This window comes from Cupressus sempervirens, chromosome 6 (assembly GCF_028749045.1).
Source record: "Cupressus sempervirens isolate cs-2001-9-10 chromosome 6, ASM2874904v1, whole genome shotgun sequence".
Taxonomy (NCBI): domain Eukaryota; kingdom Viridiplantae; phylum Streptophyta; class Pinopsida; order Cupressales; family Cupressaceae; genus Cupressus; species Cupressus sempervirens.
The window spans coordinates 25,739,420-25,811,508 of record NC_143123.1 but is presented as its reverse complement, the minus strand read 5'-3'; the positions used below and the strand labels follow the sequence as shown (position 1 = coordinate 25,811,508).

Below are 72,089 nucleotides of genomic sequence, written 5' to 3'. Positions count from 1 at the left end.
ACTTACCAATTTCTTATGCTCATCTTTGATCCATGAAACATGATAGGGTTTAGGATGTTTCAACCTCTGCAATTGCAACTTTGTAACCAACTCTTCTGATGCCAAATGTGTAGAACTTCTTCTATCAATGATCACCTTGCAACATTTTCTAGCCATCTTACATCCAGTTTTGAAAAGACTTCTTCTAATGATAGGTTCCTCATCACTTCCCTTATTACATAAGGTTCTTCTCACCATCAAACTTTCTCCAACCTCAGGTCTACTTGGTGAACTCTCAATGTCCTCTTGAATCACAACATTTCTATTATTTTGCCCATTTTCAGAAGATCTACATTCAAAAGATCAATGCCCTTCTTTACCACATCTAAAATAATTACCATGGAAACCAACTCTAGAATAAGAATTACCTCTTTCTCAGTAAGAAACAGTACCTCCTCAGTATGAACTACCACCTTTCCACTCGGTCTTGTCTTTGTCATTATTCTTCCATTTGGATTTGTCTTTATCTTGTACAAAACTATTAGATCTACCACTTTCACCATAAGATCTACCTCTACCTCTTTAGAATCTACCACCTCTACCTCTTTGTTTTTGTTCATGCTTCTTTCTCAAGATCTCCTTAGCTTTCAATGCATATTGATATGCTTCTTCCACACTTTCCAATTTTACAAAACTTATCTCTTCTTGAATTCCAGATCTCAATCCATTTATGTACCTTGTAATTTTCTCAACATCATCATCTACATGTCCAGATCTAATGTCCAATCTATAGAATTCCTTGGTATACTCTTTCATAGTCATGTCCTTTTGTCTCAAATTTTGCATCTTTCTCGACGAGCTAACTTGGTAATCAACAAGAAGGAATTTATTCTTTACCTTGTTCACCATCTTCGACCAAGTCTTGATGTTTTCTTTTCCTCTCCTTTGTCTATCAGTTTGCAAATGCTCCCACCAAAGTGAAGTGTGACCTTTCAACCTAGTGACTGAAATCTTCACCTTCCTATTATCAGGAGTTTTTTCATACTCAAATAACTTCTCCTTATTAGAGACCCAATCCAACACAATATTGGTGTCCAATTTCCCATCATAAGGAACAACTTCTATAGTAGGCTTCAAATGTTCCCTAGATAATACTCTCAGCAATCTTTCCTCATCTTGATCTTCTTCCTATTTCAGATTAGGGTTTGGTGCTACCACTTCATCATCATTCACGTCCTCAAGATGCACTCCTCTTCTTTGAGTTGTCTATACAACATCTAATTTGGTTGTAATTTGTCTCAATGTATCCAATATTGCATTATAGACATTTCCTCTACCACGAACCATCTTTACAAATTTGGTTCCTGCAAGATCATAACCCTATGCAAGTTATAGGTCAAATCCATAGATCTACAACCCTACAACCAAATTTGAAATAAGGTTCTACATAATCCAAGGTTCTGGTACAAACTGCCTCACACTTCAACGATTTGCTTGCACACTCAGGAACAACTGTGCTCTAATACCAACTGACGCAAGGAGGTCAAGAAAAATCTAGGGCCAAAGGCACACCCACCAATCCAAACCAACCTTGTAGAGTTAACACAATAGAAGAAAAAACACAAAGAGATCAACACTACAAAGAGAGAGAACAAGATACTTTTATTTATTCAACAAATGATCAACATGCATGCCTAGTTGTAAGGCCTTCTGGGTTACATCCAGATACAAGATACATTCAAGATCTAAGATCTAGCTTCAATTTTTCACTTCCCATTCTACTCCCAAATAGATCTACCAAAATCTCTTTCAATTTGCTCTAACTCTAAGCCTAAACATCCTATTTATACTTGCCAAAATGACTTACAGAACATCCTAGAATACTACATAATTGAAAGGCTGACCCAACAATGGTCTGGACACATCCCAAGAAAAGATCTTAACATAAATGTCACGATAAAAATAAATCCTACAAGTCAACTCACACCAAAAATGCAGAAAACACATCCAAAATAATGATGCTTGACATAAATAGGAAAACTCGACACATGAAGGGTCACTTGGCATACACTAGGTAACTTGGTATATGAAAGATAGCTCAGCATACACTATGGAACTCAGCACACACTACAGAGTGAGATGGGATAACATGCTAACCTGAGTGTTAACATGATGTGGGATAATGTCAATTCGGCTTAAACTGCAAAATTACTGGCACTCGACAATTGTTGCGACTCGACAATGACTATAACTTGGCAACAACTAGCAGAATGAACACAAATGAGCAAAATAACATGTCAACCTAGGATGATCCTACATCAAACTGGAACCAACCCCCCTACAATAAGAAAGAAGAGAAATATATAGAAGAATGAGGAATCCCAAATCTGATCTATATATGACAAGTCTCCACTTGAAATCTCATCTTGTTGCTACTACAAAGAATCTCTCATCTTTCCTCTTTTTGTTTATATACAATACTTATATATTTGAATCAAAATTAGGCCCTTTCCAATCTTAGTCAAACCTTGGTTAACTCTTCTTAACACATGGCCTTCTGTGATTGGTCACTTGATCCCTATCACCAACTTTGTCATATTACACTTGGGTGCTTTGCCATGTCATTGCCGCATGTCCTCATCTCATTGTTTCTCATCTTTGATAGCTCTAGCTTGTCGTTGCACAAGATCTTGACATGTGGAGCCTTGGTCGTATCTTTGGATGACTTTTCAAGTCAATTTTGATCATTTTAATTTTTGGCCCAAAATGGATCTAAGTGTGGACAAGTGTCATTATTTTGGAGACTTTCTCCAAAAAAAAATTCCTTCAACATTTAGGCCTGAAATGGATTTGAGTGTGGACAAGTATCACTATTCTAGAGACTTTCTCCAAAACTTTTTGTCCTTCAACATTTAGGCATGAAACACAACTAGGGCCATTTGATCTTAGCTTTGCTGGATGGTCAAGATGAATTTGATCTAGGCCTACAACTTACTAGGTGGAAGGAGATATACAGCTCCTGCTATGCCATGAAGATTAAAGAGTTTGCATTTGGCTAAAGTAGTAAAGTGAGAGCCATTGGATTCAATTGCTTATTAACCACTTCACTTGGCTCGTTGTGGGTCCACTGCCACATGGATCTTTATGACTGGGAGTTTGACTCTTCAATGCTAAGTTACACAAATCCTTACATATATGATATTTGACTTTTCTTCCTCTTGACATGGCTAATCACGATTTGATCTGGATTGTTGCTCTGATCACATCAATGACTTGAAACACATCGCCAACTTCTATATATGCTTTCCATGATCTCTTTGTTCAACTGGTTTCTTCTTCATCGATCTAGCTCTAGATCTTCATGGAATTTCTTCTTTTGATGTACACAAAACTAGTTATTCACTTCAAGCAGGTTTTGAGCATGGATAGATGTATTGATAGAGCTCATTTAGCTTTCTTCTCATCTTAGGAAAAGATTGACACTTGCCCACCCATCCTAGAATCACCTACTTGACTGATAGTGCTTGACTTGCTCCATTTCCAGCATGGGTAGGCTCATAGGGGTAGATGAGAAGAAAAACCATCCTAATGGCATTCTAGACTTGACTTGACATATTTTGCATTAGATTACCATTCACCTAGGAGCTCAAAATTGGGAAGACCTAAAATTACACAAGGTCTTGGTGAAGATGAAGAAAGAGAAAATGGTGATGAGGAGGAAGAAGAAGAAGAAGAAGATCAAAGTAAAGCCCTAGTAGTGATCACTGCACCTACAAAGAAGGCTAAAAATGTGAAGATCACAAAGCCTAAGGAAAAAGAGGTTGCAAAGAAGCCAACAATGGCACCCCTCTCACCTCCTGACCAACCAAGCCAAGAACCAAGGTAAAAACAACTAGTGTTGAGCATTCAGTAAAGAAAGGGGTAGTCAAGTTTGTAAGACCAAGTGGCTCTAGCACAAAAATCAAGCCCATGTGAGCCAACCTAAAAGAAGATGATTGGTAAAGAAGAAAGACGATGAAGAAGATGATGCAAAGAGGACTGAACGAAAAGAACCAAGACAACACTAAGTCAGAGTACCCAAAAGATGAACAATTATTGATGAGTATGTTTTGATATTAGGAGCTTTGTAGGCTTATCCAATTTTAGATTTGTAAAGTGTGACACATTGAATAATGTTGATAAAAATAAAGTAGATGAGGCCATGATAGATATGATGGCTAATCATATATTGGCTCCTACTAAATTTGAGAAGAAGATTCCAATTGACTTGCATAATAGATTAGACATGAAGTGGCAACAAGGATTTGGAGTATAAAAATAATTAAGAGAAGGCACATTGGCCAACATTATGCCTGAGTTGTCAAAAGAGCAGAAGTCAACTATTTTGGATAAGTATAGGAACTGATTTGTTCATAAGTTTACATTTTCTATGATTCTTCAAAATAATATTGAATTTTTAGTTCAGAAAAAATGAGTTATTATGGAAAAGCATTTTTGGTATATCCACTAAAGGAGTGGAACAAGAGAAAGCAATTGAGACTGTGACCATCAAAGATTATCACAGTGATGAAGAAAGTTCAAGTGTGTCAAGCCCTCAAGGAAACATTTCACCTATTCATGCCACCACACCTGACACACCATTTGTTGAGTAAAATAAGCCCTTAGATGCTAAGGAAGAACAGGAAGAGGCAAAGAAATCTAGTGTAGCAATTTCTACCAAGGTCAAGAAGGACCAAATGTTTTAGAACCTCATAGTGAGGAAAGCTAGGAAGTGGAACAAGGAGCAGAGAATACAGTGTTGAGTGCTACAGTTGTTTTCTCACACATTGAAGTATAGACAAAACTAGGTGGTGACCCCCCCTCTCAATATCTTGTCTCCCAACTAAGACTTCTAACAGATTCTTCTTGTGATGAATTTATTTGTGATCATAGTGTTGTCCCTAATTATTTTTTGGTACCGGGTATGAAGGATGGCATTGATGATGTGGATAGGTATTATGAAATACTTTGCATTTGACTTGTCTCATACACCTTCTAGTTCATCTTATTTGGAGATTCAAATGAAAGCAACTAAAAATAAAATTTTTGTAGCTCTTATCACATTTTAATAACATATATGAGATGGTTGAAAAACATTTTTGGAAGGAACAATTACAGAGAGGACAAAAGGACTCAAGGAGGAATTCTCACACTTGCATGTGATTAAGGCATGGATGAAAATAATGAAATCAAACTATCTACATCTTTTATATCATGATCATATTCTCAATCTCACAAAGATCTATTATGAGGCATTAAGGAAGAAGGAAGAAGAAGTAGACATTCTTTCTTGTGAGGTTGTGAATACTAAGGACATCCTAGAGGCTTCTTTAGCAACATTTCATGAGGCATAAATCATATTGTTTTGCTTATTCAAGGATTAAATTTAGCACGCTCTACCTTAACTCAACATTCGGATTTGAAAGTTGAGGAAGTTGACAATGATGATAGTGAGAGGGTTGATCAACATGGATATGTTTGATCCACATTCAGAGGGCATATAGTGCCATACAATGAGTTTGATCTGATTTAGGATCTATAAGATTATGACTTAATCCTAACAATTAGATTTAATTTCCTAATCCAGGTAGTAAATGTGTGGCTATGTTCCTTAAACCGTTGAAATTACAGAGAAGAGGATTAAAGAATTGATACAAAGGAATTTTAACCAATTATGTGCAATTAATTAATGCTTTTACTAAAGCAAATTAACGTAACTGAAAAATGCAGAAAAGAGCAACATAACTCAACTAATAGAAAGAAATGGGAGACAAGAGACACAACACGATTTGATCTCAGAGTTCGCATTGTCAGGACTACGTCTCCAGGTCTAGCTCCAACTGGAGGACTGATCTAATTAACTCCAAATCAAGTACAATGTTTTTTCAAATTCAACCCCTTGTAGAACAATAGCATCACACTGCTATATAGTTCGGGACTGAAAACACATCCTCTAAACTTTCTCTCTCCTCAAGGATTTAATTGCATAAAAATCCTCAATATTCTGTCAGCATAATGCCCACATCAATTTTCCACAATTCCTCTATCAAATTTGCATCACTAAATTCATTAGCTGAATCAACTGAATGCCTATCAATTCTCTCTGTTTCATGTTTTCAAAATGACCTACCCCCCTCCTTTTATACATATTTTTTTCCAAAATTGGCCCAAAACCAATTATTTACATAATTAGGGCATTTAACAAAATATATTTCGTAATACCTCCTTGCCAAATTACATTTTTGGCATTACATACAATTTGGAGGGGTTAAACAATTAATAAATTACAATAAATCCCTTTTTTAAAGGGGGGCGGTTTGGTAGTTACGCGATAAATTAAATATAACATATACATATGTTAAACTACGCTCACAGCGCAACGGCTGCCTTGTATTTTAGCTCCCGCGCGGTCGGGGATTCAACCCCCGCTGGTGGCCATTTTCTAACTAAACTAGCGGCATTCAAAACATAAATAGCAAATTTGTTAGATGCATATTGAGAACTCTACGTGGCCTAACGACCACTGGTCACTTTTGGGCCCCAGTGGTCATGGGATCAAATCCCACCACCAACCACTTCATGTTGCAAGCCACTGATGTGTACAAATGGTCCCTTGCCATGTGTTTGATGTGGAAGTGCCACTATGTGCCACGTATAATGCCAAATTATCACCTAGGTGGGGTGCTATGTGGGCTTCCTGCCATACACGTGGCACCAAATTTTTTTTTCTCTCGAGTGCCATGTGTCAATCACTGATTGGCTAGTTTACATCCTTTTTCCACGTCATCATGCTAACATCATCATATGGTCAACTAGGGCATTTTGGTCAACTAAACTTTAACTGAGCATAACTTTTGCGTATGAGCTTCGTTTTCGACGAAACAAACATTTCCAGAAAGCTCTCGACGAGACCTTCATTTTGATGCCAACTTTGACCAATTTTAGAGAGCTCAAAATTTTTCCTTTCTGATGGCCTGTGACCAAGGTTTGACCAACCTTTGACTGGCTATATCTCGAGCATACAAACTCCTTTTTTGCCCATTCAAGTTGCATTGGATTCAAAATTTTGAGGACTTTAATCTGGTACTAATTATTGGAGTTTTGGAGATACTTCAAATTCCAATGAAAATATGTTCGCCTCACTTGTCTAGTATCATCTATACAAATGACTGGAATTCTAAATATCTAAACCATCAAACACATTATGAAGAATGACATGATGTTGTTAATACAACCAACCATACATCCACCAATTTCCATTATTACATCCATCACCCACATACTACCAACTAGTAGAAATAGAAGTAACAAAACTGAAATAACTGATGAAATGGAAAAAGTATCAACTTTCTAGATCCCCTGCACAGGAACACCATTAGAAAATGAATCGTTGAAATCCTCTTTTACCATAGCTGGCTGAAGACTTGATTGTACTTGCACCTGATCCTCACTAGTTGCTACAGACATGAGAGTCAGTTTACTACTTGCATTTACAATCATTTTCAAATGTCCTGTATTTACAATTGATCCTTCATTCTTCATGTGATGAGCTCTTATAATGTATTTAGTTCCATCTTTAAACAAATGATACTTATTATGTTCCCTGTAGAAGATAGCTTTCCTATCATATAAGTATGGGCTACCCAACACAATCCCATAGATATCAAGTGGAACCACATCAAATTCAACCTCATCTACAAACTTAGATGTTATTGCAAATCTTAACTTACATTGCTTAGTAATTTGCAATATGCTATCATTGCACACCCAACCTAATGGATAAGGTCTCTTATGTGGTTTAGTTTCCAATCCCAATTGTTTAACAACTTCTTCTAAAATCATATTAACTTGGGACCCACTATCTATCAATGTTTCAATTTTATTGTTCTCTGAAATCACTCTTATATGAAAAAGTTTAGATTTTTTACTATCTTCAGGAACAACATGACTTTTAGAAGTAGAAGCACATGAAACATCAGTGGTAGAATCAACAAAAGCTTTACCTTTCAAACCCACAACTAATATTGTTGTCTCATCACCAGAATTTGATCCAAGATCCTGAACAATAGCTATATACTTTTGCTTACCCTTACGATCCTTAAACCACTTTGGTTTCAACTCCGGATGCAATTTCCAACACTTCTCTTCTGCATGTCCTTTCTTTTGAAAATGCAAACACGTAGGCTTGTCACCTTCCTCTTTCTTTATTGTGGCTACCTTCTTTCCTTTCTTGATGTTATCAGGGGGAGCAAATTCCTTCGTTGAATTGAAACTCGTGTTTCCTCCACCTACTTCAATACGAGTCACTTGAACATATACTTCATCAAAGTTAGAGGGACTAAACATCAATATCGTATGCTTCAAATACGAATGCATTCCACCTATATACTTTAATAAAGTATCTTATGTATAAAGAGGAATTCCAAAAGTTAATGCCTTCTTCCTAAACACCTGTGTATACTCTTGTATAGATTGTCCTTTACCTTGACTTAGATTCTACCAATCCATAATGGCTTGTTGCATATAACCCAATGGATAAAATTGTTTCTTCAAAGTAGAAGTAAATTCATACCAAGATGAAATGATTTTACCATGTGCAGCAAGATCATCCTGGATCTTACTCTCCCACCAGACTAATGAAGTACCTACCATTCTGAGAGTAGCTAGCTAGATTTTGGAAGAATCATCCAAAATCTTATGAACCCTGCAATACACTTCAATCTGCTTAAGCCAATTATCCAGTTTCTCTACATCTAATTCACCATTATATACAGGAAAATCAAACTTAACATCCAGTTTTAACAAAGGCACATTAACATGCTCAGGTTTCTTTGAAGAATAAGTAAACAAAGAAGATGAAGAAGAAGATGGAGAAGATGGAGATGGAGGTTCAGGAGGGTCACTACCACCTCCTACTCCTTTACCTTTCACATCTTCTGATGAGGATTTTTCTTTCTCCTTCTTCTTAGCTTTATTCATTTTCCTCAATTGTCATTCATGTCTCTCTTGGACAAGAATGTCGACCAAAGCCTTTAACTCCCCAAAAAATCTCTAAAATGTTTCTGCATCAAACTCGGGAACATTTTGTTCAAATGCCATCTCTAACCAAGGAAAATTTCTTCTTTTCCCAATCTCTGGATTGAACTCTTTAGGTTCACCTTATCCTTGTTTTAACTTCAACCTAGTTAACATTCATCACCTGCAATTTCTTTGCAAAAATAGGCTCTGATACCAAACTTGATCTGATTTAGGATCTATAAGATTATGACTTAATCCTAACAATCAGATTTAATTTCCCAATCCAGGCAGTAAATGTGTGGCTATGTTCCTTAAACCATTGAAATTACAGAGAAGAGGATTAAAGAACTGATACAAAGGAATTTTAACTAATTACGTGGAATTAATTAATGCTTTTATTGAAGCAAATTAACTTAATTGAAAAATGTAGAAAAGAGCAACATAACTCAACTGACAGAAAGAAATGGGAGACAAGAGGCACAACACGATTTGATCTCGGAGCTTACCCTGTTAGGACTACGTCTCCAGGTCTAGCTCAAATAGGCGAACCAATCCAATTAACTCCAAATCAAGTACAATGTTTTTCAAATTCAACCCCTTGTAGAACAACAGCATCAAACTGCTTCATTGTTTGGGACTGAAAACATGTCCTCTAAACTTTCTCTCTCGTCAAGGATTTAATTGCATAAAAATCCTCAATATTCCATATGCATAATGCTCACATCAATTTTCCACAATTCCTCTATCAAATTTGCATCACTGAATTCATCAACTGAATCAACTAAATGCCTATCAATTCTCCATCAATTCTCCATGATCAATTCTATCTAATTCATGTTTAAAATAACCTACCCCCCTCCTTTTATGCATAAATTTTTCTAAAATTGGCCCAAAACCAATTATTTACATAATTAGGGCATTTAACAAAATATATTTTGTAATACCTCCTTGCCAAATTACATTTTTGGCATTACATACAATTTGGAGGGGTTAAACAATTAATAAATTACAATAAATCCCTTTTTTAAAGGGGGCGATTTGGTAGTTACACGTTAAATTAACATAACATATATATATATACTAAATTGTGCTCATAGTGCAATGGCGACCTTGTATTTTAGTGCCTGCGCAGTTGGGGGTTCAACCCCCACCAGCGGCCATTTTCTAACTAAATTGGTGGCATTCAAAAGATAAAATAGCAAATTTATTATATGCATATCGAGAACTCTGTGTGGCCTAATGGCCACTGGTCACTTTTGGGCCCCAGTGGTTGTGGGGTCAAATCCCACCATCGGCCACTTCATGCTGCAAGCCGCTGACGTGTACAAATGGTCCCTTGTGTGATGTCCCCACTTTGGCACATAATAAATAAGTGCTATATAAAAAGTAATATTAAAATAATAATATTTTATAAAGTAATACTATATTATAATATCATATATCATATAATAATAATAATAATCTAATATAATAGATCATAATATTATGATTAAGAGATATTTTAATATAAAAATACTATATTAAAAAATGTATTACGATATAATAATATATACTTGATATATTAAAATAATATTCTTTATGACATTAATATAACATATCCTATGATATTAATTAATATAATTAAGGTTATTAATATAAATATATAATTAATATAATTAACATTATTATTATTTAATTAATATTACGAAAGGACATGACCCTTTCAATTAATATATAAATGGATTTATAACCTTGGTAAGGATATCAGATTGGAAAAAAATAATGAAATCTATACAAATTGGAGAAAATATAATGCAAATGATACAAATAAGAGATTAAGTCGAAAATAAACTATGGACCCCCAAATCGGGTTCATTACACCTTGCCATGTGTTCGATGTGGAAGTGCCACTATATGCCACATATAACGCCAAATCATCACCTAGATGGGGTGCCACGTGAGCTTCCTGCCATACACGTGGCACCATAATTTTTTTGCTTTCAAGTGCCACGTGTCAATCACTGATTGGATAGTTTACATCCTCTTTCCATGTCATCATGCTAACATCATCATACAATCAACTAGGGCATTTTGGTCAACTAAACTTTGACTGAGCATAACTTTCAAGTACGAGTTCCATTTTTGACGAAATGAACATTTCCAAAAAACTCTTGACAAGACCTTCATTTTGGTGTTGACTTTGACCAATTTTGGAGAGTTCAAAATGTCTCTTTTCTGATGACCTTTGACCAAGGTTTTACCAACCTTTGACTGGCCATATCTCGAGCATGCGAACTCCTTTTTTGCCTATTTGAGTTGCATTGGATTCAGAATTTCGAGGACTTTAATCTGGTACTGATTATTGGAGTTTTGGAGATAATTCAAATTCTAGTGAAAATATCCTTTGGATCAGAGTCATAGACTAAGGTTGAGATTATGCAGTATGACAATACAATGAGGTATACTCATCATTTTTTGTTTGATCCACATGTAGAAGATATGATGAGGCACATATGTGGATTGGCTCAAATTTGGTATCATCCATTATGGGATTGTGGTCTATCATCTCCCAAAGATGGGACTAGAGGTTGCAAGTATCCAAAGCCAATGATTATAGGAGATTACTTATAGGGGCACAAATTAGTTGTCTATTGTAGTGATCAATATCTAAAAGGGTTGGTTACTTCTGTGCCACATAAATTTCATGCAGATATAGATTTAGAAGGTGGTTAAGGTGTCAGTTGGTGTCAGCTGCTACTAGTTGGGTTACTTGCAGAGTCTACATATTGGTAGGAATCTTGCAGAGGTTGGATGTAATTATGATATTGTAGATTCCTTTAGTGGTTTGTATCTCCTTATGGATGATGGATGTGAGACCAGTTTTCTTTGGGATTTGAGTATTGAAAAAGTTAGCAATATAGCTTGGTTGGGTTCTACTAGCGAGCTTCACCAATCTTGGCATGATGAAAATGAGGTAAGAGTCATGCAACATAACTCTAATGGTCTTCTTGGATATATTTTGATTTTTATGGATTCCTCTTGTAAGTGGAATTTGGGTAACTTTGGTGTGGTGTATGTCCTTACACAATTGAGGGAGGTGGGACAAAATGACTTTCTAAGTTGCTCTCTTTTGAGATGTTCTCTCTTGCAACACCTACTATTGGATACTCCATAATTTTGAGTATGTTGGTATGGTTTATGAGGTAGTCTAGCAGATATTATCCTCTTCATTGGCACATATATTATATGAGTTAATGGGTGATAGTAGAGATATCACACAAGTCTTTGCGTGGGATCCAAGTTGAGATTTTACATGGATGATTATAGATTAGGGAGTCAGGAGGAGTGATTCTTGCATTCTATTCTTGATGAATATTTTTATATTGTTGAGCTTCTGGCACTTTGTGATATAAGAGGTGTGTGCAGTTACAACTAGAGTGAGACACTCAGTTGGATAGAAAGCACTTCCTTTTTATGATAGAAATGTATGATAGGTTATCAATTAAGTGTACACATGATATGTTTTGGATGTTAGATATCTATTCAATTGGTGTTGGGTTCATGTTGAGTTATTTTATGACTCTAGGGTTAGAGATGTTTACACCAGTGTAGTGCAATAGTTGGATGAAGTATCATCTTTGAGGAAGATATGGGATCCAAATATTTGGTTCCAGCTTAAAAATGTGAATTGCTTTGGGGAAAGAAATATTTGGGAAGGGAGAACTATTATGTGCCATTTTCAAGCAAGTGATTTTTGTTGTGCCTTTGGCCTATTTTGGCTTGTTCGCTTGGGAAAAGTAGGTTTTCAATATGATTGAACCAATTTTTCGGCCTAGATGATTTGACTTGCGAGTTAATCAGGGTTGTTTTAGTTGGGTTTCTAGACACTTACTATTTTTATTAAGTTATTAGGCTTACTATTCTTGGCATTGTAGGGTTGGACTAGGAGTGTCTTGCCAAGACCTTTTCAACGAGCTATCACACATAGATATCTGAGTCCATCTGGTTAGAGATTTTAATGCCTACAAATTTAACTAATTTATTATAAAGTGACCCTATAATTTAAGTTCATATATTGATAATGTCACTTTATTATCTATGGGCACTTTATTTCCTTAAGTGGGGGAAAAGTATTATTTCAAAAAGTAAATAAAAAAACAAAAATGGGAATGCAAAGAGTCACCTATTTGTTTCTTAAAAGGGAAGAATGAGCTCTTTTCCAACATACTTGGTTTTATGATTTGGATTTTCAGTTTCTCTCTTGAAGAGTTACTTTCAAAAGATTCAACTTTCAGTAGGTGAGAGGACAAAAACCCTCAAGCTTTGATAGTGGACAAAAACCTATTGTCAATTAGAGACATTGTGCATGTATTTCACAGTGTATTCTAGGTTCATCTTTTCTTTTATACAATCTTGATATAGTTAGTATCTATGATTGGATTTCTTGGTTATTTTACTAAAGAACGTAAATGAAATATTAATCCTAAAAATATATTTCTGCTAGAGATTTTATGTGATACTATTTTGGTAGTCTTTTTTCTGGTTGTATTGGAGCTTATTGTTAGTGAAATATGAAATGCATTGCAATATATATTTGTTTAAAAATGTATGAGTTTCCATTAAGGGTTTTTTTGATAAATTTGGTCAGGGATATTACATAGACACCAAATGAGTTGTATTCACAAGGGCCACAAAGATGCTACCACCAAACCAACTACTGGGGCAACTGACAATCATTTAACATATGCCTAGACATGGACACAACACCAAGAGGCAGAGCACCAAGACCATACACAAACCCAATACCACACACAATAAATGGGGAAAGATTGGATGCTATCGAAGATCCTTTATCAACCACAAGAGAGATGGTTACCAGACCAAAAAAACTCCTAGTGATAGTTAGAGGAGCACCTTTTGTAGAAACAAGATTGAAACTAGAGGGTGGAAAGGACTGTTGGCAATAGCCATTTGCAACTAATTTAGTTTATAATATGTTGATTGATTTTGATCTTGTATGTTATCATAAATAATATAAAATAAAAATATGGAAATAAAAGAAATGGTTACATATTTTCTAATGTTAGAGATTAAGTTATACTTATGGTCTAGATTTGGAACTTTTTATTTTCACGTCAGTGACTTTTTTTAATTGATTTTTATTCATGCTCATTTATGTTAGTATTTTTGTTTGAAATATGGGTAATGTTAAAATCCACTTTTTGGAGCTTGTTATAGATAGAGGGAAGACCTTTGCCTTCCTTAGTAATGGTGAAGTCTTGGCTAATGTAACACGATTAAAAAACATGACATCCAAATATTTAATATTAATATGATATAGACTAAGTAAACTAAAATGATTTGAAATTGAGACTACAAAGAAGAAATTATTTTATGTGATTTGATGTAGATGGAATCTAGTATGTTAATTATTAAATAATCCAAAAAAGATAACCTTAAATGCAAGCCATGGACACACATTTGAGGCTTTTGTATGTGCATGCTTATAGGTAACAATAATATTTGTGAAATGTTGACCTAATAAGTGAGATATTTTGAATTCCAATCAAGAGAATTAGATTGTGAATGTTTTCGATATTAAAGAAACCAAGACAATGGGGTTGGCCCTTAGGAACAAAACACTTGGAAACCCATTAACAACAAAAAACCAACTAAAACATAATTATCACATTCAGTCACAACCCTATCAATTAATATAAAAAACTCATCCCTACACAACCTAGTTAACCAACAATAATACTTATCTGACATAACTGTAAAAAAAATCATAGTACTATTAAATATAAACATATCAAAGCTAAATCTACTATCAAAGTTTTTGGAATAAAAAAGGCTACATAGGGCTAGTACAAAGTTTTCACAATTGGGTCATCCCAAGAGATCCATGACAATAAATAAAACATAATAAAGAAAAGTCCTAAACTTTAGCCTTGTCCATCCCCAGCCTAGATATGAGAATTATAGTCTAGTCATCAGCTAAAAATTCATACAATTTCTTGGAATATCCTCCTCCCAACATAGCATCCTCCTTTTCCTATTACAACAGTTGCAATGTAGTAGTTGCTCCATGCATCACCTTCACCACAAACTTTGTGAGAGTGTTGAAGCTCTTATCGAAAGAAGTAAACTAAACTTGCAGAGAGTCAATTTCACTTCCAACCTTATCCATAATACTGTTGAGCCCTTGGAAGCCAATGCATTTGTTCTTAGGCATCACAATATACTGGGTTAGACAAAACCTTTTCTTTACCTTATATCTTGTCACTATCAAAGCAAGTAGCAATCACAGATGAGGTATCATTAGTGGTAGAAGAAATTGAGGGGGTAGGGGAGGTGAAGTTTGCCATATTGCTAATGAAACTAGCAAAACATGGGTAGAGTCGAGGCTTGGCTCCTTTTTCTTCTCCAAAACATCCACTTCCGAACTAGAGGTATCTTCTTTCACCTCATCCTCCTCCACATAATTTTCTCTAAATGCATTATCCTTCATCCTCATTTTATGCTTCATGTCACTCGCTTAATCTTAGAAAAATAAATTCCCACAAGAATGAACTAATCCAATTATAATATAACAATTTAAGCATATTTATAATGTAGGTTTAGACACAATAAATTAATGCACCAAGTTAATTCAATTCCAAGCCAAGCTTATAAAATTTTTATATGCACACAAAATAAGATAAAAGTAAAAATAAAAATACATTTTCATTTTGTATGTTGCTTCTAGATTTGATTGTGAGTGTTCTTTGCATCAATGTTTCAAATTGCACTTCGTGATTCATTATTAAGATGATAGAGAGAATGACCTTCTCAATTTGTTTATTTTAAAATGGAAATTTAAATAAATAAAGAAACTATTATGATATAATTACATTATTCTCACATCACAACATGTCCTTATATTATGATAATAAAGTTTTGATGGGAAAACTTGGGGTAGTTCAGGCCACAGTGTTGGTGAGGGAGTCATACGATCCCATATTAGTGCTTTAGTGGTTGTTTTAATGGAAAAATTGAAGGAGGAACTAATAATTAGGTAGAAGGAATCGATATTCTTTTTACCTCTCTATTGTCATCATGTTCTTGATCTTGTAAGGGGATTTCAAACTCATTGGCAATTTTATGAAAGACACCAACACTTTGGGTTGGTCCTTGAAAGGACTAGCTATAAATATTCATAAGCTCCTAGTGTAGTTAGATGTGTTTGATCTTAGTGACACATATAGTAAATGGAATACAAATAGAGATGTAATGAAAATATTTTGCTTGAGAATTAGGACTCTAAGATGTAAGAGGAAGTGGAATTCCCTTCCCTGAAATCTGCAAATACTCCTCTCTAGGTAGTGGAACTTAAACAACAAATGAAATGATGAACATGCATGACTAATTTGTTTCTGATGTTTAATAAATAATATTTCCAAAAAAAATCTTATGTACCATGGGTAGGAGATGACACACATGGAGTTAAATGTAGACACCTAAAAATAACTTGTTTTTTACTTGGGAATGCATTCCACCTTCATTTTTTTGCTTTATTTTGTAGTTTTCCTTTGTTGGTTGGAAACAAGAATGAAATTGATTATTTTGGTGCCTTTTGACATTGTGCTTATTGCTACTATAGAAATCATAGTTAGGGATATAGTGAGAATTAAACCAAGAACAAACATGTAGTTGCATATTTTATTAGAGGGTGGGGTTGTTCAATTCATTAAGAGCATGAATAGATTTTTTTGAAAACCTTTTGATTCATCTTGTGATATATTGGGAGGACATGAGTGAAGGTGGAGGAGACTTTCTTTGATATCAATGGAGATGTTATTGTGAAGGAAACAAATTTCTTACTTGGGTAAAAAATGGACAAAACCAAAGTAGCCTTGTTGATGGTGATAGTTTGTCCCTCTTCTTTATTGAAATTGAAAAGAATGTGAATCTTCATTGAGGTTTTGACCACATGAAACTGCTAAGCTTGTGGGACTAGGTTTATCATAATGATTGTTTTACCCTTGAGGGTCATTTTAAGGTTTAGTATACTATTATCGGTTACCCCCACTTAATCACTTATGTCATAGTGTGTTGATCCCTTTTCCATTTTTTCTCCTAAAATATCTATAAAATTGTATGAAAGATGTCATGGAGATAGCTAAAATTAGGATTGGAAGCCCATTCCACTTTACCAAGGGCTATTTTTTTCTACATAATTTATACCTTGTCATTTTCCTTCCAACCTAATTGCGATGGTTAAAGTCCTATGCTTTGAATACCACACACTACAACCATCCTAGGGTCCTTGAATGGTCTTAGTAAAAATAAATACATCCATATCCTAGGTGTTTTCAAACTTGAGCCCTCTCACTCTAGGAGACCTGCTACCCCAAATCACAACCTTGCTACTAAAAGTTTGATTAACCTTAAATAATTTACCACTCCCTATAGCTTAAGTTAAAAATTAAATTAATAAAATCCACCCTTGTAAGAAAAAATAAGACCCATATTTGCATCCAAGAAATAAAAAATGATGAAGGGGCTAACAACGGTAAGGACACTATGGATTGTGTTTTGAACCCTACGAGGCCAAATAGGTTGGTTGACTAGTACCTGTTGGAAAAAACCAAAGCGAAGCAAAATAAATGTGTGGACAATTATGATGGGTTAAAGAGGGTAGATGATGGTAAAATTTACAATGGTGATAGCTCGAGAAAGTCTACTAGTGACAAGTCTACTCACCTTTTAGACAATGCAAAGATGGAACCCCTAGACTTGACTTAGGATGCCACACCAAAATAAGATTACACCCAACATGTTGCATAAGTTAACACCTATACTAATCATGGTGAATATTTAGACCTTGAAGAAGAAGGTTTTGAACATGGAGAAGAAAATGGTGAACATCTCTCGCTTCATCTTGAGAGTCAAACATAGCTCTACCACTACATTGTGCTTGGTGCAAAAGAAAGGCCTTGGAAAGATGCTAAAAAAGAGGAGAATCACAAAGCCTTGATCAAAAACTTGACTGGTGACTAGAGTGGGTGCCATCTTAGCCATTAGTTGGTCGACTATTGGTTTTTTGGTTATTGTTACAAGCTTCTAATACTTTCTATTATATAGTTTTATATACGTGAATAATGATTAATACTATTACATTTAACATGTTAGTAATTCACCATTACAAGCTTCTTGAAGAAATCACTAGGTTGTTTGTCTACATGTTCAACACCCTAGTTTTTTTGCTTTTAATATGAAAAACATGACCTTAAAATGTGATAGTATAAATAATGTCCATCAACATTTTAGGAACTAACCCAAGTATAATAATATAGTCTCAACAAAATAGAAGAATGAAATTCAAATCATTAATCTTCATAATTAGATATGACAAATTTATTAAATATTAAACCATAACACTAATGTGTGTGTGCATTTAATCTTATATGTAATGGGATAATATTTTATATGTTGGATTAACGAGATATTATAGAAGCTAAAGAGTCATTAGAAGATGGACTAGCATTCCCATAGATAAAGACGTACTATTTGATTGAATGAGATAAAAAGTTTCATTGAATATTTTTCTAAGGATATGATTGCCATCCATTTTCATTTGTTGATATTTTCTACACTTCATTCCAAGAGATTAAAGCTTTTTCCAAGGGAATAAGGCATAGAAGATTATTACAAATGGTTATGAACTTTGAAAGTGGATCCAGAAGAGTATGTTTTGGATTGATCATTGCATGCATGAATGTTCTTGTGACAAACTAAATAAAACTCTAGCCTAAAATTTGTTTGTTGATTTTTTCCTTTGCTAAAATATTGAAAACCTTTGAATATTTTGTTAGCCTACACACTTAGAATTGGCAACTTTTTATGACATGTGAATTCTTTCTTGCAAGCATATGTTGTCTACATTTTTTTTTAAATATTATAATTTGATGTTGACATGCAAATTTGATTCACTTATATTATTATTATATTTTCTCTATATCGAATATGTTCAATAAAATATCGTATTCAATTTATTCAAAGTGTAATATAACAAAATGACTACCTTAACCCTTGTATGGATGTACTAAAACCATTAAACTTCTACAAATAACCTGAATAAATCAAGGTATTGCTATTAGGATTCAGTTATATAGTTTTCAAGTCAAACGCATTGACCCATATTTAATGTGTAGTCGTTCACAAAAGCCCATCTCTCATTAGAAGTATTGATATACATAAAATTCAATTCATCTAGACTATGCTTGCAAAGGTGAAGTATTGAGCCTTCTTAGGAGGTCACCCATCCTATTACTATTCCAACCAAATACACTTAATTGAAGAATTTCCTCAAGATTAAGTCCACTTAGTTTACAAACCCATGTACAAAACCTTAGATAAACTTGTGTGTGTGTGTGTGTGTGTGTGTGTCTAGAGAGAGAGAGAGAGATAAAAATGTGCAATATAATCTCCCCTCTCTTTCCAGGAATCCTCAACACTCCTCCTCCAGTAAAGGGAATATCATTTTGGGGAATGTCAACACTCCTTCACCCACACCCCCTACATTACATTCCCTATCTCCCCTAAAATGAAGCTTTTTTTGAATGCAAATGAAGAAGAAAATTTTGACTCTAATTCAAACATTGAAGATTCCATTAGAGACAAAATTGAAAATCTTGACCCCAGATGCATCAACCAATCGACAAACATTTTGTTGGACAAAGATGAAGGACCTATAGGAAGAAGAAGCAACAAATAGGTTAGAGAATCTAGTGCTAATGAAAAATGCATCATTAGCGTCCTTGACTTCCTAAAAAATCCAAGGGAGATTAAAAAATCCCTTGGTAAGAAATGCATATATTATCTTGGAATTTCAAGGGACTTTCATCCCTTGACAAAATGCACTTGGTCAAGTGGACACTCAATAGAATCAACCTTGATATTATTCTATTTCAAGAAACCAAGTCTCTGATGACAAGGCACTCAAATTTATTAGCAAATGCCCCAATTGGGATGGTTTTTTCTAATAAACAAAATACTATTCAAGAGGAATAAACTTCATCTCAAATCCAAGTCAAATCAATGTCTCCCCGTTGGCTTCTCAAGATAACTGGATGGTATGTCTTATCTTGAACTTCAAATCCAATTAAAGTTTCCCTTTATTTAATGTTTATGGCCCTACCAAAATAGATGAGAAAGCATTGGCCTAGCTTGACATTTTCTCTTTTTTTAATGCCCTAAATAAAGGAAATATCATTCTAGGCAAAACTTTTAACTCTCTCCTAGATACAAATGAAAAAATAAGTACTAGACTAAAAAAATTCCCTAAAGCTTTGGAGGACTTCAAATAAGTTATCTCCTCCATAAATGTCTTACATGTCATGCCTAGAAATGACCTTTTTACATGGACAAACAAGAGGTTAAACTATTCAAACATCTCTGAGAGATTGGATAGATCCTTTGCAGGTGAAGAATGGATATTAGGTTCATTCTCCTTCTTCGCCTACATCCTCCCTCAATTTGATTTTGATCATCTTCCTCTCCTACTACAACTAGAGCATGACACCCCCAAACTGAAGAACTATTTCAAGTTTGAAAGCATGTGGTATAGGGATACAAACTTCATCTCCTTACTTAAAATTTTGTGGTTTGAAGGAAATTTTTCTTTCTCTCCAACCTTTGGATTTTTTAAAAAGATTCATCATCTTAAGAACAAAATCAAAGAAAAGAATGCACAATCCTTCAAAAACATTTTTGCAGAAAAAACCACAATTGAGGAAGATTTGGAATCCTTCCAATCTACGGTCATGATATCAGGCATGACCAATGAGGATTACGTTCTTGAGATCTCACTAAAGAAGAAATACTTGGAAATCTTAAAGAGGGGACATTTATTGGTAGGATAAATCAAGAGAAATGTGGATTGTTGAAGAAGACCTAAATACTAGATTCTTCCATGCTTCAACCAAGGCTTAAATATCCACAAATAAGATCAATGCTATCTAAGATTCCAATGGCAACTAGAGAACTTCAGACAAAGAAATTTTGCAAATTGCACTTGAACACTTTATCTCGCTACTTGGCAACCCTATGCGACACTAAAACAATATCAATCTCTAAAAGATTCTAGAAGCTTGAGTCACCCAAGAAGATAACACAATGTTAATCCAACCTTTCTCACTTGACGAATTCAAGCTTGCCACATTCTCTCTTTATCTACACAAAGTGTTGGGACTAGATGACAAAACAATAGAGTTATATCAAAACTGTTGGGACTTCATGGGAAAAGAAATCCACAAAATTGTAGAGAATTTCAGAAAATGCAAAAAAATTGTCAAAGAGATCAACCATACCTTAATCACTCTCATTCCAAAGAAGAAAGCATGTGAATCTATGAATGAATTTAGACCAATAGATTTTTGCAACACTATATAGAAATCATATCCAAATATTTTTCAAATAGACTAAGAAAGATCTTGCCATTACTTATTTCAGAGCACCAAAATGGTTTCATCCCAATCGAGGAGGTCTCTAGCATCATAATCTTTGTCTTTGAAGTTCTCTACATAATTAAAAAGGAAAAAATAAAAGGTATGGCCATCAAAGTTAATGCATCAGATGCATTTGATAGAGTCATTTGGTCCTTTCTTTCTCATATTCTTCAATCTCTTGGTTTTATCATTGGCTAGATAAAAAATATTATCTATTACATATCCTCCATGAGATTTTCTATGTTAATTAAAGGAAATGTTTTTGGTTTTTTTAATCCTCACAATGGTTTGAGTCTAGGTGGTCCTCTTTCCTCTTCTTTCTTTGTTTTAATCAAAGAAGTGATAGGATGCATCATTAATCAACATTGTAGAAATGATCTATGGAAAGGAATCATTGTTCACCCCATCATTGGCCCTACTATTCACTTGTAATTTGTAGATGGCACTCTATTATTTGAAGAGGCCTCCATCAATCAAGATTCCCTTAGCCAAAGAGGTCAAGAAAATCCCACTTATCAACTAGGACATTACATGTTTTCTTAAAGAGGAGGGCAGACCAAGCCTCAATAAAATGAATCTCCAAAATAAAGCACTAGCAGCCAAGCTAGCATGGAAAATGTACACACAACCAAACAAATCATGGCGCAAACTATTCAGAGCCAAATTCTTAGACTTAGAAGACCTAGATGAATTATTTACTATAGCATATATTTCAAGAGATTTAGCCTCATGGAACATTCTTTGGGAAAGTAGAAATATTTTAACAAATCATCTTTCTTGGTGCATTGGCTATTGATATAAAGCCAAGTTTTGGAGAGACTCTTGGAAAAGAGAAAAATCAATATGTGAAATCATTGAGGATTATGATTAGATCCTTCACATGGGAAACAAATAAAAGGCCAAGGTTGCTCACTACATGGAAGGTAATCCCAATCTTGGAGAGAGATGGAATTGGAAATCAATTGCCATAGAAGAAAAAAGACATTGTGAATAGTTGCAATATATTCTTAGGAGCATATCAATAATCAATACATGCAATGTAGGCTCTAGTTTTCACCATGCAACAAAAACAAGAGTACAACACTAGATTAGGATATTAAGTGCAAAGACAACGTATTCATAATTCTCGTGGCCTAGTCAAATTTGTCAGAATAAAGCCATACTCCCTAATGCTAGGGCCTTCCTCTAGATCACGCTAGATGAGAGAATTTTAATAGGAAATAGGTTGAAATCCATTGGCTTAGTAGGACCCAACTAGTGCATTTTGTGTATGCAAAATGAGGAGGCACCAAGCCATTGTTTGTTATACTATCTCTATGCTAGCAATTGTTGGGATTGGTTCTACAATTTGATTGATTGTTTCTTAGTCAAAAACAAAAAAAAATTAGACTTTATTCAATCTTAGCAAAGAAGATAAAAAATAAAATGGTGGCTAGTTGGTCTCTCATTGGTCACTAGGCATATCTAGAAATAGAGGAATAGAAGAATCTTCAAGGAAGAGTTCTTATCTATAGAATCTCTTATCCTCAGAATTGAAATAGCTATTTAAGAAGTCATCAATGGTAAATACAATCCAAATGTCAAATACTTTAATGATTGGGATAGGGCCATTGAGACAAAATGGACCTTTAAAAAATATGACGCTCTCTTGCCCCAAGGCAAAAATAAATAAATAAATACCAACACTCACTAGTTGACTCCTCCTAAGGATCAGATCAAACTTAACTTCGATGGCACTAGCAAAGGCAATCTAGGAGAATCATGTTATGTATCCATCATCAAAGATGAATATGGAAATTTCATCTTATGGGTTTATGGATATATTGGTATAACCACAAACAATGAGGCTAGAATATGAGCATTGGAAGGAGGACTCTCACATTGCATAGATTGCAAAATCCCAAATGTCATTCTTTAAAGAGACTCACATATTAACATTCAAGGAATTACATAATCTAACTTCCAAAACTGGAAACTTCAAAGATGGATACCCATAATCAATTATCTTTTAAACCATATACAACAATTCAAGCTCTAACATATGTAACACCCCACTCGGGAATCTAAGAGAAATAAACCTAACATGCTACAATGTTTATTGAATTTTTTTTTTTTTTAAAGTTTAAGCAACATCAAATAACAATGCAAAGCAATATACACATACACATCACATATACAAATACCATACATATTTCATTCCTTAAGGGTTCCTTCATGTTGAGTCATGTTTAAAAAGTTTATGTCAGCTAGTTTAAATCTTAACTACAATGTTCCTGATCATACAAAAGTAATAGATATATCATCTCCTAAACAAATGTGTAAATACAATTGATATAGTGAAATACATTCAATGAGTAACATCCACTGCACATGTTGCAGAGTATCCAAGAATAGATACAAGTACATCAAAATACAAGATACATGATAACATATCTACACCAACTGAATAGAAGTCTTTGAGTTAAGAATAGGAATGATAATGGTACCATTGCATCCACGAACATCCAATATCTGTCAAACCAAGGGGGACCCAAATGGTAAGAAATCACTACCTCTTGGCTGCGTGGTCACCTAGTCAAGCTCCCACTCTCACCGTGAATGGAAGATAATGAACGATCCACATATGAATAATCAAACCATAAAAAAATCCTAGGCAAGGAATCCTAATAACCAAATCTACCTCAAGGGCACACAACTATTGGTAAAGAAAGAAAGTCAAAATCGAAAGAACATCCAATCCAATACCAACACCACATACCAAGTCAACATACATATACTAAGTATAAATCAAGTATCATCAAGAGACAAAATCAATGAAAGCTATCCACTTCAAGTCAAAAGCCACATGTCAAAGTATAATAACAAATTGAACATGAACAACCACCAATGAAGTAAATCATCAACAAAAAATATATCCGATAAATAAATCACCACCATAGGCAAATAAAAAATCTATAGAGGAGATTCAGGCTACATACTAGGGAGTGTCATCACATGGTCAAATTAATTGAGTTACCCTAAACTTGTCTCTCATTAGACCCCGAACCCTCAAGCATCGAGTTACCTTGGACTAGTTACCCTAGACCTCAAACCCTCAACCTGACACATGTGGAACCAAAACACCCTCTCATAAAGACAAGGCAAACCAATCATACCTCTCATAGTTAGGTATCACCCCATTTCCATCCTTAGCTTATACAAGCGCTCAAGGCATGCACGAGGCAAACATCTCTAACTTATCTTTTTAATGTGTTTAAATATTTTAAATTACTATGTTATCACTTATTAATATCTTATAATAGGTTACCCTAATACTGATCACTATGGGTCTCGGACTCGTATTGTAAGTCACTCTCGAAGACATGCACCTGGACAACCTCCCCTAAGCACATAACCATAGTTGTGTCCCATACCATAACACCCATAATGATCAATTTTGGTTCCTTAACAAACAACCCTTAAATAAGTTGGTTCTTCCAACCCAAATATACAAAAATGCACCAGAAAGAAAATCTCACAAATTTGCAACTTTCAATTTAAACCACAAAGCTCATCATAACATCTGAAACAAATAAACATTATAAAAGAAATCACAAAAATCCTTTGGTGCACATCCTAATTTGGTCAACTATACAAGTCACATAAAATCATCATGAAATAAATATCACAAGACTTTAAACAAAACATAAGAAACACATAGTTTTCAACCATATAGTTTAATTTCATCATTTGCTATGTTTAGATTGAGCCACAAGGATGTGTTTAGTAATAAAGTAAGAATATACATGTTTACATAAATTGTTAAGTTAATATACTTATTTAAATAAATAAGTATTTAAATGTCAAATCTTTTGGGCATTTAAAATATCATGAAATATTATCATGTTATTAATTTAAATAATCTTAAATCATATTGACTTAAATTGTTAGATTAAAAATTGATATCAATTTCTCTCTCTCTTTTTTAACGTATTAGTATGACTTCAATTTAAGTCCAATATTAATGTTTACTTTCTTTTAATTCATAATGCAACTACAAATAGGCAAAAGCCTACAATGCAATGGTAGCTTGCAAGCCTCTCATGTGGGAGGTCTTGGGTTCAAATCTACCTTCGCTTAACATATAATAATAATAAATTTTAACAAATAATAATAATTAATCTAGGCTTCGACCGTTTATCGAAAAAAATAATAATAATAATAATGCAACTACAAATAACTCAAACTTGAAATTATGATTATAATTAAATTATTTGTAATTTCTTTGATAATAATAAATATTCTTAACTAGATGATTACATAGTGAACTCCACCATAACTTCTCTTAGAATATAACAAAATTACAAATATTTATTTATTGGCTTCCCACTTGCATTAATAAATATAAAATCACTTATATGCAACTAATAGTTTAACTAGACTTAAGAAATCATTAATACTAACATCTAGTTTACAAATAAACGAGTAATATTTATTTAATTTTTGAACTTTATATATATATATATATATATATATATATATATATATATATATATATATATATATATATATATATATATTGAAATTAAATAATAATAATTAATTATTTTAGTTAATATAAATAAAAAATTTAAATTATATTTTTTATAAATTAAAAATAAATATGCAATTATTATTTTCACATGCTTTTGATCTTTGCTATCATGCAAGCATAATATACTTAGTTTTCTGTCTATAGTATATTTGTTTTCACATGCATGTATAAGTTTAGTTACAACATGCTTTCCTCTGAATTAATCTATTGTTTTTCCAATAAATTTTGCAGCTAAATTATTTTAGATATAAGAATAATATTTATCTTTATTTAGAAAATTCATGACAATCACATAGTTTTAATGACAAATTTAAAGTTGAAAGCCTAGCTGTTCAATTTGTTGTTTTCTTCTAATTTTCTATAATTGAATTTTCCCTTTAATAGAAAAGGTTTTAAAATAATACATTCATAATATTTTTCTAGATTTTTCTACATTCTTCCTCACTCAAGTTTTCTTGATCAATAAGCTTTATTTGTCAAGATCTACAACATAATTCTATATCTAAAAATCAATATGATTAATTAATATGCATTATGCAAGCACCTAGGAATACATGAAGTAAATAGATCTTTCAACTAAATTCTACAATGGATTTTCAAACCCTACCTCAAAATAACACCTAAAATTTGAGACAATTTGTGAATGCATTCAAAGCCAAAACCCTCCAAAATTTTCAACAAATATTTTTCTCCAATTCCAAAATTTGCTTCCCAAAACAAGTGTGTCAAATAATTAACCAAAAACCTCTAATAAGGAGCCCTAACTCCCTTTAGGGTTTTTGTCTCTAAAAGTCCTATAAAATATTATTATTTAATTTAATTATTCCTTTCATGCATAAACTCACTCTTTAATTCAAAATATTCTCTTATTTTATTTCCCACTTTATTATTTAATGCAAACATGTTAAACATAATTATTTATTATTTAATCAATAAAGATAATTAGAGTTCATTATTTAAATGCATCTCTAATTTTAATCAATATTAATTAAATATTCACACTAAAATAATATTTATAATTTTTTAATTTAGTTTTATAATTTATAACTTTAAATTAAATCTTTTAAATTAAGCATATAGTGAAATAATCCCAAAGAATTAAATATCAACTTTTTATAATATTTTATTCTTTTTAAATCAAATAATATTTAATAACCCAAATATCAATGATTAATCCAAAAATCATAAATAAGCATCTTACCAAGCAAATCACAAAGTCAAACACATGGAATGCATAAGGAAAACTAATTAGAGTGAAAGTCAAACAACATACGCACAGAAAGACTTAAAAAGGGTAGACAATAAGATATGAGTCCTCCTTGTAGTACAAGTTCTTAGGCTATGACTGGGATTGGATCAGATCATTATCTTCTCATTCTTACCATTGAGTTATTGCGATAGGGCACACTCATCCTAACAATTCAAGGAAGCCAATGCCCGATACCTATAACCTAAATCAAAGATGAGCATGTACATATGCATATATATCCAAGTTAAACATGTAATGGTGGGAAGTGGTACATCATGTAGATCCTGACTAGTAGGTGACTACAACTCCCTCCCTCAATCGCATCAAACACATCAGACATAAAAGTAAAACAAACACACACACCATACATATGCAAGTATGAGGTAAGTACTCTAATAAATCTTGAGTACAAATCATCACATATTCAAATATAATAGTTCATCATCATGGATATAAAATAATCATCATTTAGAGACCTATCATATCACATCATCATCAGAGCAATCACATTTACTAACTAGGAATAATTAAATCATTATTACTATGCAAGTAATCATAATCATCAAATATAACTCATGGAATATAATCAACTAGGTAATGAACATTGGTGTGTGTGTGTGTGTGTGTGTGTGTGTGTGTGTGTGTGTGTGAGAGAGAGAGAGAGAGAGAGAGAGAGAGAGAGAGAGAGATCCAAGTCCTAAAATAATACCATGTAACTGAAAATCAACTATCTATGAAACTAACACATGCATGAAATAGGCCTAAAAGACTTCGACAAACAAAACATAAAGGCAAGCTACAAGTGGGCATTACAACATACATATAGAGAAGGCAATCGAGTTGTTGATAGCTTAGAAAATTTAGTGGTCATATCAAACATTGGAAAAAACAATCATTTCAAAATCCTCCCCTAATTTCTCATCTATTCTTGAAATTGTAGATCATGTCTTATCCCATCTCCCTAAAGAGGGAATCAAACGATTTCACTCTGCTACTGCCATCTCACAAGGCTAGAAATGATGGCTGGAGGAGATGACATCTAATCCCCATCCTACAATTATATAGGTTTAGATAGAGAAGCATGTATTCACATCTAATATTGGACGTGGACTTAATCATTTATATCTCTTAGTATCTTTAGTTCTGGGCTTCATATGAATCTTCTAGAACCCCTCCTCCTATATATTTTGATCAAGAAAATACCTAGTTAACATGCAACCATGGGCCACTTTGTCAACTTAAGTAATATGAATTGTAACAAATCCCTAGTCAAGTAGATCTTAGACCTCTTTAAGATTGTCAAAGATAGGAAACCCTCGGCATTGTGGACATCTCACTCTCTTTAAATAGGAACTAGTGTGCTGGAACATTTTTAACCCCCTTAGTTTATGTACCAGAGTCAAGAGAAACGTGCATGGAGTCACTACATGGATGTATCAAGACTATTAATGGGAACATAATTGCTGAAGTGGTTCTTGAGTTTTCTCTTGAGAAGATTAGCAACTTCTTGAGGATCGACTTTGACCCAAAAAAATTATTTCCCTCTACGAGAAGGTCATTTCCACGATAACAACTCAGAAGATGATGTCTCCCTAGTGAACAATGTGAAAGATTGAGATGTTGATGAGGACATCAATAATGATAATGAGATTTCCACACTTCATCACAAAAGGGCCTTCATTAGGAGGGCATGGAGGAAGTATAAGGATGATATAATGCAGGGGAACTTAATAACTTTCAATAACCCACAAAACTTGGGGAGACTGTGACTACTTCCAAGCTCTACCAAAAGACTTTCAAAATGTATAGATTACTATTCCCAGATCCTCGTCCACCTATGTGACACCTAAGGGTCCATCTATATCTTTAGTTTCTTATTTATTTAGGCTCTTTCAATTTCATCTTGATGTATCCACAACTTTGTAATGTGTTTAATATTATATCTAGATTAGAGATATTTGTCACATTTCTTCTCCATTTTGGGTTGTAAGGAGAATATACCTTGGGTGATTATCTTGAAGCTATGCTCAATTTCTATCCCTTAATATAGCTACTTGCACTTTTTATATATCCATAATGGGCACTATCTCCACAATAATAACACTTATCATATTAAAAAAAGTAGAAAGTATTTTCCACAAATTTTGATATTGCTATGAGGATTCAACTCTTAGTTTTAAGTCAAATAAATATTTATATTTTATTTTATGAGATGTTCATATTAAAAGAAGAGTTATAAAAAACCCTATCATATAACTTTTATTTAGTTTTATTAGTCATGCCTATATAGGTGGAGACTTATATTTTCACATCAACCTTTTTAGCATTTGTTCGCCTAATAATCACGCTTTCCAAAAAATTAAACAACATTTCTAATATTTAGTAGGTTTCTTATTTTTATTTTGAATTTTTGTAAGAATATTATTTTCATCGATTCTTATTATTTTCGCCCTTCTTTTTCATTTTTCTATTCTAAAATTCAATAAAACTATACATGGATCAATAAAAAATGAGCACAAGAAAACATTTAAGTTAGATTTCTTGTTTTAAAAAAAAAAATCTTAATCTCTTTGGAAGCTTCCGTTAATTCTTACTAAATCTAATATCCTTATGAATATTTTCTTAATCTTTCTAGAAGCTTCAATCAATTCTTGCTAAACCTAATATCATTTTGAATATTTAAAAGCTCTTGCTTAGCCACCATGGTTTGGGTGCTTATAGATGGATGAAATGGGTCTCCTTATGATAATTCTCCTTCACTCTTTATTTCAATGTCTACTTGTTTTTGTGTCGGTTTAGGTGTCTTTATTGAACCACTTGCCACTAAGCAAATGAGGGGATCTCTGGCTATTACAAGTAGGGTAGTTCAATTGTTCTTAGATTTAAATTCAATTTTCCTTTTTAGTATACAGAAAAGGATTTATTTTCTCAATGTTTACTTAAGTTTCTACTAAGTCTAATGATCTTGGGTTATATTCATATAATTATTCTTTCTTGCTTATAACATTCTATAGTTTTATCCATACGGTTTTTTTCTTCTGAGCTATATTTTCTTGAGGTTCATGGAAAAAAAATCTCGCTTCTAGGTTGTTGGTGGGTAGACAACATTCTTTAAATTAGTTCAACCCTTAAATTTCCTGGCCAACCATCTAACATCTAAATTTTCTTCAAAATGCAAATTTGTAGATTTACAATTACTTAGTGAGAGGTTTTATAGGCTATTCCCAATTACCACGGTAATGACAATACTAATAAATTAAGCCAAATATCATATTGAGAGAGCATGCAGCTCGAAAACACACATAATGGCTTTGTAGGAAGTTGCAGTGCTTAAGATATAATATTTAACTTTAAATAATTTTTTAAGGACAAGAACTTTAACAAGTAAAATCAAAAAAATTCAGACCCCTTCGTAATAAGGTATTTTGATTACAAAAATCTTTGTTACAAAATTTGTTGATGCACATGTATAAGATGTTCCAAGCTTGAAACTCATTATTTTTGGTAAAACAACTAAGACTTTGAAGAAAAGACCCACTCTTAAACTACCACCCTTTAGTCTAAATAGAGAATGAAAGCTAATATTTTCCACTAAATGTGGCATTACACAAATGGTGACATTCTTGCATATTAGTTTCCATTTGAATAACAACCACCATAGTGCTTGACTTTTCTTGGGTCAAAATTTAGACTTGGTTTAATATATGATATGTTTTAAGATTTGATTTTAAAGAAATTAAATATTTTTATGGAAAATTTTAATATTATTTTTAATAAGTGAAACTCATACTTGTTGTTGATGAATCTATAGTATTTTCTTAAGTCTCTATAAGTATAACAACATATATAACCTATTTGACACAACTATCAAAATTTAACAATCACTAAGAATAATGTGACCTTCTTAATATAGTCTAGGTTTAAATGCCCAAATGATGTGTTTTTATATCAAATTGAGTAATTATACTACATCCAATGTAGGCACGATATAACTCACACAACTATTTTAACCTCATCGCCAATAATATATAGATTTATTATTTCTAAACATTTTCTATCCATTTTATATATTTAAGAACTTTCTATCACTTATAATTCTACCTACTTAAATGTGACAAATATGTAAATATACCTTTCTAAAGAATATTTTATATCACAAGGAGTAACAAGCAAAGAAAGCAATACTCCAACCATCTTTTGCATTGGAGTAGGGTTTGAAAGATAATTCTTATAAACTATTTTTATTGTCTCAACCAATAGTAGTGGTGCATCTTTACTTGAGCATCTTTTTGCCCTTCCCAAAGCTTTGTCTATAATCAACATGTTAAAGGGAATCAAAACTAAAATTGAAATCCATAGAAGCATGGTAAACTTGGGTTCTATATCTCTAATGCTTTCTTGTTTTCACAAGCTCAAGACCATTGATTTTTCTTGAGATTTATTTAATAGAGACACTGCAAGTTCTAGATCTGGCATCTAGTGAGGGAAATACCTTATAGCCATTTTATAAATGCATACTGTAAGCATAGTGTATATAAGTATGGAAAGAGGTTTAACATTCTCCATAATGCTATCAAATTTAAACCCCCATTTGCTAGGTTTTGGTCAAACAATGCTTATTAATGGAAAAACTAGCTTTCAAGGTGTAATTTAAGGAGTTGCCTCTGTTCTTGATGCTCACCCATTTTTGAACAAAAAAACTAATAATAGAAAATATGAGCTTTTGCTCAATCAAAATTAATTAGAGAGATAACTTCATAAGAAAACTGCATTGAACATGATTTTGATTTGGCACATGATCAGATTAGACCGTAAGAGTTGTTCTCCCACATATTAATACCTTTTTACTCCTGAATATGGTTTTCCAAATATTTTCTCCTCTTGTTGAATACCAAATGCGATCCAAGAGTTTTTTCTCTCCTCTTGCTACTAATGAGATTGAATAGCAACATATATTAAGGAAATTGCAAAAATATGTAGGAATGCATGCATAAGGTGCTACCTGGGACACTGCACAAGCCACTTTGCACAATGTTACCCATCCACAATCAAGGAAAAGTACACACTAATCTTTTTTTTTGTCAATTTAATAAAATAAGTAGAAGGTGTTTTTCTTTAGCCTATTTTGTTCTTATAATTTGGTACCATATCCCTTAATTTACTCATAGTGATCTTACAACTAGTAGTTTATCACATTTTAGAGGAGCTATTTACAAGGTTGGTTTAGAAGTTTTTCTCCCAGACACTTACTTCAATTCTACATTTGCAACTACTACCCCAAGACAAAAATAAAGAAAACATCTCAATATTTTTTTGACATGTCAAAGTTCCGCGATGAGCAGTTACATAGATCCACTCAATATAAATTTGTAGAAGTTAGGCATTTATGTGATACTAGTCCAAAAATCAACATTTGTAACTTGAGTGGAAATTGCCACTCAACTAAACATAATAATTAATGGGAAAAGTGTAGAACCTTCGATTCAACCTCTCCAAAATAATTCAAGCCATGTAAGTTGATTTTTTTAATGGATATTTTCATTTTGTCTCTCAGTCCCAAGATAACCCCAATCAATCAAGTCTTAATGTCCCACAACCATGAAATTAATATGGATAACTAAAAAATGTACATTCTCTACTAATCTATTAGTGCGACTCAAAAATTTAGACTAAGTATTTTATCAAAGCCTTTTTCTTTCTTATCTTTTGTATTAGGTGGGAGTCAAGCTGTAACAAAAATTCTTATTTACTTAATATCTATTTTTTGAATAGTTTTTGCTAATCCATTCACATTTTACTTCTTGCTACTGAACATATTACTTCTTGTTGTCATTCTAGTTACAACTTTGCATCATAATTAGATAAAGCACAATGATAACATAAAACAAGGTTAACGAACATTTGATCTATTAGTGAAGTTAAATGTCCCCAACTAAGTCTATCAAGAATCAAATCTTGCCTCGCAATACTACCCTTGAGACTCATAATATGAACTTCCCAAAAAAAAAAAAAAACAAATCTAAAGCAATATAAAAAAACAAAACAAATTCTTACAACAAACCTAAAGAAAGATTAAACAAAAATAAATGGTTGAAAACTCCAATTGGTAGCTTAACCACATGCAAATCAGGTGTGTTATTGAAATTCCCAAACAAAGAAAGCGAAACCCCAAAAATTTGAATCGCAACATTCCCGGGGTGTGTTCGTCATAAGTGGTACATACACACATAATATATATCTGGAGTCCCAAAACATATATACATACTTTTCTTTTAGTCTACAGGATTAATGCGGGTCGTTGAAAAGGGAGGCACCTAGGAGAAGCATTATAATTAGGAGCAATAATAATAATTATAATAATTGTATATTTTATTTATTCTAAAAAATCTATAGATAAAAGGGTTAGGGGAGCGTCAGGGGTTCGAATCCTGTTAGGATATCTTTTAGTCACGTAATGGCTTTAGACCCTTCATCTGCTTATGAAGGGTTAGACGAGGAGGGCGAACAACAAAATGTACAACACAACCCAAACCAACCTGAAGAAGCATTTTTATCATCCCACAACACAAGATTCTCAGTAGCTTGTCAAACTAGTTTCTCATCATTGATAACTCTATTAATCCTCACTATTGTTGGGGTAGCTAAAACTTTGTTTTGGTTAGTAAGTTTAGTAGTTTAAAGATTAGACTTATGTTATTTTTTGATATGGATGGTTTAAACTATTCGAAGAATATGGCTTGTTTTGATTATTTTATAGTTTTGTAAGTTCTGAGTGAGGCTCTGACTATTGGGGTTATAATATGCCTCTATTGCTTGGCTGCAATGACACAAGGTAGAGATGGTCTTTGTTTTTTGATGTTATCTAGGTTGAGGACCCTCTACCTACCTTTTTTAATCAAAACATAAAAAATCTTCTTCTTTCTACTAAATTAAAACATGCAATATTATTTTCATATAATAGATAATTAGAAAATACTAAATAATTATAGATAAGTATAATATTGTAAGTCATACTCAATTGATTTTTCATTACTAAAACTCACTATGATAAAACCTAATTTATCACATGATATTAATATATATTGACCTTTTAATTATGCATGTTTGGAACATTGTAAGTAAATAAATAAATTTCTGTAAAAAGAAATGTTTTGAGTAAGTCGCCATGAATAGGGACTCATTTTATTTATATCCTTTAATGACGAAATCGCCGTAAAAATAAATTTGCTTTTCTATTATTGATAGAAATCTACGTTGCAATTACAGATCGAGGATCGAATCTTCTGTCGACACTAAGACAGCGATATGATTCATAAATAGTGCAAAGTCTGATGAACTTTTTTGGTATATTTTTATGCCGAAGACATTCCCCTATATGAAATGGAGGAGCTGAGAGCAAAGTTTCTGGATACAAAGTTACGAAGAGAAGAAATCTGCAGGAAGAGCTAATGTATGTACTATTCACTTGATAAATTAAATAGAAGAATTTTATAATCTATCTCTTGTTGGTGCTGGTTCCTATTTCTATTGTGTTTACTTCCGTTGTGTTTTACCTCTACATCACCCACTTTAAAAATAAAATATTTATATCTATAAGTGTTTATGTTGTTTATAAAATCGGGGACGCCCAGTTGTCCCAAGGACTTCCAAGGCGTTCCCAACCGTCACCAAGACGTATGGACGTCCCCAAAAAAATTGCCCAAAGTCCCCAAGTTTCTTGGGTGTTTCCTAGGAATTTTCAGAAAAGGGGGACGGGGTGGGGACATCCCATACCCGTCACCCCATCCCCGGGACGTCCTTGATTCTGAAACTTCGCCTTTTTGGGCAAGGACGCGTCCCTAAGGAACGTGGCTATAATCCTTCATCATCCCTCCACCTCCCATCCATCTCATTTTGTTAGCTCCCCACTTCGTCATCCATCAAATTCACGCTCTTGCATATGTTTCTCATTCCATACATCCCTTCCATTCGCAACACATCCATCCACCAATCCCCTTATTTTTATCCACCTATCTTTCTTTGATTTTGAGCTCTCTAGAGGCATCTCCTTGTTGATGAACATTTAGAATTATTCACAGATACCCCTCTCACAACATGAACATATTACTTCTTGTTGTCATTCTAGTTACAACTTTGCATCATAATTAGATAAAACACAATGATAACATAAAACAAGGTTAACGAACATTTGATTTATTAGTGAAGTTAAATGTCCCCAACTAAGTCTATCAAGAATCAAATCTTGCCTCACAATACTACCCTTGAGACTCATAATATGAACTTCCCAAAAAAAAAAAAAAAATCTAAAGAAATATAAAAAAACAAAACAAATTCTTACAACAAACCTAAAGAAAGATTAAACAAAAATAAATGGTTGAAAACTCCAATTGGTAGCTTAACCACATGCAAATCAGGTGTGTTATTGAAATTCCCAAACAAAGAAAGCGAAACCCCAAAAATTTGAATCGCAACATTCCCGGGGTGTGTTCGTCATAAGTGGTACATACACACATAATATATATCTGGAGTCCCAAAACATATATACATACTTTTCTTTTAGTCTACAGGAATAATGCGGGTCGTTGAAAAGGGAGGCGCCTAGGAGAAGCATTATAATTAGGAGCAATAATAATAATTATAATAATTGTATATTTTATTTATTCTAAAAAATCTATAGATAAAAGGGTTAGGGGAGCGTCAGGGGTTCGAATCCTGTTAGGATATCTTTTAGTCACGTAATGGCTTTAGACCCTTCATCTGCTTATGAAGGGTTAGACGAGGAGGGCGAACAACAAAATGTACAACACAACCCAAACCAACCTGAAGAAGCATTTTTATCATCCCACAACACAAGATTCTCAGTAGCTTGTCAAAATGTTGGCGATGAAATCCCGCGGAAGCGACGTAGGCTCCTGATCTGTCCTTCGTAAGTTATAAACCCTGCCAATTCTTGAACAAAATCAGTTCAATTTGTTTCAGAGCATCGTATTTTTATGTGGGCATATTTTCCTTTTAAGATTTGAGGTACGGTTTTGCGGATTCTATGTTTGGTAGAATTTGGAAGGATAATTTTGTGCGCAACTTTGACAGGACTTTGTTAGTTGCAAAATCATGGTGTAAGCAATTGATCTGCGCTTTTAACTTCTGTTAGCTTCTATTTGGTCAAAGATTCGGAAATATTATGTGGTTTTTAACTGAAAAATTAACTGCATTTTTCGTTTGAGCTGTTGTTCTGTGAAAATATGATCTTTGATGATTTTTCCGCCCTTAGGGTTCTTTCTGTGGTTTAATGTATGGTGAGTTAGATATACTGTTTGCAGTGGGAGGGTTATACAAGCGTAGTGGTGGCGCTTGAGATATTAAAATGACCCTTCTTAGTATTTTATTAGGATCCTTCTGTACCTTGCGTATTGTTTGGCCCTAATTGTGGCCATGCTGCTCGGATCTCCTTATACGCACCATTGTTTCATGGTTAACTTAGGGTTTTATGTAACCATGTATCTGTATATTTTATTATATTGATTGGCACTATTTTGCCCATTTTCGTTTCGCCCCTCAATTCGACCAAAAACTGCGATCAGCCAAAACATGTGGAGTGTGTTTGTACCACCAAGCTTACACTTGGCATTTGACTATTTCAAAGTGGGGGCATTCTCAGCAGGCTTGAAACTGGGTCATCATCACTATGGTAATTGTGCTGCCTTACACTGGAATGGTACCGATAGAGTAATTGGTTGCATTTGTCGGAGCCGAGCTACACCATAATTTCCAAGCTTGACAATTAAGTTCTATAACACGCTGATTAAAAGGTTCCAAATTATTGTATAATTTAGTGATCAAGTTGTATACCTTCTGACAAATCTTTATATTTGATGATATTTAGAATCTCAAGGAATTTAATAAAACTTGGTTTTGGCTTTTCGGTGAATTAGGGTAATTAGTACATGACCCTGCCTGTGTTCCACTTTTGAAAGCATGCATTATATATCCTATCTTTTCTACTTTATTAATTTGCAAGTCAGCTCTTTTATGCTGGCTCAAACCAGTTGAAGCCACAATTGGCGCATGCCCTTCCTTCCAGCATGAACAACAGTTATCAATTCTACTTAGATATTAACATTCAACTTAAAACCTAGATAACTACATGGGAAATCAAGGTGCACTTAGATATGTCAACCATGGATCGACAACTTAGATATCAACACAAGAAATTGAAGTCACCTTAGATATTAACACTAAAATACTATTTAGATATCGACTTCATCTGTCAACAATCGAAGTGGTTTGAACTAGGGTCTCCACAATTAGAATTAAAGGTTTAAAGTTTTAACCAATTAAGTGCAGCGACTTTGACAGATTTATACTCTTGTTCTAACTTTATAAATTCAATTGGTAATGCATCCATTACCTTAGAGGACTGTGAAGATTTCATGTTCTGCTTTTTCCTGGGACTTGTGATTACACTTTTAGGCTGTAGGCCACATTAGCATGACCGTGGTAAACATAGAGCATGACTGTCAGGGATGCAACTGTTTCATTATCATGTTTTTCACCCTGCCTTTGCCACTAGACCATGCTGTGAAAGACAAGTCCAACATCTTATACTTGCCAGCATGATCAAAAGAGTTATACGAAATGTCTTTTATTTGAAAGTGACCTCTTCATCTCCATAGAGTGGCATGGGCAATGGCTTCATTGCTTGTATTAAATGTTCTCTACTGCTACCATAATCCCCATTAGCTGCAATTATAATTCATATCAAGCAGATATAAAATTCTTTGCATGGATTTTCAAAGATTCAAACTTGCCTCTGCTTTTGCAAATGGACAACTGCAGAGACCAAACCAGAAGACCATGACTGGTTTAATACTTAATCTTTCAATTTTATAACATGTTTTTTTCTTATTGTCTCTTTGCTTGGCCAATAAATTGAATGTTATGATGATATGACAATGGGCATGTATATCTTGGTAATGGTATCTGTCCATAAGTCTATGGGGTCCTTGGCCCTTGGAATTAGGCCTTAATTTCCAGGTAAGTGTTTTTTATATCTCTTTTTATGGATTCTGCCTCTTTTTAACCAAGCTGGATTCTCATTATTTTGTTGTGGCAGGTTAATGCATAAATGTCCCGATATGGTTATTGCTGTTTTGCTTTTTTGACCTTAATAAAATAATCATGGTTGAGCTGCTCATTTCCAATGGATCATTGTTTGCCTGTTTACATTTATGTATTGTGATACTAAACCACATATTACATCTCATTCTTAAATGAAAACAGAGTTTTTGGCACCCTTCTGACGGTTTGGGAGATTGTTTTATATTCTCGTCCATGCATAAGTGTGCATTTTATTAAGCCTGTCACATATTGAGATGAATAGTCAGGTGCACTCTTTTTAGATTTTGTTGAATTCCTGTGTTAAGATATTTGTTTTGTCCTTGAATGTCATCGACTATTGATGATTGTGTTGTTGAAAACATTTTAGACCTAAGTTTTAATGACTTGCCTCTGGTTCAAGCAGACCATGAGAAATCATTTGGATTTATGCCACTGTATAGAATCTTAGGTGCTTGTGTTCTGTAATTCAAGGGAAAACACACTTTCCATTGCATATATTGTAATTATTTGATTTCTTAGGTAAACAATTATGCAGGGCTTTGATGCTGAACACAATGTTCTTTCAGGTCAATAAATTGTGTAATTGCGGGCTCTTCAGGCTTGGCTGAATCTAGTTCATTTGGTGATATGGAGAATGACTTATCTATCCAAATGTCAAGCAGAGATGAAAATAATGGGACTCTATTACCACACCCGCTTCCAGAGCATATAAAGGTTTCAGAGCCTATGGACTCGTCCAACATGGGAGATGATAGTCAAGATAACTTTAATTACCATGAAGTTGACCTTACGGATGACTTACTACATGCGGTAGGTTTATTCTATTGGCTAATTTCAGTAGTTTTCCAGACATTTAACAATTATGTCTTTGTCACGGTAACACTATCTTGGTGATTGACTGAGCATCTTGCTCTTGGTGGTCATGTTTTGGAACTGATCCTTTTGGGTCTAGATCTAAACTGTTAAAAAGTTAGCTTATTTCATATTTCCAAGTCTACTTAGAAATATATTATGGAAGATTCAATCCTATGAGAACAACTCTGATCTGTCATACGAATTGGCCAATTAGAGAGTAATTTTAAACATTACATAACAGGTTTGAAATTATTTAACAGGTGTTTACTTTCCTGGACCATAAGACTCTATGCAAAGCTGGTCTAGTATGCAAGCAGTGGCATGCTTCTAGTGTTCATGAAGACTTTTGGAAGTCTTTGGATTTTGAAAATTGTAGAATTACCTCAGAGCAAGGTAGTACATACTAGATCAAGTTTCAACGTTCTCTAAGTTGTTTGCAACCAAAGCAGATTGCATGCTTATACATTGTTTTGTGATTTGTATATAACATGTTTTTCCCCCTCTTTTGCTAAACAGTTGCACGAGTGTGCCGAAGGTATCCAAAGGTTGTTGAATTGCACCTACCAGGTTCTCTATTGGATATTTCTGTGCACGAGGCATTACGAAGTCTTAGGTAAGCATTATCGATTTCATTCGATCATTTTTAATGCTGTCAAATTGTAATTAGAGACATTATTCTATTCCGACTTGTCTCACACTATATTTTTCATGTGTAGGAACCTTGAGGTGTTAACAATATATCATGGAAGTTTAGGTGATGCTTTTTTCAGTTTATTAGTGGAATGTCCTGTGTTGAGCCATTTAAATCTAATTGATGCCACCTTAGGAAGTGGTGGTTCTCAAGAGATACATGTTCGACATGAATCACTGCGACATCTCCAAGTTATGAGATGTAGTCTACTTCGAATCTTTGTCAGGTATATTGTGTTACTATATCTCACTTTATCTAGAAACTTTAAAAACTACCAGGAGTGAATATTTTGAATGTTGTTCAGGTGTCCTCAACTAGAAACTTTGTCCCTTAAGCGATCAGGTGTGGCATCTGCAAATTTGAATTGTCCCATATTGCGTGAACTTGATGTGGCTTCATGCCATAAGCTTTCAGACCCTGGAATTCGTGCTGCAGCCACATCATGTCCCCTATTGAAGTCTTTAGATATTTCCAACTGCTCTTATGTCAGTGATGATACACTTAGAGAAATTGCAGCAGTTTGTACAGATCTTCAGATTCTGGATGCATCTTACTGCCCCAATATATCACTGGAGGTTAATCATTTTTTGCTTTCTTTTTATATTTAGTGAAATCATTTTTAAGAAGTTTAGTTTTGCTAAAGAAGTGAAATCTTGATGTCTCAAGCTTGTGAGAATGCCAATGCTGATGGATCTGAAGCTCCATAATTGTGAGGGAATTAATGCCACATCTATGGCTGCTTTATCTCAGTGTTATTATCTTGAGGTGAGTTCTTTCCTTTTGCTGATTTACTGTTGAATAATAATTTCTATAATTTCAAATATGTTTTGTTGATTTGTAAATCTATTTGCAGGCTCTTCAACTTGACTTCTGTTGGTTGTTAACATCTGTTACATTAAACCTTCCAAGGCTTAGACATATAAGTCTTGTCAATTGCCTCAAGTAAGCTGATTTCTTTAGGAGTGGATGAATCTAGTTGGAGATATTTGATTCTGTGTTTCATTTCTTATGATTCTTTGTTTTGCTGGCAGGATTGTTGACCTAAATCTGTCCAGCCCAGCGCTAATATCTATAAATGTCACAAGTTGTCCCATCCTTAATCGTGTAGATATTACATCAACGGCTCTTCAGGTTTTGTAGAGAATTTTGCTTTTTATTACAGAATTGTTCTAATATTTTACTTTGAAATGAAGAAGTCAATTATTTGTGTTGGTTTGGTACAGAAATTGGTGCTACAGAAACAGCAAAGTTTGACCACAATGACATTACAATGCCTTCATTTATCTGAGGTTGACTTGAGTGAGTGTGAGTCATTGACAAATTCAATATTCGAAGTCTTCAGTGTGGGTGGTGGCTGTCCAATGCTTGGCACCCTTATTCTTGATAGTTGTGAGGTATGTGTTTTTGGAGACATTCTTGTAAATGAAATCCTTGTTCTTGGTTTCTTTATTTTTCTGCTGGTATTTTATATACAAGAATATAGAGGCTGGTATCCTAAAACAATTGGAAAGGTTTGGATTCTAAAACAAGCTATGCTTGTGTAAAATAATATAGAGCTAATCTGTTTCATTGAGAAGAGTTGTTTTTCTTTTTGCCTTGCTAAACTTGTGCAAATTATGGCACATGTACTTGTGCAGAACTTGTTTAAGCAGTCACAGTCTATGGATGCCTTGGTTTGCTACTCATTATTTCTATTGCTTGTACTAGTGTGTTGGTGCTTGGTTGGTCTCCATGAGGACTTATTTGAGTCCAACTCAGGCTTGCCAAGTGTATAGTCAAGACTGGCTGTCAGACTTGCCTGAGCCTGCTGAAAACAATTTGCGAATACCATTAGAAACTATTTTTGATGAATTATATATTTTCAATTTGTTGGCTTTGCAACATCTTTTGACTGTCTGATTTTTGAGTTTCAATGATTCGGCTAGTTCTGTACTTCATTATGAGTTTTTGGAAAAATACTTTGCAGTATTGCAATATATCTGTTATTGTTATATATATGGCTTTAATTAAGTATTTAAATGTGCTCCATTTTTTTTTGTAGTCTCTTTCAAATGTGAGGCTGACTAGCACATCCTTGCATACTCTTTCTCTCACTGGTTGTCGTGGAGTGACTAGCGTTCAACTTGCATGCCCACTGCTCCAGAAAGTTTGTCTAGATGGATGTGATCATCTGCAGCAAGCATCATTCTTTCCTGTAAGTCTTAACAGTTTTATGATTGTGTTTAAGTCATGGTGTTTCTTGCTTATTGACAATGTCCAGTTTTTGTCCGGGTAATATTGTATGTTGCATGTATTTAATTATTCCTTAATGATTTATTTGATCTATTCAAGATGATGAGAAGGTAAAGGAAATTAATGATTTTGTGCATATACGACAAAAATTTAAATTCACAAATTATATACTTATCTGTGTGGTATACTACCCCCATCTTAATCTATTAAGTTGGGTGTTGTTGGGGCATGCATTTCAATTAATTAAGAAATTATGGTCCGTTCAGTGTAATTGATGAAAGATATATTTGTGAATCCTATTTGGCTATTTATTATGTTAAGCATCTTAATGTTATCCTTTCAGGTTGGTCTTCTGTCTCTTAACCTTGGGATATGCCCCTACTTGAGTAAGCTTGAGATCAGAGCCAGTCAAATGACAATATTGGAGCTTAAGGGATGCGGCGTTCTTTCTCAAGCAGATATTAATTGTCCTCATCTTCAATCGCTTGATGCTTCATTTTGCAGGTGTTTTTTATTTGTTTAGTGTTTGCTTTAAATTTAATGTTCTTTGTGCTACATTAGAGTCATGTGCCTTTGGTTCTTTCTACATGATGTATCTGTCTTACTGTGTTGTTGATATGCAGCCTATTTAATGATCATTGCTTGGATGCTGCAACTGCTGCATGTCCGTCTATTCAATCTCTGGTTTTGATGTCATGCACATCAATTGGACCAGAGGGGCTTTTGGCTTTACAGAGACTCAAAAACTTGACATTGCTGGATTTGTCGTATACATTCTTGACAAATTTACAACCTATTATTGATTCTTGTCCCCAGTTAAAGGTACTACTCTAAAATAACCTATTCTGCCAGAGCATAATTTGGAGAAACATTTTTGGTAGAAGGCTTCAAGGTTTTTTTGTTTCATTGAATATACATCAGGTTTTGAAGCTCCAAGCTTGCAAATATCTCGATGATACAGCATTAGAACCTCTTCATAGAGGAAGAGCTCTTCCCAAGCTTTCTGAATTAGACTTATCGTATGGTACTCTTTCTCAATCTGCAATTGAAGAGCTTTTGGCATGTTGCTTGCACCTCACCCATGTAAGCTTGAATGGATGTACAAACATGCATGACCTTGATTGGAGATTTGAGGCTGGCAAGTCTTCCAGTGATCCAGCTCTACACAGGAAGGAAAGAATTTGTGGTTGGATAGATGATAGCGTCAGAGAGGAAGAAAACTCAACACGCTTGCTTCAAATTCTTAATTGTGTGGGTTGTCCTAACATCAAAAAGGTTGTAATTCCTGTTTCAGCTCAATGTGTAAACCTTTGTTCATTGAACTTGTCGCTCTCTGCAAACATCCAGGATGTGAGTTTGGCCTGTCTGAACTTAACAACATTGAATTTAAGGTGATTATTATTGCCCTTATTCTTGTCAAAGTTATTACAGCTTAGAAACAATTCTCTTGCAGCAGTGATGCATCAAATAATTGTTTTCTAATGAATGATTACACTTCAGCAACTGTGTTGCTCTGGAGATACTTAAGCTGGATTGCCCTCGTTTGGCAAGCTTGTTGCTTCAAGTATGTTACTGCTCTAACAATCTCTTTTATTCATTTATAATGTAGTCAAAGCATTGGCATTTTAATTTCCCTGGTCAAATTATGTTTATCAACTGTAACTTATTTTTATCATGTTGTTATCTGCTCTCACACAGGCATGTGGGATAAAAGAATATGAATTAGAGCGTTCTATCAACTCTTGTCACTCACTTGAAACCCTTGATATTCGATCATGTCCAAAGGTGTGCAACTGATAAGATTTGGATATTTTTAATACGTCAGCATTTGAACTTTTTTGCTATGTCCGCTACTGTGAGGATTTTATGTAGTATCACCGTATTGATTAATTGTAAATTTTTAAGCATTGCATCAATGCAAGAAGTTTTTTTTGATGATGAATCTTCTACTATCTGTTTTGTGTAAAAGATATCTTTGATCGGCATCTCCAAGTTCCGTTCAACATGTCCTACTTTGAAACGACTTTTCAGCAGTGTATGAACATATTGCACCAGTGGGCTGACATCAATTGGTTTCTTCACCATGTGGGAACAACTACTCGGCAATGTAAGAAGCCATTTGGCATCCTCGATATGGTTGATTTATCTAATTCAAGGAGTTGTATTGTAGAGTTTTGACTTGGTTTGGATAGTATCAAGAGAAGTGATGAGTTGCTCAAATATATGATTTTCTGTGTATATTGCACACAGTTTTTATTGGAATCTTAGTCTTACTTTGGAGCATTTCAGTATGGGCATTTGTGTATTTGGAGCTGACAGAATTTTTGAATATGCTTGGTCTGTCTGTTCCAGTGTCCATGGACTCTTTCACAGTTCATTATACTCTGTTTAGATACTCAAGTGTGCCAAAAAAGGTTAACATGTATAGCAGTTTATGCATTTGAGACAAGTCTATGGAACTTTGTTTATAACTTGCTTTTGTAATTTTTGGTTCCAAACATGTCTTGGTTAATGTGGCCACTTAATTCTAAAAGTAAATACTGTATCTCTGATTCACACTTTATTAGTTCTTGCCTTGTCAGGATATTATTTTATCTCTTAGGTGCAATTATCAGTTTTAAATTGACCAATTACATTGAATTATTTATGAAGTGAACAAATTTATTCTATGGTTTAATGATTTTCATAGATTTTTATTTTCTCAATAATACTATTTATCACTCTTCTCATTGGCTAAGAAAGAAAATGGCAAGGAATAAATTAATTTTCAATAGCTTTAATTTGGAAAAATCTGTTTAATTTATGATCTAATATAAAATAGATCTATAAAATAAGGTACTAATGACAGGTGTAAGGCATATAAAATTAAAAAATCTCATGATCATGCATAGATGTAATAAATGCAAATATTGTCCAGCAATAAATTAATTACCTGTTATTGTCCTTTTCATTCTGCCTTTCTGCATTCGCTCAGTCGCTTCTTCACTGTAGCTGTGTTTCATACTCCCCATTTGGGTGCAGGAGACAAAAATGCTTTAAGCAGAGGGTAAGTACTGAAACCATTGTTTTATTTGGCCCTTGCTGGAATGCATACATGAATTTTGAATGACTTTCTTTTATGTATTTTGTTACATGAAAGATTCTGTATAATTTCCTTGGTTGTTTTTCAGGTGAGGCTCTGTCTTAGCTTTAATCATCTCTCTATAGGTTCTGTGCAAAACAAATAGAAATGTGCTATGCGGTTAGTTTCCAAAAGCTTTTAGTCATTATTTCATGGACTGCAAAAACCTTAGTAGTTCTTGGGTGTGAGAAACTCTATAAACAGGGGAAGCCCTGCACCCACAAACTTGGGAAGAACTTTGGTCAGCTGATTAATATATATGCAAGAAGGGATAGTTGGCCAAACTTTTTAAAGAACAGAGCTCGATGTATGATACAGAAGGGGGGGTCCATGGGAGTTGTGTACAAAACCCTCCCGGGCAGGACATAAACAGATCCCTAAACTTTCCCATGTGATTGCAAAGCATCAAAAGTAGAAATTAACAGTTGAAATTCCTTTGCACAATGTCATTTCTCTGATTCTTAAATGATTGACTTTCTTTTTATGTATTTTGCTACTTGAAAGGCTGTCTTACTTTTTTTTTGTATAATTTCCTTTGGTTGTTTTTCAGATGAGGCTCTGTCTTAGCCTTAATCATCTCTCTACAGGTTTTGTGCAAAACAAATAGAAATGCGCTACGCAGTTAGTTTCCAAAAGCTCTGTAGTCATCATTTCATGGACTACAAAAACCTCAGTAGTTCTTGGGTGCGAGAAACTCTACAAACAGGGGAAGCGCTGCACCCACAAGCTTGGAAAGAACTTTGGTGAGCTGATTAATATATATGCAAGGAGGGATAGTTGGCCAAACTTTTTTAAGAACATAGCTTGATATATGATACAGAAAGGGTCCATGGGAGTTGCGTACAATGCCCTCTAACTTGTGTTTTTTTGACATTTTTACTGTCTGGGCCAGGATGTAAACAGATATCTAAACTTTCCCATGCAATTGCAAAGCATCGAAGTAGAAATTAAGAGTAAAAATTCCTTTGCACAATGGCGTTCTCTGATTCTCAAATGGCTACGACCTATAAGCTGTAGACACACTTTACATCATAATTATCAAGTGCTTTCTGGGTTTCAATCTCGTTTGTTTTTACATGTCATTACAGTCTACCACAAGAATTCTGGGGTTTACCTTCCCTGGAAACAATAGAAATATTGATCTCTATGCTATTTGTTCCGACTACTTCCCCTCATGGCTTTGACCTACGATTTCTCATGGGCATTTGAAAGCTATAAAGTACAACACAAGAATAGGATCACAAATTTTCACCCTCGCACTTTTAATTGTGGCATTTGGATTCACTTTGTTGAGAGTTGTATATTCCAATGCATGTGAAACTTGGTGGTCTACCATTAATAGACCATTTCTAAAATCACACACATACATACACACATTTGTACATATATACATACATATTTATGTTTTTGTACCTGTGTCTACATTTACATCTATATTTATATTTATACTAATACACATACACGTAAACATACATGTACACATGCACATGCACATACACATACACATTTCATATTGCCTAAATACACATACACGTACACACATGTACACATGTACATGCACAAAAACATGAACACATACACATACACATACACATACACATTTCATATTGCCTTCAACAAACTAGAACAACTTAACCATTAATATAGTGAGTAATTTGACCTACAAATGTAATGAGAAAATAACATGTTTTTTGGTTGATGGCCATCCTAAAAGACAAAATCTAAGCTAAAATTTATTTTAGCTTGTTGCATCATGAAATTAAGACTTAATTAATTATGACAAAATATTAAAATATAACATAAGAAACAAAGAATTTATTAGTTAAATTATGTTGTTGATAAGTGTACCCAAATACATTCAAATTGTTTTATAAGAATAATTCTTTTGCATGAGTGTGTGTGTGTGCGAGAGAGAGAGAGAGAGAGAGAGGGAGGGAGGGAGCGATGACAAATAGGGTTTAGAATAGACCTTGATGGTAATGTGGGAAGGAAGAAAGAGAGGGTCACACACACACACATAGGGAGGGAACGAGGGTGGGAGAGAGAGAGAGAGAGAGAGAGAGAGAGAGAGAGAGAGAGAGAGAGATGCACATGCCCATATATACACATATTATATATGTAACAATAAATTCACGTGTAGAGCATATTGTGGTTATACATATATTTTTAATTGTACACAACATAATTGTATTTTGGAGAACTAAAAAAATATATCCAAAACCTAAATTATGCATAATGCATTTTTACTTGTAGATAACACAATCAAGTTTATTTTGTATTTAGGAACTTGACCACATTATGAAGAACAAGGAAAAAAATGTTTTTTAACATAACTTGATTGAGTTTTGAAATAGTTAAAAACTTGATCATGTTATCACTAGGGAAGAGGGCTAGATTACACCACCTTATTTCTCTTCCCCACATTTCTCTCCCTTTACACGTCCTTTGTGTTAGCATGGATGTTGATGATATTCCTATGGGGGAAGATTGTTAGTATATTTGTGGAGATGATTGAATGCTTATGTGTTGCATTCATGACTTGGTTTGTCATTGATTTTGACATATATGCTTTCTGGTTATGATAGTCAGAGTTGTAGAGGTCAGAGGATGTAGAACTTAGTTCTACAGGCTTAGAATCATGTTGTTGGAGATGTTTTGATGATGTATCTTATGTTCTTGGAAAGTTATGTTAAGGATTGTTTAAGCTTCAACAGATTTTGTGGAAACTGGTCAGAGAGTAGTACAGAAGAAACATTTTATTGGTAAATAAATTGTATCTATTCAACAAGATCGAATCTAGTTGAGCGGGCTTGTGTTTTGGTTGAAGGTATGTTCATGTTATGTTCGAGGTAGAAGATGCTAGTGATGATCTTGTGATGGTTGCTGAAGTGTAATGTGTTACATGTTCATTGTCAAGTCAACTGTGTATTGGGATTTATTTTGGATGTTGTAAATGTAATGTAGTGGGTAATATATTATCTCAATGAGGTCCTATATTATTCATTATGCATTGGGGAAACTTCAATACTGACTTAATTATTTGTTAAGACTTGGTATAAAGGAAAGATGTTTTCGTTTGTTGTAATATGGCCATGATGTGATTATTGTGGTTATGTGGTCCATGGATGCAAATTTGATGAGATCATAGAAGAAGATGATGTTGATGATGTATTGAGAACTTGAAAGGAATTGTATTGGCAAAATATCAGACAATTCACCCTTAAATATGTTATCTTAAAGATTTTTTTTGTGAAATTCTGAAGCAATTTGGACAGTGGGTTCAATTGACTTCTTACCAACTCATAATAGGATTGAAGCAACTCCTAATAAAGTTAGAATCTTCTAGCAAGGATTCAAAGTTTCCTAATAGAAATTCTTTTATACTAATTTCACACATCTCAATTTCTAACAACATAAAATTTTCATTGTTTTGGACAATATTAGCATCTACTCTCAGTACATTTTGGGTAGATTTTGAACGAGCATTTGTCATAATTACAAGAGACAAATCATGAACTCGAAAAAGATTCTTGTTGCTAATTTTTTGTCAGATGGCCCAACGAATAAACATTGTGTCACACCTTCGACAAAATCGACGTCGGAAATGAGCTAGACATTTGTTGGAGTTTTTGATCACGTGATAGTGAATTTTAAAGGGGTTTATTGAACTTTCAATGAAAACTGTCATTGGACTTCTGATGAACCCCCTCATAGCAGCGAGGAGTCTGTGACAAAAAAGAACATCACATGTACAATATTACCATCACCGTCATAATTTCAATGAACACGGTTCATCAGAATTGCGACAAACGCCATTTAAAAAAAAAAAATTTACTCTATCAGTATATAGCTATTATGATATAACTTAAGCATTGCTATAGGAACATAAACGTTATTATGATAATTTATAGTTTTACCAATAAAATTCATCGATAAAACTCATATCGAAGTACTCATTGGGAATCAGTATAATACAAATTGCACCAACGAGATAATGGAGAGTTATTTCAATAGAAGTCCATAGGATATTAGCATAGCTACTTTGATATAACTTATCGGCCATTTTTAAATATCACACATTAAGGAAGCAATTAAGCTTGTAAAAATAAGTCAAATTTGACTGTTTTAGCGTAGGAATCAAGCTTTAGTGCGTGATATTTAGTCCATAACTTATGAGACATTACTATAGAAAAATAAATGTTATTTTAGTAATGTATAATTTAACCAATAAAATTCATCGACATAAGACATACCAAATTACTCTTAAAAAATCATAATAATTTTTTTGCTAACATGATAATGGATGAAGTCCATTGAGTATCGATATAGCCAGTATGATATATCTTATCGAGCATCTCTATAAGAAAATAATAGTTTTTCCAATAATGTATAGTTTCACTGATAAGATTCATCGACTTAAGAAATACCAAATTACTCATCATGAATCATTATAATAAATTTCGATGAAGTCCATTAGGCATTGATATAGCCACTCTGATATAACTTATTAGGCATCGTTATAGGAAAATAAACGGTCTTCTGATAAAATGTGTAGTTTCATTGTGAGAAGACATACCAAATTACTCATCGAGAATTAGTATGACAAGGCTACGAAGCAACATAGTTTTGCCAAAAATGTGTGAAAGAACAATAATTGTTTGATTTTGTTATAAAAAATTATTAAATGGTTTTGATTAAGTCAAAATAGGTTTTGAAAGGACCCGAAACCTTTTAACAAAGGACAAGAAAGATATATCAATTAGGATCTTAATACGACTGTGGAAAACCACTCGACACAACAGAGGGACACACCAAAGTTCCCAACAAGAGGGCAAACAACCCAAGAAGCCATAGACAATCAATATTTACATTTTGGTCTAGTCTTTTAAGAATGCAAAGACATATCAAATGAAGGAATGGAAGATTTGCCTTTTTTTTTTTTTTTCCTTTGATTGATGTCCAACCATCCTCTACCTTCCCAGCTGCCTTTCGCCAATCTGTATTGACCCCCAAAAACCCCTCATCAACAATGTTCTGGACAGAGTCAACAACAGTATGACCCAAAGTCATTAAAGGGACAATAGTTAAATCAATAGAAAAACAACAGGTGACGAGTCAAAAAAAAAATTATTAAATGGTTAATTTTTTATATGATTTATATTTTGTTTTATTTTAGATGTTCAATTATAAAAATTATATATAGTATACATTATTTCATTATATTTTTTAATTTTATGAAAAATAAATTGATTTTTATATTTTCTAAAATAATATACTACTAGTCAATTTTTCTTTGACAATACTATTCTCTAATAAGTATTTTAATTTCATTTTTAAAGATGTAAGAAAATAAATTACTTTTGTAAAATTATTATTTTATAATTACTATAATTAAATTCAATAGATAGTAAATCAATAATATAACCGCCTAGAATAGGAAAAGTATTCTAAATCTCATTTGTTTAAAAAAAATTGCTAATAAATATTTAAAGTAAAATATATAAATATTATATTTTAATTGTATCTCATATAATAAATAAACATTATTACACCATGTATTTAAACTCCAAATTTTATAATAGATAATAGTAACCTATATCAACATTTTTAAAAAAATAGAATAAAATAAATGATTAGCTGATATAAATGTGCAACAATAATTTTTTGTATGATTGTCTAATTTAACCAATGAAAACTTGTGAAAATAGATTTTAGTGTCAAGTTTTAATCTTCTCTCCACAAAATTTGCTCTTATCGCTATAAAATTTTAACTAATGAAAATGTAGAAAATTAATTTTCTAAAAATGAAAATTTAAAAATCATATATTTTACTTTATTAAATATCATAATGTAATATTATAATTAAAAAAGATTGGCTAATATGAAAACTTTGAATCACCAATTAAGTTTATGTTGTTGCCTAAGTTCTAGCCTTGGGGCAGAACTAATAATTTTTTTTTCTTACTTGATAATGGAGATTTATTCCAATGAAGTCCATCAGGTACCAACATAATAAATTAAATATTATCCTTACAATGTAAAGTTACACTGATGAAGAAAACCAAATATTTTATCCTGTATCGACAAAGAAAACTTAATTTTCACTGGATTTGTAAGCTATGTTGATGATTGACAATTTTTGAGATGAAGATGAGGTTATTACATAAGCGATAAGGAAAGATGGTTTAACAAAGAGGATTTGATTCATCAAATGGAAATAATGCTATTCTAATTCATTATGGAACTTCTCACTCAACTCTTAACAATTTTTTTAGAAATTTGATCGCATTTTCAGAATGAACTATCAAAATAATAGTATGAGAAACACTGCAAAATCTTGCATTTTGAAATGTGCAACACAATTATGTACAATGGTTCACACCTTTGTCCTGTACATCGAGGACTAAATCTTCAACTTGATTGTGAGATACAACTTCTCACATCAAACAACTCTCTCAATGTCACCAATCTGAGCCATCCTCCTTGGATTTACACCAAGTTCGCTCCATTGATCACTCAATCCTCATATCCATTCAATGGTTCTCTTAGGACCTATTGATGTTCATAAACTATCGCTAACTACTCCCTCCAACCATTGCACTCCACATTCTAAATACCATCAATCGATGATCACACCTAAAGTGCTAATCAAATGCATTTACTGATTTCATTTCTAATCACAACTTTGTCCCATTTATATAAAAATCTTTCATTTATTCTAAAAGACTCTTGGGGTTCCAATCCTTGCTCAACTCTCTTGTCCACACCTATCTCCACAATTTCACACCCTAACAACCTCATCACATTTCTCACCTTGAACAACATATCACCATACTATCTGCTTTACGATAGTCAAAGAAACATGTCTATAATAACTTTAATGCATTCCGTGCCTACTTGTGTAGACAAAAGTCTTCTTTACCCTTAGCATGTTAATACTAAATATTTATCTCTATGGTACTTTCACAGTCTATTCATGGCTCCTCTCAATGTGGATCCTTATGTTTGGCATCTTGCAATCTTAGAGATAGGTAATTTACATCATCGTCCATCTCTTTATCAAACATGGGGACTTATTCCATGTTAAGTAGAAAAAAATAACATTTTAATGCTCTTAGAATACCTTAAACAAGGGTTTGGAGTAGTTTCACTCAAATAGTGATATCTCTATCAAAATTTAACTAGATCATGTTTTTGAAATTAAAAGCGACCAAAAGCAAGGGGGTCGGCCCTTAACAGTCAAAAGGCTAGTAACCAACACATTACCAACCAATAACAAAAACAGACAAAAAGAACAGGAGAACGAGCAGTCAGAGACAAGAACCTAAAACCCGAAAGGAACCCTAGCAACTATCATGTTAGTAATGAGATATTTCCTAATTAAATCTAGTTCACTTAAGCTAAACTTTAGGTATATAATAATTAATTTTTTTATTAATTATTTTTATGCAACCTAGGTTAGACCTTTCTGGGGTTTCGATCTCCTTTATAAGGACGATCTCTCATTGTAAACATTAATTAAGAATTACTGATTTTCTGTCTAGCTTTTTGTGATGGTGAACTAGTTGCATTACTGGTTCGTTGGAAATTGGTTTGGGAGGTTTTTCAGGTTGTTGTTCCAGTCTGTTGACTTTCCAGGTTCCAATATTGTTTTGGTTGTTTTTTCTGGTCTCATATGTTGGTCTCAGGTCCCTGTAAAACCTCGTTTAGTTGTTTTGCTGGTTTCAGGTCCTTTTATAACCTGGTTGTGCTTAATGGTTTATCTTTCTCTTAGATGTAAAGGGTTTCGGGGCCCCTTCAAAACCTACTTTTACCTTAATCTAAAACATTAATTAAGAAATGAGATTAATTCACTTTTTGATTATAGCAATTTCTTTTTTTCTCATCAAGAATGTCTCATATATGGATCTAACAATTCTCGCCTCCTTAGCCTTTTGCCTCTCTCTTTCTATGACATGTATTTGCATACAGGTGATTCTTGGGAGATGTGGGGTTGATCTTTCATCAACTTCAACATGGTATCAGAGCTCCAGATCTTCATGCACATGTTCTATTCTTGAGAGATTTGGCATTAGTTTTCAGATCTGAGCTTTCAGTGGTTTTTTATTGGATCTAGGGGGCCATTGATTTTCGAGGCACTTTGAGCAAAAATGAACATCATTGTTGAGCTCAGAGTGCTCGAAACCCCCGTTTCCATATAAAATACGTCTATTTTGGATGTTGAAATTTGAGGCAATCTTTTTTGCATTCAGACCGTTCTAGCTTGGGCATGCAAAATGAGGTAGCGATTTTATTATCTTTTTCAAGAAAGAAAAAGGTTATTTTCTAAGCATCGGGTCTATTTTTTAATTTTTTATTAAAAAAAATGCATCTTTTTATGATTCGTATGTCAAAGGGAGGCATTATTTTTTAAAAATAGATGAGGCTCTTTATTTTGGAGACCTACCCTTTGATGTACAAGTTTGTAGGCATTAAGTTTTAATTAGGCTGTTTCCTATACCCTCTGTGGGTCTTATCACATCATGTGAACATTTCAATGCTTGGGCATGGGTGGAAATCTTCAACTTTTTCTGGAGGTTCATGATGGAAATTATTTGGGGAGCGATATATCTTTTGAGTGTGAAGGTTCGTCTCTCACACTACCTGTTCACGTAGGGCAACGGCTACCCAGCCAGGTATTTTGACATGGCTGGATGCCATGCCACCCCTACCATACCATAAAAACTGTGGTACCTTCCCCTTATGATGTCCTGCCCAAGTCAAATCGTACTCCGTTGTTTTGCATGTAGAGTAATAAATATATAGAGCGACTTTGGAAAAGGAAAGTTTGATTTATTTGTGCGTTATAACTTTTTTGTTTTTTAATATCTATGTGACATTAGTTCTTAGTTTAAATTAACATTAAAATTAGTATTGATATATGTTTGATCATTATATAGTTTTAAAATAAAATTATTCTTATTATTTTAATCTTGAAATTATTATATTTAAGTGTTTGAAAGAGTATTTGAAATGAATGTATACTAGATTAAAAAAGTAGTTGTGTAGTGAAATATACAAATTTAGATAAAACATTAGGAATATATAATTCATACTTTTTAAAATATATCTATTTTTTAATTACATAATGTTTATTAAAAAAAAATTACATTACATTTTTAACTTTATTAAAATTTAATTTTAAATCTAGATTCTTGAGTTTTAATTTAATACATGTTTTTTTAAAATAACAAAGATATTTAATGGTCATATTTTTAAATTAGATTTTATAATTGAAGAGAAACCAAATGATCATATGAATTTCAATTTAATCCTAAATTTTAGGGTGAACTAATATAAATTATCTTAGATTTTACTTTTATACAGTCTAGGTAGATTTTGAGAGGAACAGATGTATTTTTATTTTGTATTTTACAACATATTTGTGTTCATTTTACATTAGGTTTACACTATATTTTATTCTAAACATGATATTAATTTCTATGTTGGCTTTTATTTAGGATGAACAAACACACTTGTGATCATATTTTTAAGTGTATTTTTCTGAGGTAAATTTTGTGTGATTTATTTTATATTAGATTTATATTAGATTTTATTCTAAATATATTAAGAGTAAGTTTTTGGAGGAAGAATAAATGTATGATCATATAGTTACATTGTATTAAATATAGTATAGGTAAGTTTGAGGAAGAACCAACATATTTTAGGTCATATTCTACATTGAATTTATTCTAAACACATCTTACCTAAAATTTAAGAGGAACAAAGATATGTATGATCATATTTTATTTTAAATTAAAATTTAATCTAAACATGTTTTAGGTAAATTCTAGGTGAATCAAGACATTTACGATCATATTTTTACATTAAATTTTATTCTATACACATTTTATAGATAAATTTTAGAAGGATCAACACATTTATACATTTTAGATAAATTTTAGAAGAATCAACACATTTATGATCATATTTTTACATTAGAACCGATAGAGTTCTCATCATATGTTTACATTGAATATAAGAATTATTCTTTGAATAAATTCAAATCTATGTTTGACATACAATCACATTTATGAAACTACTAATTTTAATCATTTTTTTTATATCTTACTAATTTAATAATATTAGATATTTGAATAATAATAAAATAATATTTTAAATATAATAATTAAAAAATAATTTTAAAATTTAACAATCAATATTTAATAAAAATATATGAAATACATTATTATAACATAATAGAATAAGAAAATAATATTAAAGATATTTTTATAAAAGATTTATCACAATTATTAGATAAATTAAAGACTAATTGTGATAAATTAAAGACTAATATGTATTTCTAATCTACAAAAATTCCACAAATGAAATTAAGCATTAATTTTAATAAAGTTAAAAATATGTGTTTTTTTTAATAAACATTATGTAATTAAAAAATAGATATATCTTAAAAAGTATGAATTCTTTTATGAATTATATATTCTTATATTTTATCTAAATTTGTATATTTCACTACACAACTACTTTTTAAATCTAGTATACATTCATTTAAAATAATCTTTCAAACACTTAAATATAATAATTTCAAGATTAAAACTTTTTAAATCTAGTATACATTCATTTCAAATAATCTTTCAAACGCTTAAATATAATAATTTCAAGATAAAAATAATAAGAATAATTTTATTTTAAAACTATATAATGATCAAACATATATCAATACTAATTTTAATGTTAATTTAAACTAAGAACTAATGTCACATAGATATTTAAAAAATAAAAAAGTTATAACCCACAAATAAGCCAAACTTTCCTTTTCCACAGCTGCTCTATATATTTATTACTCTGGATGCAAAACAATAGAGTACGATTTGACCTGGGCACGACATCATATGGGGAAGGTACCACAATTTTTATGGTATGGTAGGGGTGGCATGGCATCTAGCCATGTTGAAATACCTAGCTGGGTAGCTGTTGCCTTCACGTAGGCCCCAATGGTGACATCAACAATTGTTCCCCCTTTCGTTGCTGGTCCCAACCTCTAATCCATCCAGTAAGAGCTTTGATGAAGGAGCTTTATGACTTATGGATTTTTTATTAAAAATCATGGGAGTTGGGATGGGTGCATATAGAAGGCATGGTCACCAAAAAAAGCTCACCTCCACATGGCCTTTTTTGGTTCTCTATTTGCCCAGTGCTGAAGTTCTTCATTGGGCACAAGAGTTGGTGGTTTCTATTTTGTTTACTATCAAGATGCCACACAGCTCAAGACAGGTCCAAGAGGTCTTGTCTTCCCTCCTCAACTAACGTTTTTGGACTCCACGCATTTCAACATGCTTCTAGTTCTTAGTGTGATTATAGGGGACCATGTCCCATCAATAGATAGCCTTTTTTTTGGGCGATGTCTATGAGTAGAATATTTGCACCAAGTGTGACTTTTTTCAAATTAATTAATTAATTTAAAAGTTACAGAACCATTGTTTTGTCACTTTTGAATTAATTAATAAATTTAAAAAAATGTCACATCTGGTGCATTCTTTCTGCTATTTAGCCATGGGCTTTTTTTTTGGGGGGCATCCAAAGCCCATACCGTCATGATTTTTGTGTTTGGCTCCTCCTTGACCCATGTAAATTCCTCAATTTTTGGTGGAGGCGTGAGTTTTCAATTTCCATTTGATGGTGGCTTCTTTTGCCACAATGGTACTTGGTGGACCTGCAAGACATCCTTGTTGCCTCCCATCAAATCTACCATCAGAGGTGTAATCCTTGGATAGAAGAAAATGTGCCTTTCATGATGTGACTCCTCTGTTTGGGTTCATGCCAAGTTTACATAGTCTCCCACAATCTTTATGGCTTTCCATGCCATGCATCATTAGAAGCGGGCCCTCTATAGACCAGACTATCATCTAATTCCATGCACCGGTCATTTTTTGGCTTACATTTTCCCAAGCATGTTGGCAGCTTGTGGTTTTAGAATCCTTCTAATGGTTCAAAATTCCATTGGATTTGTTTTATCGACATCTTTGGAGTTCTTGTGAAGACACATGGAATTCCTTTTTGCTTTAGTTAGTTTTTGCACTTTTGGCCACCAGTTTTTAATCCGACATTGACCCTTTGCCTAGCTCTATGTTTCTAGTGGTCGGATATATATATATATATATATATACATATATATATGTATATATATATATATACATATATATATGTATATATATGTATATGTATATATATATGTATATGTATATATGTATATGTATATATGTATATATGTATATATGTATATATGTATATGTATATATGTATATATGTATATATATATGTATATATGTATATATGTATATATGTGTATATATGTATATATGTATATATGTATATATATATGTATATATGTATATATGTATATGTATATATGTATATATGTATATGTATATATGTATATATGTATATATGTATATGTATATGTATATATATATATATGTATATATATATATATATACATATACATATATATATATATATACATATACATATATACATACATACATATATATATATATATATATATATATTTTGATAGGGGTTATTTTCAGGCATTTTTTTGCCTCAACGACCATTTGACTATCAAATTTGGGCTCATCACTTGCTGACATCAGTGCCACATCAATATTGCATCACCACTTTCTGTCACTTCCTCGGCCTCTGTTTGGACCCACCTTCCCTTTTTTGCTCATATCTCAAGCATACAAACACCATTTTTTTTCAAATGAGATATCATTGGAAAGTTGGTTTTGAGCCTATCATAGTGGTATAGTTAGTTTTCAGTTTTGATACTTTTTTGATGGTTTTTTCTGTTGTCAAAGTTAGGAGTTCCTTTTTGTACTCCTAGAGAAATATCTTGAGCATCTGATCTTTCATTTGGGAATTCTTTATATCATTGGAAAGGTCTTTTAGAGCCCTTTCTAGTGATGCTGGTTGTTTTTCCAAATTTTACTCTAAGAACATTCTATTCAATCTTTTGAATTTTTGTATTTGGATAGATATCTTGGATGTTTTAGGTCCGAGGATCAATTTTATTGCTTCAGATGATTTGTCATGACTTGTACTATCTTTTGTATTACTCTTATGTCTCTTTTGGTCTATTTAGAGATCATTTGTATGCATTCTTGCAAACACACTGAGATAAAGTGCCATATTGCACTTGTATTTTCGTTTCAGTTGTTTTGCCTTGTTTTGCCTTTTGATTCAAGTAGTGTCATTTGAGGATACTCATGCAGATTATTGTATTCTTGGGATTCATCGTATCTTGTGCCTTATTGTATATGCACTACTTCGATAAAGTACCATGGGGGGTTGATGTTTTGCCTTAGTTTGCCATCTTCCTTTGTCCAGTGAGTATCCCTTCCCTGACATTAGCCTCACGATGTGTCTAAGATTGATCACCTCAATACACATATATGTATTCTTTTGTGCATCTTGATCATGGTTCCTTAACAAGCAATTCTTTTAGCCCACTTTTCTAGTTGCCTATCACCTCACGCTTGTTTGCATTAGGGGTTTTTTTTCTTCTATTATTTCTCATGCTTCCTTGGTTTGATTGATCAACTCTTCAGGCTTTGGTGTTTCATGCCATCTATATCTTCGAGTTTAGTTGTTTGCCTTTGTGTACCTCCTGATTCGATGCAGATTACAGTCTTCTCTACCTGGCCAGGTTCTATTTTAGTGGAGGCTCTTTAGATCAGCAATTACTTTCAATAGAGCTTTGCATCTTCTACATGCTTTAGTGGTGTTCTTCATGATCATCTTTTGTTCCTATCTTCTAGGACATTCCCTAGTTTGGAGGCTTCTTCAGTTCTTCACTAGTTTCTTTCAACACGTTTCCCATCTCTTTTTGGAGTAGGGTTTTTCCCATATGGTTTTCTCTATTTCTTCTCTTTTTAGAGATTTGGTTGTGCTTGGGTACCTCATCGGCCTTTGTTGCTGAGACCCAATTCTACTTTTAGTAGTAGTTTCTAGGTTTTTAGCTACTTCCTAAGTTTATCTTAAGGGGGGGTGTTAGAGTGATGAGATATTATCTACTTAACTCTAGTTCACTTAAGCTAAAATTTAGGCATTTAATAATTAATTCTTTTATTAATTATTTTTATGCAACCTAGGTTAAACCTCTCTAGGGTTTCAATCTCCTTTATAAGGACGATCTCTCATTGTAAACATTAATTGAAAATTGAGATTAATTCACTTTTTGACTATAGAACTTTTTTTTTTTCACATCAAGAATTTCTCATCTATGGATTTGGCAATTCTTGCCTTCGTAGCTTTTTGCCTCTCTCTTTCTATGACAGGTGTTTGAATGCAGGTGATTCTTGGGAGCTATAGGGTTGATATTTCATCAACTTCAAACAAATCAAGTGCCACACAAACTAAATTTTGGTTGACTCAATGCCCTAACATGCCTTGTAAATGGGTCCTTGAAACTATATTATCTACCTTATAAAAAATACTGAGAACAATACCAAATAATAAACTATCAAACATAAAATATACAAGAAACTATGATGCTTTTACTAACTAGAAAATATTACACCAACTCCACCACTTTCCTTAGGTTTCTCCATACTTTATAGACTTATATCAACTTATGAATTAGAAAAAAACTTCCTAACCACCCTACAATGAAACTAGAACTGGATTGTTTGCTAATTTCTATGTTGTCAACATTTACAATTTTGTTGTCAATGTGATAACTTACATCAATTATGCAACTTTATCATGTATATTCTTTTCCTGTTATATCAAAATTATCTATTATTGACCTTATAAACATAATATTTAACCAAAATCCTATCTCTACCCTTAAACCCACCTATTAGCCCTTTAGGCCTTTATTAGCCAAACTTGGCATATTGATTATATTAATATATTTTGGCCTCAAATTGCAATCAAATGTAACTATTGGCCATGGTTACATCTTTTAATGACCTTACAAGTCATATTTGTCTTCATGTTCCTTTGGATCATGATATGTTCCTGCTTGTGTTCTTTTCCTCTTAGGTGCTTTGCATCATACTCCCCACTTTTGAAAACCTTCCAAGTCCCATGGAAGTACCTGCATAAAAAGTATTATACAAATAAATCTCATATTAACTTTTAGTTTGAACAATTCATTTTCATACCATTACATCACGGCTTGGACCTTGCTTCCTTGGATCTTCTATTTCCTTTTTATTTTCTTGTTTGAGTTGACACTCCTTGGGACTTTCTCCCCTTCATACTACTCATTTATCTTCATTGCCCACTTTATCATGCTCCATACCATAAGTATTGCTGCATATATCCACAACCTAATAACTTGCATTACTTAAAGAAATTCCTCTATTTTGGAAACAATATCACTCCATGCCTCTCTACCTAGAATATACTCAACCCCTTGAGCCTTCTCTTGGCTCTCTAACTTAACATTAGTGTTTTCATTTGAGACCGTGTTAGATATCTCCATCTGAACCTCATGTCATTCTGCTTGGCATTCTAATTCATCATCATTGCTCACCTTTAAATATGCATCGTGAACCTATTCATCATTTTATATTATATGAGTACTTTGCATAATACTCTTCCTCCTTTCATTCATCACTTTCTTTGTCACTATCCTTTGGACATGCCATATCACCCTCTTTTTGACTTTCAATTGCCAACTTTCTATTCTATGCAATGATTTTTCCCATCTTTTATCATTACTCCTATCCTTTTCTATGAGTTCATCTATCCTTCTCATGTTCTCCTCTATCTTTGCTACATTTTCTTCCAATACTTTACTCAAACTTCCAATTTCCCCTTGTCTACTCCTTTTTTTCTCCTTTCTCTTCTTCCTTTCACCAAACAAGATTTATTTCAACTCTTTAAATGCATCAAGCATTTCTTTATTTGACATAACCATCTTCACTAATTGGATCAATCCAATCCTAGAAGAATGGGTGTTTTCTATAATGTTATGCATCACTTACAATATGGGGCGTAAAGAAAGAGACAATCAATAGAATCAATACATTTAATCCCATGGTCTAGCAATAATATAGGGCGTGGTTTCAAAATTCAAGGAACATTTTATTGAACTATCTCTTACAATTTAGTTCTACCATTGCAACTCCACCCATATTTGAGATTAGGGTTAAATTTTGAGGAGAATATTAGTTTATTTCTTAGGCAGTGGCTTAGTAAACACGTATGCAACTTGTACTTTCTCCCTCAAGTAGTGATACTTGATTGATATATGCTTTGCCTTTGCATGCATCATCATATTCTTTGATATATTTATTGTACTAGTGTTATCACAATAAATAGTAACAAGATTGGTCATCTCTTCTTGCGTTCCTTCCATAAATTACTCAAGGTCTATATATACCACTTGAACAATTAAACATTAAACACTGCATTGTTCTACTTATCCTACTGTTGCTGGGTCTCTACTATAAACTGTCAAAAAGATAACTTGAATTGCATAATGAAAACATTATCAAATGTAAACATTCATAAAACGTTCATCACAGTTCACTATAATTTTACGTGAAAACCCAATTTGGGAAAGGGTAAAAGTACAAACCTGTGTCACCTTTTATAAAGAAAAGTGATATCAAAATGTGACAGTTCAACATTAATGACAAAAAAAATGGTATTTGCGTTTAAAATATGAAGATGATGTAAATTGATGAAATGTGTAGAATTGTATGAATTTTATGCCTATAATTTTTATTATTTTTTTGACTAAGAATTTATTCATTTTATTTTATTTTGAAGTCCCTTTTTTAACTGAAAAAAATATAGGATGTAGTTCCCGTCAAACAAGTATGTGCAAATCATCTTTTTTTGTTATGATTTGAAAATATTTTATAGATGACATGTATAGCTAGTGCACAAAAAAAGAAATAATTATTTTTGATGTATATTTTCTTTGTTATAAGTACTCAAGTTTGACCTTGTCAGAATCCAACAGTTTTTTCCTCCCGTCAAAACTTCCTTATCAAATCTATACCTTCTTGAAAATAAATTACATATTCATGAAGAGGATTCTCTCCTCTAGTGATAAATATTTATTTTTTATTTTTTTAATATGATTTACTATTTTTTTTCATTTTTTGAGAGAGCATCTTCTGAAATGTTGAAATATCGACTTATAATATTTTTAGATTATAACATATTATAACTAATCAAAACACTCAAAAATTTATATAATGATGATATTGAATCTGAAATCTATAAAAGGATATTTTTAGTTTTTTTTTTAAAATTGATTTTTGATAGAGAAATGAGATTTGACCAAAATAGGTTTTTGTATCACAAACGGTGACACAGATCTATTCTTTTACCCGAAAAACCACCAACAACATGTCACTCTTTTTCACTTTTTTGAAGTGAGCTTTGTTAGGAGCCAACCCTATTAAAGGTTACAAGAAAACTATTAAATGTGACTTGGTTTGAGGATTTAATCACCCTATTAGGAGTGGCCTTTTAAGAGGACTTTGATCATTCCATTTAGTATGTCACCTAGTTAAAGGTACTACATAGACTGTTAAGTCTTCAAACGACTATTAGGTTAAAATATGTTAAAAGGATTTCAATACACACTATTTAAAATGATAAGAAAGAAAAAATAGGTTTGATCTATGTGATTACAACTCACTTTTTCTGGTTTAGATCTCTATTCGGTCCTTATGCTGGTTCACTGATAAGCCTTTAACTATCATCTTTGATCTTGATATGCTTGGTCACCCATCAAGAAATCAATCCACTCTCCTCATCAACACTTAATAATTCTTCTCTAATTCACTTATCAACAACATCATCATATCTGCAAGCTTTTTCCTTTAGCTTCAGATTCACACACTTGTGTGCTTCTAATCAACCTTGCTCTATATGTCTCTCTACATACAAAATCTCTCATACACATACTAGCTAGGCTTGGCTTGGCTTGAATAGATATGACTGGACATGAAACCAAATGATCAATTTTGTATCTCTTTAAATAGGAAACTCATGCTTTACCATTTTCTACATCCACCGTATATCTTAGGGTTTACGATCAAATTCAACTTGATTCAATATATCTGTTCATCTTCTTGATCATCCTCTAGAAACTTCTCTCAAATCCATCTGTTAGGTCTTTACTTAATCACCTCCTTAAATTTAACAATCCAAACCATCAATATCATCTTCAACACATTTTACATCTCCCATGAAATCAACTAAGTTGGGTTGATCTTATGATCTCTCACTATCACTCAATAATATCTAAATTCTGCTACTCGGCTGACACTAAAATACTCAATTGTTGTAAAGCTTCTTGGCTTGGCATCAACTAATTTTCTTGATTGATGCTAATGCTCGGTCAACACTAGATTTTTTCAATACTAACTGTAGCTCAGTTGACACTAGCATTACTTGACAATCCTTAGTATTTTACTCTTTTTCTTACTTTCACTTAGGTTTCTTGACATAAACAATTACTTTGCTTTATCAAAATCTATCTAATCAAATGTCCATTGTAACTTCCTTTTGATAACTTCAACCTTTCCTCTAGGTGGTATAGTTATGATCAACTTCTCAAATCCTTTTCATCAATCAAATAGATATGACATTTAGATTAGGTAGCAATAAGTCTCATCCATAGTTTTGACATCAATGACAAAAAAACAATTGTTTCAATTGTAAATTTCCAACAATCTCCCTCTTTGGCATTGATGGCAATATCTCAAACATCAGAATACTAGTAGTAGCTAGGTTACCATACAATCCAAAAGATTTCACTACCATTAGTGACCAATATCCTTTGTTTGATTTTGACTCTCATCCATGCAATTTCTGAAAACTCCCTCTACCATCATTCTGTATTTTCAAATTTCTTTTTGATGATTCTCTCCCTTTGAGGTGTATCTTTCCTCCTTTCTCAATAATCTCTCCATTTGACTACTCCTAGTAATCTCTCCCTCTTTCAATAATCTCTCCCTCTTTGACAATAATGCCAAAGACAAGTAACTTCTCCCTTCTTCAAAACTCTTCATACATATGAATTATGTAGATTTTTCATATTTGGCCGATACTTGTCATCTATCTATGACTGATCTATTTATGCTATACTTAAGTATTCTACCTTAGGCATGTCCCAAAGTAGAGCTATATTGCACCAATGTGTAGAATGTTTTGATTAGCACATGTGGTGATGCAATGCGCCTTGTTTTCTTAAGTAGCTTTATTTAGGGGAATCGCCCCTAGTTTACCTCTAAGATATTCATGATCATCTTTGGGTAATGGTTTTTTAAATCTGTCAACAATCTATTCCTTTGTATTCACATATTCTAGTTTCACTTCTTTGTCGTGAACTAATTCTCTCAAGTAGTGATACTTGATAGCAATGTGCTTTGTTTTAATGTGCATTATTGGATTCTTTGAAATGTTGAAATTACTTTTTTTATCACAATAGATAACTACAAGTTCTACAATTTCTTCTTTCATACCTTTCAACAATTGCTTAATCCACATTATGTTTGAACAATTCACTATAGCTGCCACATACTCAACTTCAACTATTGATTGGGAAATACAATTCCACTTCTTGCTTGTCCATGACACCAATCTTTTTCCTAGAAGGAATGCACCTCCACTAGTGCTTTTTTTTGTCATCAATATTTTCAACCCAATTTGAGTTAGTGAAAAGCTTCAGTTGAAATCTATCACTTCTTTTTTAATATTATCCATAGTCTTCTATACCTTTCAGATATCTCAACATCCTTTTTACAACCATCATGTGATTCTCTTTAGGATTTGTTGAAAATCTACCAGCTATCTCAATTGCCAAAGCAATATCTAGCTTGATGTGAACACCATATTGCAATTTTCCTATCATGGATCTGTATAGGATCTAGTTCACATCAGTAGAGTCACTAGTCTTACATAGCTTATGTCTTGTAGACATAGGTGTACTCACTGGCCTTGAATAATTCATACCAAAAGTCTTTAATATTTCCTTGATATATTTGGATTATGAAATGAAAATACCAAACTTCATTTGACGTACTTGTAATCCAACAAAGAATTTGACCTCACCAAACATAGACATTTCAAATTTCTTTTTCATTTCATCAGCAAATGATTCACACAATGCTTCGCTTCCTCCAAATATGATATCATCAACAAATATCTCAGATAACAATACTTCATTATTCTTACCATTCTTCAAATATAAGTTGCTATTATCATTTGTCCTTTCAAAACCAATTTTCACTAAGTAGTTATGTAGTCTTTCATACCACGCTCTTGGGGCTTGCTTTAATCCATAAAGAGCTTTTTTTAGTTTACATACCATGTTTCTTTTGTCTGGTTCTAAAAACCTTTAGGCTATTCAATGCATACTTCTTCCTCTAGTATACCGTTTAAAAATGTAGATTTGGCATCCATTTGATAAACCTTGAATTTCTTATAAGTTGAGTATGCAAGTAGAGTTCTGACTCCTTGAAGTCTAGCCACAGGAGCAAAAGTTTCTCCACAATGAACTCCTTATGCATAACCCTTGCATACCAATCTTGCCTTGTTTCTTGTTACTTCACCATTTTCATTGAGGTTTTCCTAAAAATCCACTTTGTCCTAATGATATTTTTGTCTTTAGGTCTTGGTACGTAATTCTAAGTATTGTTCTTCTCAATCTAGTCAATTTCTTTGTTCATTGCTTGTATCCAATATTCATTGTCTAAAGCATCCTTTATTGACTTGGGCTCAAACTCACAAAGCAAGCATGTATTGTCTTTGAGTCTTCTTCTTGTTATTACAATTGATTCATCATCTTTGATGATTTGTTCACATTTATGATGTCTTCTCAAATATTTTGCTAATACAGGTAGTTTCCTTCTTGGTTCTTCTTCAGGTTCATTTGGAAAAATAATCTTAGGCTCATTTCCTCTTCTTTGTTTAGGTTCAAGTTCATGTTTTGAATGCTTGACATTCACTATCTAATTGTCAAAATTTCTTGTCTGTTACTTGACATCTCCAGTTTTTTGCTCAACACCCACTCTCTACTATTTGAAAATTTGTATTTGCAATCTATCATTTCCTATCTGATGGGAACTTGTAGTTTGACTTGTTTGTTCACTTTGAGTGCTCGGAGAATTATCATCCACATAGATGAATGTACTATAGTCTTTGTAGTGCCTCTACCATTTGACTTCTATAAGTCATCCTGATGGATGCAACCTAGTTGATCTATTGTTGTGATGGGTCATGATTGTGACCATGAGTGGTCTACACCATTAAGGTGATTAGATTTATGTTTCTGTATCAGATGCTTTCATTATACTTTTGACTGATTATGAGATTATGATGTGATTTAGGGTTCACTGTGGTTTGTACCAATGGTTACTAGGATCGATGTGGTATCATAAGGTTATTTCATGATTACGCTATAATGTGTGTAGAGATCGCACTGTGTACTTCTTACCTACTAACTTGGACTAGGTTCATATAGCAATGGTTAGTCATGTTTATGACGGTGTTTGCTTATGTGTTTTAAGTGCCTTTCCATGCTGTTTTAACAATCATTATTAAATGCTTAAATAATTAGAAATGGATTTTCCATTTGGATTATTTGGTTATGTGTTGTGGACATTTACATTGTTATATTTTGATCTGAGAGATATTTGTTACTTATGTTATGTTTTACATTTGAGAGGACCTGAGGGTCAGATGTTATACTTTGATTTCAGTATCATAGATGTTAGACTACTATGTTGTTTAGTTAATCATTTTGCATGATGATGCCATTTTGAGATGACAGTGTGTTTTATGATGATATCTGGTTATCCAGTATTTGGACATATCACTAATTATGTATGTGATGGATTTAATGCTATGGTTATTTACTTCATTCCTACATTGTTATGCTTTATGCAAATGTGAGTGATGTAAATAGATTATTTTGATATAATTAAATAAATGGTTAAACTAGGTAATTTAATGCATTTATTGCTTCAGCTATGTTATTATATGCGATTGCACTTGATCGTGTTGTTTAGTGTGCAGGATTTATATCCTTGGTAGTGGCACATGGAGTTAGTGATTCAACCATTCATATTTTACCAATGTCATCTCTATGTGGTCAACGTATCCTTAATTAAAATGTTTAAATTAATCCTTTCGATGATTATTAAATCTGAACTCATTTGCATTATGTGATTTGACTAGTAAGCCTTTTTTGTTCATTTAGAGGTTTGCATTATCGTGAAAGTTGTTAAGAAAATTTTTGCGTTTTTGGGTTTTCAAGCTTTCTAATTGATTTATTTTTATTTTTGGCAGCTTTGCCATAGATGCATTCCTATTTATAGGAATAGCTTGTTTTTGTTTGGGTTGATTCGGGGTTTAACTAGGTTGGCTAGTTAATTGCCCTAATCGATTATTTACTTGAAAAGTGAATAAATATCAAAAAAGGAATTTAATTCCTCACTTCTCACTTTTGAATTAGAAACTTGGAGAGTGAAACTCAAAATCCACTTCATGAGGATTTACTATTTTGTTTGTTGGGGGAGCTACGGGCGTGGGATTGTCATGAGGTTGACCTCGTTGGATCTAGCTCGGAGAAACCTTGGATTGCTGTGATTTTCAGCTACTTCTGCAGGCTATTTATTTTATGGTTCAGATTCCCATTTTGCCCTTTTGGCTATGAGGTAGGGCTTTCCTATTTTATGGTTTCAGCTCTGTTTCTGCTTCTATTTTTGGTAGCTGTTTGTTTGGAGGTTGAGAACTAGTGTTCCCCTCCGTTTCTGTATGTTAGTTCTACCCGGTTGGGTGGGTGTGAACATTTCCCTATTTTTTGGGATGAGGGTTTGGGGTTTTACACCATTATGCTGTCTATTTTTGCATATGGTGTCCGAACTTGATTATTTTTATATTTTTGAGGTTTGTGTACCCAAAGGCCAAATGGGTTTTAATTTCAAAGTTTTTCCAAATTTGGAGGTTTTTACATCATTTTGCGTGCTGCCCTATTTTTGCGAGTTTTTTTGGCATGAGTTGGTTTGTGGACCTAGATTATCTATTTGGATATCAGTCAGACCTTTGTTGCACTTTTGTGTTTGCATTGGGATGCATGTCACATCTATACTCTCGACTTTGTGTTTGGTTGAGTGATTTTATACTTGTTGTTATGGTTTCTTTTGGACCTTGTTATTGTTTTGTGGACATTGGGATTTGTGTAGAATTTATGCTCTCGCAGTTGAGTGAGTTCATGATGTTTGGTCTTGTTACATCATTGGGATTTGTGTAGAATCCATGCTCCCAGATTGAAGCTAGTTGAATGATTTCATGATGTATGGTTTTATTGGCTTTGGGATTCATGTAGAATTTGTCCTCCTGAGTTGCTTTTAGTTGAGTGTTTGTTTTGCATTGTGTTCTCATCCTGTCCTTGTGTTTTGATCTTTGTGATGGTGGTGCACCACACATGAGTACGTACACATACATTTTTCGGGTGACTTGCGAGATCCAATCTTCCATTGTACTTTTGGAACTTATGATCATTGGGGTTGGGATGGGAGTATGCATGCCCACGGGCACTTATTGTAGGATGAGAATGGGTAGGGTAGGGTAGCATATGGAGGGGGCTTCTATCTCGTAGCCCGACAATCATGGCACCATAGGTTGCCAGAGGGAGATTTATATAAGTGATAACTAAATAAAATGTGTGAATGCTAATAAAACTTAAGATAATAAAATGTGTGAGAACCTGATTAAGTTTGAGGACACAATGTGTGAGCACCTATTTAAGTTTGAGGACACACGATCTGAGCTTGGGCTTGACGATGCCAAGCAACTCTCCATGATGTCAGCTCCTACTTATTAGCCTATTGAGTGTTTGACCAAGACCTTTACTTCTTGCATTGTCTTAGGTTCTTGGTTTCAACCATCATACTATCTGGCGTGAGTGTTAGCCATGGATGTTGTGTTTTATGTGTGTTTGTGGTTGGATCTTTATCTCCATTAGCATGGCGGGTGTGGACCTACAGGTGCCACATGGTTGGGAGGTGTAGCTACCTTCACCACTGCTAGGGACTAGTGTATAGAGATAGCCTTCTATCCTAGTGTGACCATTGCTAGATGTTTTCACTTGGTGCTTCGAGTTATGGAGTATGCTTTCTTGTGATTTATTCTTTCATTAGAATGCTTGAATATCATGTTTAGATGATGGTAGTTTATTTGACACATTCCCATATTATGATGTTTAGCATATGACTAGATGATGTGAATTGCTATATTGGATTATCTATTGCTTATTGGTTTAGCATGTTAGATTTCCCTATTATGATGATTAGCATGTGATAGGAGATGTTATCTACTTGTAGGATTATCTTATGCTTTTCTACTAGCATGTTAGATTTCCTTATGCTTATATTGTAGCATGTTTTAGCAGCGATGTCCCTATCATAATAGTACCAATGATTTGATTGGTGGCTTGGGATGTTACATGCAAGGGATGGCTAGGATCCATGATGGTCTTATGATGCTATTGACGGTTGGGAGGAACTGTGTAGTTAGTTTGGTTGTTCAGTTATTATGATGTTATTTCTATACATTATGATGTTGTTTATGTTCACTGCGATGTTACTTTCAGTACATCCTTTATTGCTTGGGTTTAAATGGATAGATGTTCCTCTTTTCTTGTTGTTTATGCACTCAAGTGCTCGCTCCTCAATTTATATGGATTCAGTACTCCCTGGTGCAGAGGGTTTCATGTTTTTATGCTTTTTATTTATTTTGTTGTCGTGCTGATGTGTTTTCTCTTGTGGAAAGATATTTCCTTGCATGAGAATGCACTTCCTCATGCGAGAATGTAATTCTTCACACAAGAATGCATTTCCTCGTGTAGGGATGCAAATCCTCAAGCAGTGTGTAGTGAATCCTTGTGCGAAGCCATGCACTTTCTCGTGCAAGAAATAGGGGGCAGTTATCCTTGGTCGAGGAAGGTTTGAAAGTTGGTTTTAGATACCTTATTGGATTTCACATCTTTCCAGTTCAAAATAGTCTTTCTATGGGGTTTAAAATATATCGTTTAAGTATAAGTTGACAAATACTTATACTTAAGATATATTTTAATATATGTGACAAATCTTTTGAGATAGGTTTCAGACCTCTCCGAGATAAGATAAAGATTCTAAGAAATTTTAGAGCTTCAGGATTTCAGACTTAGCCAAATTTTAGGATTCTACATTTTACCCCATCTTGGTGTTTTGTTGATGAGTGGTCATATCTTTGAGCCCTCATCATGTGCATGGTCATCGTTGGCCTTTGTTTGTGTGTGTCAATTTTCTAGTGATGTTCAAAGATTCATTGGTTGCTGAGATTGTGGTGAAGCCTTCCGTTGCGATCTTTGTGATCCCTATATGATGTTGTCATGTACATTCATACTTGTAATTTCTTTTTTATCTTGGCTTGAATTGAATCCTTGTTCCAAGGATCTCCGAGCGGGGTATTACAGTCTTCATGTTTTTCATTACATGAATTATCATCTCTTTCTTCAAACTTATGAACTCTCACATTTGCACTTTCCCCAACTTTGTTAGTGTTAGAATTTAAACACTTATAAGCTTTGTTTTTAGTAGAATAACCTAGGAATATGCATTCATCACTTTTTGAATCAAGATTTCCATTCCTATTATCTTTCAGTATATAGCATCTACCACCAAAGATTTTGAAATATTTAACATTGGGAGCATAGCCATACCATAGTTCAAAAGGTGTAGCATTTGTACCTTTCTTAACTTGAACTCTATTTAGGGTATAAACAATAGTACTAACTGGTTCTCTCCAATATTATTGTGACAGGTTCTTATCCATCATTAGTGTTCTTGCACATCCCATTATTGATATGTTTCTCCTTTTAGCTATCCCATTCCGAGGAGGGGTCCTTGGTGCTAACATCTGTCTTTTGATTCCTCTGTCATTGCATAATGTATTGAACTTATGTGAGATGAATTTACCACATCTGTTAGATCTCAAACACTTTGAACTCTTCTCTGTTTCTTTTTCAACTATGGGTAAATACCACTTGAATAACTGAAAAACATCAGATTTAGCTTTAAGAAACATCACAATCATCATTCTAGAATAGTCATCTACAAATGTAATGAAATATTAATCTCCACAGTAACTTTTAACACCAATTGGTCCACATAGGTTAGTGTGAACCAATTCCAAAATATCACTAGTAGTATATGTTTCAGTCTTGAAACTAGACTTAGTCATCTTTCCTAATTGACACTATTTACACATAGCATTGTCAGGCTTCTTTAGTTTAGGCAATCCTCTTACTTTTTTCATCTTGCTGATATTTACCAAATTGTCAAAGTTCACATGACATAATCTTTTGTGCCATAACTAAATATCTTCTTGTTGTGCAAACATATATGTCTCACTTGATAGGTTTGGATAGAATAAGTTACCTCTAATATTCTCACCAGTTACAATTAGCTTACCATCATCATCATGTATCTTGGCCTTTCCGTTGTGGAATTCAACTTTATAACTTGTCTTGTTTAGCTATGAAATACTCAACAAATTGTAGTTAAGTCCTTCAACCCAGTAAACATTGTCACATGTTATCTTGCTAGTCAGTTGAATAGTGCCTTAACCTTTTATAACACATGGGATATCATTACCAAATTTAACACATCCACCATTATATGGACCAATATCTTCAAATTTTTCTTTATCACCAGTCATAT

At 33.2% G+C, this 72,089-nt stretch overlaps 2 protein-coding genes across 3 annotated transcripts; both read left to right on the top strand.

Annotated features, from left to right (window-relative positions):
- Positions 1–36,011: 36,011 nt before the first annotated feature.
- On the top strand, positions 36,012–44,695 carry LOC149550897 (F-box/LRR-repeat protein 15-like). Of its 2 annotated transcripts, none has more exons than XM_089786471.1 (17): positions 36,012–36,254; positions 39,013–39,256; positions 39,562–39,694; positions 39,818–39,914; positions 40,018–40,218; positions 40,297–40,567; positions 40,659–40,757; positions 40,846–40,934; positions 41,024–41,123; positions 41,216–41,386; positions 42,034–42,186; positions 42,568–42,728; positions 42,848–43,046; positions 43,146–43,615; positions 43,725–43,788; positions 43,923–44,009; positions 44,194–44,695. In XM_089786471.1, the coding sequence occupies exons 1-17, from the start codon at positions 36,067–36,069 to the stop codon at positions 44,263–44,265; spliced, it is 2,799 nt and encodes a 932-aa protein (XP_089642597.1). In that variant the 5' UTR covers positions 36,012–36,066; the 3' UTR covers positions 44,266–44,695. The 2 variants fall into 2 exon arrangements, with proteins under 2 accessions (XP_089642597.1, XP_089642598.1); XM_089786472.1 differs by having other exon boundaries at positions 36,037–36,254; positions 38,982–39,256.
- Positions 44,696–44,980: 285 nt separating this feature from the next.
- On the top strand, positions 44,981–46,405 carry LOC149550896 (uncharacterized). Its single transcript, XM_089786473.1, has 3 exons — positions 44,981–45,270; positions 45,933–46,088; positions 46,238–46,405. Exons 1-3 carry the CDS (start codon positions 45,125–45,127, stop codon positions 46,242–46,244), a joined length of 309 nt encoding a protein of 102 aa, XP_089642599.1. The 5' UTR covers positions 44,981–45,124; the 3' UTR covers positions 46,245–46,405.
- The last annotated feature ends 25,684 nt before the right edge of the window (positions 46,406–72,089 follow it).

Bases quoted from the DNA above. Each gene is read 5' to 3' on its own strand.
- LOC149550897 (XM_089786471.1), top strand. From the start codon at position 36,067: ATGGCTTTAGACCCTTCATCTGCTTATGAAGGGTTAGACGAGGAGGGC. The intron at 36,255-39,012 runs GTAAGTTATAAA...ATGTTCTTTCAG, and splicing joins AGGCTCCTGATCTGTCCTTC to GTCAATAAATTGTGTAATTG. The intron at 42,187-42,567 runs GTAAGTCTTAAC...TTATCCTTTCAG, and splicing joins AGCAAGCATCATTCTTTCCT to GTTGGTCTTCTGTCTCTTAA.
- LOC149550896 (XM_089786473.1), top strand. From the start codon at position 45,125: ATGCAAATATTGTCCAGCAATAAATTAATTACCTGTTATTGTCCTTTT. The intron at 45,271-45,932 runs GTAAGTACTGAA...ATCTCTCTACAG, and splicing joins AAAAATGCTTTAAGCAGAGG to GTTTTGTGCAAAACAAATAG.